Source organism: Pelecanus crispus, chromosome 22, assembly GCF_030463565.1.
Source record: "Pelecanus crispus isolate bPelCri1 chromosome 22, bPelCri1.pri, whole genome shotgun sequence".
In the NCBI taxonomy this organism is placed as follows: Eukaryota; Metazoa; Chordata; class Aves; order Pelecaniformes; family Pelecanidae; genus Pelecanus; species Pelecanus crispus.
This window is the reverse complement of record NC_134664.1, coordinates 2,570,616-2,640,096: the sequence shown is the minus strand read 5'-3', so window position 1 is coordinate 2,640,096 and position 69,481 is coordinate 2,570,616.

The window sequence follows — 69,481 nt, the reverse complement described above, 5'->3', positions numbered from 1 at the left end:
GTCTTTTTTTACCAGATTTTTTTTTTTTTTAATTATCGTTTAAAATGACCTCCACGCCACATGGGGATGTTGTGGGTTTTGAGGCTCGGCTGCAGAATTTTTTCCTAGTCACATTAGATGACATTTAATTCTTTGTGTATTGCAATAGTATTAGGGGAAACAGCTGTTTAATTCCCGCCCCCCCTTCATCTTTTTTTGGACTAGAAAAATTCAACGGACTCATTTTTTTTCTGTAGCTGAGAGCATTCCGTGGCTGCTTAGGAGGGGGGAAAAAAACCCCATCAGTGTCAAACACGAGCGAATTCATCCCCTCCTTGCGCGTGATGGGCAGAGGCGTGAGAGGCTTCACCTGGTCCAGATGATCTGTGGGTACGAAGTTACTGCGCTTGGGTTAATATGAGGGGGGGGGGGGGGGGGGAAAAATCGCTTTATATGACACACAACCTGCTGCGGTGTGAACCGATTAATTTTACTACAGCACTCGAAATATTTTGGGAGTGTTTTTTATCTGAAGATCCCGTTGCAAGAAGCTTGTGGTTTAGGTGAAAATCTTGGTGTTACACGAGGCCGGGTTTGTTGTTCTTTTTAATTTCTCCCCATCCCTCTGTTGCCATGAGACCTAGAAACTTAGAAGTCTAAATATGCCAAGTGAGTTTAACCCTGGTGCGACAGGAATTTTGAAAGCAGATTAAAAATAACCAGAAATTGATCCTTAGAAGGAAAAGAAATTACATTTTTTTTCCTGGTGGGCTGATGCTGGAGCCCCAAATGTGCCTGGCTGGGGTCGTCCCCGCGGGGAAGCACTTTCCGGCTCGGCTCGATCCTCGTCCCTGGTGGGGTCTGTGGGGTGGGAAGGAGCCAGGGAAGTGGTCACCATCACCGTCGTATCCCTTTTGGTGGCCTCGGCTGCTGTCCCCAGGGATCATGATGCTTCGAACCCGAAGCGGCGCGGGGTCCCTGCGAGCTTGCAGGGTCTCCCCGGCCCCGCCGGCAGGTCCAGCCCGAGCTGCGAAGGGTGTGCGGCCGCACGCTCCCCTCCGCCTGCCAAACTTGCTTATTCAGGAATGGGAAATACTTTCCTAAAGCTTGCAAAAATGCACTAAGGCTCTTAGCTATTTGGCTAAGCTGCATCTACTTAGTTGATTTCTCACTGATTTTATTTATAACCTTTGGTCTGTGCTGGGGGATTTTTTTCTTTTTTTTTTTTCCCCCTTTTTTTCTCATTCTTACCTTGGGACAGGGCCCATTAATGGGTTGGAAGTGGGGCTGGAAGGAGAGGACGGGTCTGAGCATCCCCGCTCTGCTCCCACCATTGCCACTCACTCACTCTCCATCACTTAATTTCCACCAGATCGGATTGTGTCTCTGATTTCTGTAGCGTTATCAATGATTTATGGGACTAATGGGCAGCAGAAAAGGCTCTTTCTCTGGCCCAAGCACCTTCCTCTGTTAAACAAGCCAAGTAAATTCTGCACTGGGCAGAATGTGAAGCCTGTGAATAGCTGGATGAAAGCAGAGTTTATACAGATGAAAAAGATATAAAGTGAATATTAATATAATATTCAAATAAAAAAATAATTCTGTAACGATGCTCCAAAGCAATACGGAGGAGTGGCTGGCAGCACGAGGATTGCGGCTGCTCGGTTTTGTTATTTTTAGGCAGGGATGCTGCTGGTGCTGGAGCTCTCCCGCTCGGCTCCTACGGCATCAGCAAGGGGAAAACCCCCCAGAGCGCTGGGTTAAGGACACAGGGATGCATCACGTCGGGCTCCTCACTCCACATTTGATCCAAGCGTCTTCCCTCGACGCAGCTCCCACCGGTGATGGGTGTCCCCTGGCTTGGCCGCGGCAAAGCGCTGGGCGCAGCCTGGCTTTCTTGGCGTCTGGATAAATCCCCCCCCCAGTCACAGGGTGCTGCTGGGTTTGGTTTTGGTTTTCAAGTGCCTTGGCGGAGCAGCTACTGCCCTGGGCAGGGAGGGAAGCCTGGAGAACACAGCTCCTCAGAAGGCAAATGAAGGTGGTGGGGGGGAAGTGTTTTTTTGACACTAGAATTATAGTTTTTGGTCCTGCCTTGCAATTCTTGAATACTTGGGGTTGGCAAGATTGCCACTGCGACCACAGCAGGATGCTGGTTGGCACCGTGCTTGGCGGGGACAAGGAATGGTGACGGTGCAACAAGAGCTTTCCCCAGTTTCAAATCCCCCCGGAGCAGATGCCGGCTCCTCTCGCTCCCTCCAGGGCTGAAGACCCCTGGGGCATCCCCACAGGGCTCGGTTTTGGAAACTGGTGTGGGTGCAAGGATGCTGAGAGTTTTCCAACTGACTTCTCTCTTCCTCCTTCCCCTTTTCCTCCAGAAACGTGGCTGTAATCTCCCTGTTCTGGTGTAATCCAGCCAGTGGAGGACGGAGCTGACATTTAACACATTCCCATCCTCTTTTCTTTCTCTCCCTGCTAGGGAGGAGCATGGGGTCACCCTACGTGATGCTCAGCTCATTTTCTGGCTGGCGAATCGTGGGTCTCTGGCCCTGGTGAAAGTTTGCAGGGAATTTCCTGGTAAGTGGATTTATTGTTTTGTTTTGTGTTTTGGTTTTTTTTTTTTTAAAGGCTTTCCATAAGCTCTTACACTGGGCAGTCTCTAGCATCGGCACACCGCCGGGATGGGCTGAGTGTCCCTACAGCAAGCGCTCAGGGACTGGTGTTAGACCATGGTGACCCACATTATGGGGGGAAAAAAGGGGGCCAAAAGCTCCATGGTTGCCAGCACCTTCCTCGCTGTCCACTTGGCCCAAAGTCTTGAACCACCATGGATTCTGTGCTGTATTTAACTTCCGTTATCGCTGGTTTGTTAACTCGTAATCCTCAAACCCTGTGAGAGGTGTCTTTCCCACCCGCAGGAACAAAAGGCTCCTCTGGGCTTCTTTGGTTTTTCTTTGTCTTTTAAATGGAAAGAGGGTAATGAAGGTGTTTCTGTTGCTTTTGTTTTTAACTCAGATCGGCTCAATATAACATGAACCCAGGAGTGGGGGCTATATGGAAACCTCCCCATCCTTCAAAAACCATGAGACCCTGGCTGCGTGGGAGCTGCCGGCAGGACCTGTCTTGCAGGACCCTCAGCAGAAGCCCCTCACCATGGGCTGGTCCTCCATGCACCTTCCTCCTCCTTCTCTTCCTCCTCCTGCCAGCAGACCCTGGCCTGGAGCATGACATAGATGACGATTTGCACCCGCATCCATCCAGGCTGCTCAGGGCTGCCGGCCAGCGCAGGGCTTTGGCATGGGGACATCAGCACTGGTTCGGGGACGGACGGGGCGGAGAGGACACTGGGACGTCCCCATCCCACCGCTGCGCCTTGGCCCGTGGGCAGCACGCCGGAGCCTCGCTGGTGAGACCGGGGTGGGATGTGGGTACCACTCTGGTGGGTCGCATCGGGGCGTGGGGATGCTGCAGCCGTTGAGAGGTGGGGACCGCAGGTAGAGCCCGTGCTGGTGGGCAGCTGGCCTGAGGCGGAGGTGATGGGCAGGGGCAGAGGGGCTGGGAAGGGGACACTGTGTTTATTAACGAGGCGCAGCTGAAGCGGGTCCTTTGCCAGTGGTCAAGTCTGAATCACAAACTCCGCATTGTTTCCGAGTGGGTTCAGCACATTTCCCTTCTCCCCCCCCCCCTCCCTTCCCCTTTCCTCTCCTCTCGCCCTCGCACAAAGATGTCATTGTGCCGGGGACTTGGTGATGGCAGCGTTGTTATTTGCTCCAAAAAAAAAAAAAAAAAAAACCCCACCAAAAAAAAAACCCAACCAAGAAAAGAAAGAAGTGGGGAGGGGGGGACCCAACAAGGTGAAGAGGTTTAAATCAGCTTAGCCCAAATGCCAATTAAAAACCAAAGAGGATTAGGCTTGTGATCAGCAGAATAGACAGTCATTGTACCCGGACGAGGGGGTTCCCCCCGCCAGGCCCGACGCAATCGTGCCGCAGGTCTTGCTGCCGGTCGTCACCGCTCTCCTCTCGTGGCGCGATGGAGCTGTGCAGGAGCTGCCCTTGACCCCCGGGAGATGGGCTGCCCGCACCCGCCGGAGTGCTCACCCGTGGCACGGGGCAGTGAAAGCCCCACGGGTTTCCAGCGCAAAGACCTTTTTCTTGTATTTTTTTAAGTGTGTGCAAAGACTCTTGCCTCGGCCTGAGTTCAGCTGAGCAAGGAGAGGTCTTGATCTCTCTGCCAAGGGGAAGGTCTTCCCTGAAATCTGCTCCTGGTCTGAGGGCGTCCCTCAGCTGTCAGCTGGTGGAGGGCCCAGGGGGTGAGGTCCTGTCCCTGTGTCCAGGCAGACGTTGTCCCCACCTCGCTAGACCTCCATGTGCAGCCCCGCTCCAGCACGCCCAGGCACTCGTGCTGGCCGAGAGCTCTCACGGGCCATGGGACCAGGCTGTGGGGACCGTCCGTCAGACCTCTGCTCCCGAAGCAGCCAGCGTATCGCCTTTAGTCCCAGGGCAGTGGTGGAGAAATGCCAGGAGCATCGCACGGGCTGTCCTCCGTCCAGTGGAGACCCAGAGAAGACTTTGTACTTCTCTGCACCATGGCCTGGAGAGGACATCTTGGTGTTTTCTGTCTGGTTTAGTCGTCCTATGCCATCCACTAGCTCGCTGCTTGCATGGTTTGAAGTCTAATGTAGCCAGAAACCGTGGTCCTTGTAGCATCCTCACCTGTGGGAGAGGAGCCTGGGATGGGTGAGGTGGGTCTGGGCATTTGCTTGGATGTCTGCCCACGCTCAGGCTCCTCCAGCTCACCCAGCTCTAAGTATCTCTCCCACTACACTGGTAAACTGGTAAAACCCCAGGAACAGGAAGATGCTCTTTACCGATGCGGTTGCTGTTAACAGCGATCAGAGTCTGCAGCCATGGTGGTTTCACTACTCACTCTATCAACAGAGCGGTGAAGGCAAAGCCCCCTGCAGCCAAAACGGCTACACGGGTGCAAAAAAGTGTGTAGCCAGACCAGGGGTGGTTTATACCACACTGGCAACTTAAAAAAGGTCTTCACTTAGGTAGAAAGTGTAATTATACACTCATTTTAAGGATTTTTGGAAAGGAAAGGTGCCAAGTGTAGGTGGGAGCTAGATCAAGCAGGGAGACACTTAAGCGACATCAGCAACAAATTCTGGTGGAGCTTCAGCACCTCCAGGTCTGGGTCTGGGTGGGTTCAGCCTGAGCCCCCCTTCTCATTTAGCCTGATGCTGCCCGGTGGTTGTGGGTGCGAAGGGAGCCCCTGCATGTCTGTCCCGCCTCTTCTTGGGGTCTCTGCAGGGTGAATCCTCTCTGCTAAGGGGGACGATCCCCCGGCTGAGGTGGTCCTGGTGCTCGGTGGATCCCGCCATCCTGCGTTTGCACGGGAACCCAGGAACAGCTGCGATGGAGCCTGGTGCAGCCCCAGCCATCGTCGGGCAAAAGCTTGTGGGAGAAGCTGAGACGTTGCCGCTGTTGGCTCTAGATGCAAAATGCTCCCAGCCTTGAGCCACAGAGAGGAAAAAGGAGCAAAAGGGCCTTTTCTCTGAAGAGCAGAAGGAGGAGAAAGCATCCCACCTCTGGACCAGGAGCCGTTTCTCCCCGACCCTGGGCACAGTTAGCATCAGCTGAGGGACCACAGCCACGGGGTGATGGACGACTCCGGTGCCCAGGCCGTGCGTGCTCAGGCAGCGTTTCGGGGCAGAAAGCAGGGATTCTGTGGAGCGAAGGACATGTGCTTTAGGGGACAGGGAAAAGGTGAAGGAGATGTCAGGGGCTGGGAGGTACAATGCCACCACCGTCCCCATGCCCAGGGACGCCCACCGGCACCCAGGAAGCACGCAGGCTGTGGGAGCGGGGAAGAGGGCAGGATCCGTCCCCTTTTGTTGCTGCCGTGTAATTTATGATATGAGAGGGGGCCATTGTCTGGACCCATCCTGTATTTTTCCGAGGGCTTTGCCTCTCTTCCCAGACCCCCGCTGTGCTCCTGCTACTGTACCGTTGCTATGGGACGTGCTCCCCGCGCCGCGGCTATGCGGGGCAGTGCCGGGGAGGGCTGCCCACCGTGGCCGGACCCATCTGGAGCCCCGAGCCCCGCTGCCGGCAGCCCAGCCGCTCGGTGGCCCCACTGACGTGCCGAGGGCCTGGGAATGGGGCTTTCGGCCCCTCCAAGTTCACGGCCACTGGAGGCATTCAGCTGCCGGAGGAGAAGGGGGGGCAGCGGGATCTGGGGCGTTTGGCTCCATTCTCCCTTCCCTTTCAGCGCCGGCAGTGTCCTCGGCGCATACAGATCCCCCGTCCCTTTCTCCTCCTGACAAGTGCGCACATAAATAAATTACCCCACCGGGCGAGTGTGGAACAATCTGTCCCCTAAATTCTATTCATTGCCAGACAGGACCCATTATTCCCCCGATTAAAGCCGCTGGAGTGGCTTGCAAGGGTTACAGTTACTCTGTCAAACTGTAAATAAGACACTAAAAATAAAGGGCGCTGGCGAGAGAAGGGGGAAAGGGAAGCCAGACTAATGCCTGCTGCTAGGGAAACCGAATGAATCCCTAATGACGCCTGTGTACAAACTGCAAATAATGAAGGAAAAGTGACAAACAGACCTCGGCCGGGCTGCAGCGAGGTCCTCGCTTGATGGTGGTGGCGGGGACCGGCTTGGCCCTTCCTCCAGGGAGAGCTAACGGGGAGCGGGACCCCCTTCCTGCACCCCTCCCAGCACAGCGTTTAAGCCCTTGTGCTTAACTTGCAGAAAGGTTTAGGTCTTGCAGATGCGTTTATTTTTCAGGTGCAGAAATCGCCTCTGCCTGAGCCCGCATCCCTTTTTGAGGTTGCACGGGGAAAATGTCCGGCGCCTGTGGCCTCAGGGCAGTGTGCAAAGAAGCAGCGCCCAAAGGGTTGGTTTGTGCTCCGCTGTTAGGAGGACTGCACGGAGCTCCGACGTAGGACAGGGCTAGAACCAGGGTGGGGATTAAGTCTGTCTGTCCGCCCGTCCCACGGGCAGCGGGGATGCAGCCTGGGCTCCTCCCCACCCGCAGCAGGTCACTGCCGTCATGGCTGAGATGGAGACCTGGATCCCAGACCCAGGTCTGCTCCTCTCTGCTGTCTGTGGCCATGAGAGACTGCAGGGAAGAAAGTCTCCAGCCCCAGAAAGCCTCTTTGGATAAAACCCAGTTCCTTTCTTGCTGCTCTCTTGCCAGCCAGCAAAGATGGGGATGTTCACCTCGCAGCAGATCCTTCTTTTCCTCCTTTGATACCTTAGCGCTGAAGAGGCGAGGCAAAAAATCATCAGCGAGAGGGTCATCTGGGGTTGTTCTCAGTTCCAGAGGGACTGGGATGTGAGAGTTTTGTTTCAGGTCCAGCTCCATCTATTCCCACCACCTGCAAGGGGCTAAATGCTGGAATGCTCCATGTTGCTCAGGGAAATATTATTTTGATTCGTGTTATGCAAGCGTGTAAAAGATGCGGCAGAGAGAGCTCCAAGCTGTGCCTCTCCAGGTGGGTGCTCGCTCTCAAAAGGAGAACCCCAAGCAGAGAAAGGCTCAGTGGGGCCGTGCTGTATTGGGGACTGGGCTGGAAACTGAGCTCTCATTCTCCAGGTCCATGTGGATGCCACATCGCACATCCATCCTCCCGCACAGCCCAGCAGTGCTGCGGCGTCTCTGGGACCTTCTCTGCAAAAAGCACCAAGGAAGGGCATGAGCCGAGAGCACGGGGAGTGGCGAGATGCCAGCCCCTGCGGTGCGGCTGCTGCTGAGCATGGCACTCGCCCGTTCTCCCACCGGCAGCGAAACCATAAGGGTCCTTGTGCAGGTACAGGGCGTTTTAGAGATGTGCTCTGGCTTGGTGTTTTTGCAAAGCTCAGACATCTTAAAAGGGATTTTTCAGGCCAGCTGAACTTGTGTGGAGCCCAGTCGCGTTTTCCAGTCAGGTCAAACCTGGGCTTAGCAGATTTCTTCCCTTTCCGTCTTAGGGAAAAAAAAACCCACAACTTTTCACCCCCAATTCCTGGCTGCGAAGCCTCATGACTCCACAGCAGCATTCCTGGGACATTCCTGAAAAGGGGTGGTATGTGCAGAATTTCAAAGAGCGGCACATAGCTCCACATCTCCCAGCTGGACTCAGTTATTTGGAAGAAACTCCGGGATGGAGCAGCAAGATTTATTATTGCTACTAGTGATAGTGTTGTCCATGTAACACCCGTAGACCTAGGTAGGTGTGTGTAGGTGGTGATGAAGGAAGAGGCGTGTTCCTGTCGCTCCCCTCCAAAATTTACCAGCTTAGTTGGGAAAAGAGAGCGATTTGGAAAAAGTCTCATAACCAGCCAGGGTTGAGCAAGTCAGCCCCAAACCTGGGTTGGCCGGGTGCTCCCCAGCCATGGAAATGGGCAGCTTTTGGTCAAACCTGCTCCCTGGAGGGTGCCTTTAGCAGAGCGATGGGCTTAGAGACCCTAAGCTCGTCCTGGGAGAGGGTTTTCGCTCCCTTGGCAGGGATGGCTTTGCCCGAGGACTCAGGTCCTGGGAGAAGCTTCAGTGCCAGGAATGCACTCGGGAGTATTCAGCCCCCCTTGAGACTGCATTGAGAACAGCAAGACTTAAAAAAAATGAATTTACTTGCCTTTTCCTGCCTGAAACTCTTGGGTACCATTTTTCAAGGTTTCTTTCAACCTGTAAAAATATGATTATTGCTGCTTTTTTTTTTTTTTTTTTTTTTTTTTTTAAAGAAAGCTATGATACCCCTCCATGTTAATCACCTGGCTCCAGAAACTGGAGATCTGGCGTGGTGTTTTATGAGACTGGCAGTTGTTGGTCCTTGAGCAAAGCACATCCTGACGAGGTTTGCCCTACAGCCACCTAGAGTGATGAGGAAAAGCAGACAGTCCTCGATATTAAATATATTTATACCAGAAGCGAGAAGATCCCATGCCTACCTGTCACTATTTTTTCCCTCAAAATACCTGATTTTTTTTTTTTTTTTCCCCCTATCTATGGATGTAATCTAGATGTGTCCATAAACCAAAAAACTGGCAGCTCACTCTTTTCTTACTTGGGCATTCAAAGATTGCTCAGCAAGGTCTGAAGGGCTGCTTAGGGGCTTGTGGAGGCCATGTTTCAGTAACACCACTGCCAGTCCCCTTCCCTTTCCAAGGATTAGGATGAGGCAAATACCTTCACTTTGGTTTAATTCTAAATACCTGATTTCAAAGGTGTTTGCTGGCACAGCGTGCACACAATGCACACACGTTTGCAATAATAGCGAGGTAGCTTGCATGGCTAAATCACTCTGGATTTTTTTTTTTTTTTTTTTTTTCATTATAACCTCCTTTTAAAGCATGTTTAAATGCTTCCCTGCAGGCTCATGCGAGGGCTGTTAAGGGCTTCATTTGAATAAATAAGTGCATAGGTACAGGATGAACATCACCATAACCCCCTGGAAACGCCAGCACCAGCGATGGCATCAGAAGACTGGCGAGTGGGAGAAGGGGCTCAATGTTATATATTCCATAAAGTAGAGTAATTAAGTATTACTAGTTTTGATGACTTCAAACAGAGTGACTCCAGGAAATAAGCCCCTTCTTTATAATTAGTGGGATTTCCTCTGCATCAAACGGAGAGATTGATTCTTTAATCTGCTCACATGCTTTTGATTTGGTCTTTCAGCTGCTTGTACCAACTGCTTCCACTCCCTGCTCTTGCCGATAAAACCTTGCAAAGGAGATTTTAGGAAGGCATGACCTGAGTTGAGGTCTAGGATTTTCTTTGTGTGTGGCTGTTTTGTGTCTTCTTAATTTGCCAGAGATGATGATCATGATGATAGCAATAATAAAAAATAACATAGACGCAGATTTTTAACATGTTTAGGTCAAATAATTGGGGTTTGATTTTTTTGGGGGGTTTTGTTATTGTTTTCTTTTCCCAGCATGCTTATTAGCTCTGGTGTATACTCTTTAAGACCTGCAGAGATCATTTGGGCTACCTGTTCACAGTAGCCGTGAGCCGTCCTGAGTGGGGCTTACTGCAAAATGTTGCTCTTGTAAGAGAGCACAGACCTAATGCTGGGGTCTGGCCGGGCTTTCAGCATTTAGCAGGCTCAGTTAAAATAAGGACTTGATTCCTCAAGGACTTGGGATGTGCAGAGGAAAGAGGCCCCTTTTCTAGAGTAATTCAAGCATTTGGTTCTGACTTAGGACTAAACCCAGGAACTTTGGAAGCTCTGTCTGAAATAAAATTCCCCCAAAAGTTGCTTCTTTCCAAATGAAGAGCTCAGGAGGGAGCAGGAACTTGCCTGCCTGCAAGTGCAAGAAGCCGATCGTGAGCAACCAGCTCCTTCCTGGGCATCTCCATGGGGTCAGCAGCACCGTATCGGTCGTATGGGAAATGCAGTCTGGGGTCCGCGCTGGCTCCAGGCATGGGCTGAGCCTACCCTGTGCCAAAATAGCTCGGACCTTGAATCATCCCAGCAAACAGCCCCCGGGCTGGATTTCTTTCTGTCATGTGAAGTTCTTCTGGGACAGCTGAGGAGGGAAAAAAGGGGGGAAATTTGGGACTATGTTGTTTTCCGTCCACCTTTTGGTCCTGTTGGAAACGTGCAGGATGGGCGAGGCAGAGGCTCGTGGTGCTGCACCTCGACTGCATCCCTTTGGGTGAAAATCAGAGGATAGCGGCTCTGCAGGGGGTCGTTTTGGTAGCTGTAGAGCAGGGACTGGCACCCCAACCACAACCCCTCCTTTCTGGGGCTGGCATCGCTCTTGGTGCGTGTCACACACAAATAGGGCGGGGAGGGCAAGCACGGGGCTGTCCCCACCGCGGTTTGGTGGTCACAAGCCTGCAGGGAGGAGCTGTGGGAAGGTACTGGAGCTCACCTGGAGCCAGGATCAGGCCCGGGGGCGAGGGGAAAACCGCAGAGCAGCCGGTTTAGTATGCCCCTCGCAAGCCTCCCCTCGTCTGGAGCAGTGTTGAACACAGATCGTATAATTAGGGACCCGGTGAATACGTAACTGTACAATTATGCAAATAGTGATCAAAATCACTGTTTTCAGCAGAAATGCCTGAAGATCAAGACAGAAGCTTCATGCAACCTTAATTTAATCTGGTCCTGCAGGAGTGGGGAGGTCTGATGGATGACCCAACCTCGTGCCTGCCTGTGTTTAGCAAGGCTGGGGTGGGAGGTGGGGGACAGGAGCGCCGGAGCATGCTAAGTGACGGCTCCACGTGGCCGGCGAGAGGGAAAAATGGCACTGGGATCACGTTAGCATGTTGGCAAAGCAGGAAAAAAATAGCAGAAATGGAAGTGCTGGTGTTTACAGTGATTTCCTTTTTCTTTTGATTTCAGGTGAAGAACACAAGGCTGGAAGAAAAAAAAGAAGAAAAGAAAGAAAAAAAGTCTCCAAACCCAGGAAATCTGTGTTAATTGCTTATGAATGTCTCTGTCTAAAAAATTATCGAATTGATGTTGTCGTGCTTTTTTTTGACAGCCTGTCTGTTACATTTTTTTAAAATATTCATGCACCGAAATCTAATTACTAGGCAAATTTAATGATAATGAAATGAAGGCACTTTAGCAGAAAGCACAGGGCCTTGTTAATGTTTTCTCAGCCTCTGTCTTGTTCATATTTTTAAAATTATTTTTTTTTTACAACTGCCTTTCTTGCATATATATATATATATAAAAAAAGGATTGCTGAAAATAAAACTTGGATTGCTGAAAATGTTTGTGGTGGCTCTGTTTATAATGATGGGGAATTTGCAAGGTGATTAAAGGTGTTTTGAAAAAATCAAATGAGCCTAACCTAATCAGATAAAGCAGATGAAATATTATTATTAGAGAGGTAACATTAAGAGCGTGCCTGGAGGCTCTAAAGAAGATGAAGACCCTGGCGTGCTGGCTGAGGTGTGTGTGCAGAGGCAACAACACCCTTGCCATCCTCCAGACCTCTCCAGCTCCTCTTGCCAGGGCACAGGTCTTGTCCATGCCCTCCCTAAGCCAGGTCTGGCTGGCTGGAGCACGCATGTGATAGCTGGAGCATGGTTGTGATTAATGGAGAATGCGTTTGATGGATGGAGCATGCACGTGATCGTTGGGGCACGCATGTGATGGGTGGAGCACGCATGTGATGGGTGGAGCATGCATGTGATAGTTGGAGCATGCATGTGATGGATGGAGCACACATGTGATGGTTGGAGCATGGTTGTGATTAATGGAGAATGCGTTTGATGGATGGAGCATGCACGTGATCGTTGGGGCACGCATGTGATGGGTGGAGCATGCATGTGATAGTTGGAGCATGCATGTGATGGATGGAGCACACATGTGATGGTTGGAGCATGCATGTGATTAATGGAGAATGTGTTTGATGGATGGAGCACGCACGCATGTGATGGATGGAGCATGCGTTTGATGGATGGAGCATGCATTTGATGGTTGAAGCACACATGTGATGGATGGAGCATATGTGGATGGATGGACCATGCATGTGATGGTTGGACCATGCATGCGATGGTTGGAGCATGCACGCGATGGTTGAAGCACGCATGTGATGGGTGGAGCATGCATGTGACAGTCAGATCGTGCACCAAGCTCCAACACCACAGCTGCACCTGCTCTAGGTCCCTCCTGCACCCCAGCGGGTCGGCATCAAGCAGAGTGCTCGCAGATGGGTAGTGGAAACAAGCTGGGGTCCCACCCACGGGCCTGAGGAGATGACACCTGAGACCCGTGAGCAATCAGGGCAGGGGCCAGCCTGGCCTCCTGGGGCTGTTGCTCTATTTAAAGGAGGGCTTGGAGGGGTTCTGGTTTCCCTCAATGTTCATCTCAGCTTCTGACCTTGCTGTGGGCTGTGGTGTGCATCTGTTCCAGCGCTGGTCCTCCTGCATCTCGGCTCTCAGGTTGGCCTCTGCTATTTGTTTGGGTTTAAGGGTCTGGTTGTTTTCTTGTTGAGGATGCTGTTAAAGGTTTTACTGGTGATTGTGATTGTAGGGTCTGCTCTTCTGGGAGACCTTCATGAAATTGCTTTTGCAGTGGTTGGAGTGCCCTAGTGAATGTGGTGTAGGTAGGAAGGGGCGCACAGCTGGACTTGCTGGCTGCAAGTGGCTGGAAACTGGGAGCCCCCCATGGGGTGACTGGAGGCCAAGCTCATGCCCCTCAGGTATCCCCAGCAGGGCTCAGAGCATGGAGTGTCTGTGGTTGTTCCTGTGTGCCCTGTGTACCTTGTAGGAACAAAGTGAGATGGGAATTTGGGAATTTGCAGACCTGGCTGTGACCATGGGCAGGCAGAACTGGCTTTTTTCTCCCCAGAAATGTTCTTTGCATGCTGGGAGGGCACCAGTGACAGCTCAGTGGGTTTGCACAGCTGTGGCAGGTTCTGAGGGAGGACTGTTAAAGGCCAGATGCCTTTTGGACCTCTCTTGACTTGCAAATTCCCTGTTCCCTCAGTGAAGGCAAAGGTCCCTGCTTGGCCCTCCTTGCCCTGCAGACCAGCTTTCTTGGCTGTAGCAAACATCTTAGAAGCAGCTCCTGGGCCACGTTCATCCCCCTTAATCCTTCCTGCAGCCATTCCCTGGTGGTGATCAGCAGCTGAAAGGCTTCCTGCCACCATCTCTGAACTGCGGCATTTAACTGTGGAGGGATCAGTCTTCTCCAGAGGTGAAGGGAAGACTGTTGACTGCCTTCATGCACCTGGTTTCCACACCTCCTGCAGCAAAGCCTTGCACATTTGTAGGGATGAGCAGAGGATGGGGAGAGCTCCCTGCTTGCTCCTAAAGCTGCTGCCACGCAGATCTGGGGTCTGGATTTCCAGGCTTGCAGTGAAGCGTGCTTCCTCTGTACTCGAGGTCTTTGCAAAAGATCTGGCTCCCTTCTCTCCATGCTGCCAGAGGAGCCCATCTCCATCATCAGAGCGGTGCTTCTACCCCCTGCCCTGACGAAATGCTGTGGCAGGAGGAGTTCAGTGAAATGGAAAGGGGTTACAGACTCTGTTGTGGGGGTCTCCAGCTCCAGGGCCCCACAAGTGCATTTAGTAAAGGCTTTTGCACCCCATTTCTGTGCTTCTCCACCTCTTGTCTCCTAAAGTGCTTGATGTGGTTGTTCCCTGCCCTTCAGCTCATCTCTTGGGGTTTCCACGGGGGAGCAGAGCAGTCCCTGGGTTCAATACATGCGGGGAGCAGTTTGATGCTCAGCTCTGTGCTAAAAACGCCTTTCCGAGTGGACTCGGGAGTGCTCGCAAACTTGCACATTTGCACACATCCATGTTTGTTTTACAGAGCTCTTTGAGCTGCATTTATCCTGCCAAAATGACAGTTTTCTATTAGAGAGCTGCAGCCTGGCGCGATGATTATAATTGTCACTAATTTCTTTCTTTTGCAATCAGGTTTGTACCTTGACACGCTGGCATAAAATGAGGCAGATTCCCCGCCTTCAGGGCAAGGCTGGCTCTCAAAATGTTTGTAAAGCCTTGATTTCTTTTGGGGAGTCTGGTGCCCCTTTATGGTGTCTCTGAAGAGATGCCCAGTTTTGGCTTATGGTGGGGAAGGGGCAATATTAGCAACACACAGACCATGAGCCAGGGACTGGGAACATTTCATGTGAACACCTTCTGAAGGGGCAGGCACCCTTCAGAGCAGACAAATCCCAAACCCACCCTAGAGAAGGTTGGATGGGGGGGTGAAAGGCTCTGCCTGGGTTGGGTTGGGCAGTCCCAGGACTGGGTAGGGCTCTGCACCGAGGTCCTCTTGCACCGATGCACCTTCCTGGCGCAGACCCTCATGCTGGTGTCCTTGGTGAGGGTAACCTCCTGCTTTGCTGCTGGGGTTTTTTCTCCTAAAACCCTGTTAAATCAGTGTAACTGGGATTTAGTGGGCAGGAAGGCAACCGGTGGGAGGAGTGAAAAGGGGCTGTGGAGCTTGTGAGGGTTCAGAGAGGGGGGGTGAGAAGTGCTTCTGAATTTCTCCTGCATTTCTACTGGGGTCATGAGAGGAGAATTTGGCCCTCTTATTTATTTATTTTTTTAGCTTAAGCTTCCGAAGAGTGTGCTGCAGAGATTCCCAGGGGGTATCGGTTGGCAGAAGTCCCATGATACCCTCAAAATTATCCCCCCAAACAGAAATAACTCGGTAAAACAAAGCGGTGGATTGTTCAGCCAACTAAAATTACCAGCATGTCAAATAAAATATGTACAGCATTAAAATAAAATTTGCATTGCAATAATGCTTTATTAAGCACATTAGGAGATTAAAAGAATCAACCCATTTGTTCCCATTCATGTTGCGTCAGGATTTGCATTTCTTTTTTCCCCCACCTCCAACTAGCCCCTCTCCCCTTGCTTGTTTGGCGAGTGATTTTCTCAAGGAACCTTGCAAAGATCTCCCCCGAAAGAAGGGGTGTGTGTGTATATGCTGAGGGGTTTTTTAAATCAAAGCACTTGACTCGGTTGTGTGTTTGTCTGCATGAGTGTGCAGCAGAGGAGGGGTGGAATGGAGAAGAAAAGATTTGTCTGCTTCCATTTCAGCTAAAATGGTTAATTAAGACAATAGAGGCTATATAACAATTGGGGCCGGGGCTGTGAATGGTTGTCTAGACTCTATAGTTCAGCTGCAACTTCTCCGTCGGAATTTTAACTTGGCCGGGCTCGTTTCCCCTCCCCTCTTTCCCCGCCTCTCAGCTCATGTCCATAAGTTCCCTTTTCTCTTTTGTTTGTTTTTTTTTGTCCTTAATCAATCTTTTGAGAGATCGGGGCCGGATTGACAGCTCTGCCTGTCTGAGGTCTTGTGTTTGCCACGGCGCTGCCTTCCCAGCGCCCGAACGGGAGGCGTTATTGTTAGCGGAGCCGCTCTGCTCCTGGACGGGGCTGATTCTGGCGCAAGGAAGAGGGGCTGAGACCAGGTCTTGGGGCTCAGTGGAGGGGGACCATGGCATAAATGAGAGAATTATTATTTTTTTTTTCAATGCTGGAAGCCTGGGAAAGGGCTGGGAAGGAAGTGGGGGCTGGTGCTAGGTGTTTTGGGGTCCTGGCGTGGAGAGTGCAGCCAGGGTTACCCGAGTTGCATTGCTCTGACTCTTGCAATCCAGATTGCTCTGAGCTGGGGCTAATCCTGCTCTTGGGATCCCTGTGGGGCAAGCGGATGAGACTGGACAGGGTGAAGCCAAGTGTTACCAGATGGTTCTGCTGGGCAAGGTGTCCCCTGCCAGCGCTGCTACATGCCTTGAGCGGGAATTGGGTTTGTGGATGTTGCAAAGAACTGCTCTGGCCCCAGTAACCACAGCCTCCCCTGGTCAGGCTCGTAGCTCTTCCTTGGGCTGTTAAACCTCCTGAGATACCTCCAGGCTTTGAGGAGAAGCAACATGAGTGAGGAGAGACCTCAGGTTGTCCCTGGATTTTCTACTTCCAACACTTTTAACCTGCCCTTTGGGAATTCCTTCAAAAGTATCCTCAAAGCACCTGAGAAAGGGCAGCACAGGGATCGGGTAAAACACTCGGGCTCCGTAAACCTGAGATCAACCTGAAACCTTGGTCCTCGGAGGAGGATGGGGGCTGTTACTGGAGCAGATCCCCCAAAGCCCAGGGATGCTCCCCATAGCTGAGGTATGGGCACTGCTGTTGGGGTGTTGCAGCTCGGGGTGTCCCCAGCTGTGCCACATTGGGACTTCTCAGTTTTGTCACATATGGGGCCTCAAACCTCTCTTTCTCTTCCGTGGGGAGAGCCTCCCATTGGGCTGGAGAAGCCTGGCTGGTGTCTAGGTGGCTTTACAGGCAGTCTGAAGTGGCTGCAATATTATAATGGCATGCACAGCAGGAGGGAACCTCTCCGGAGGAGGATGCGGGGATGCAGCCACACGCTTGAAATATGGGCGAGATTATTCCAACTGCATACATGCAAATGAGGCCCGTCTGTAGACAGGAGAGACAAAAGGTCATTAGCTTCCCATGTAGAGCCCTTCGTGCAGGGCCTAATTTACTGTCTTCTGAACCCTTTTCTACAGATCTTGCATTTTTAGACTTGAAATGGTGATATTTTGGCAGTTTTGATAGGTGTTGAACAACTCGGGGTTTATTAGATATTGTGGGACGCGTAGCGAGCGGGAAGGATGTGCAAGAGTTCAGCTTCTCCTCAAAAGCAGATGTTTGAGACTTATTACGTACGGCAGGTTGGCTTGTAAATTGAAGCGTACTTCAGGGCCTCCTGAAATACAAGATCCCCCAGGTTTTCCCCCAGAAGCATGAGTTTTCTGCCTGCCCAAAAGCTTGCTATCAGCTCTTGCAAACTTTTTTGATCCCTTAGATGATGCTTGATTTGGTAGGTGAAGCTGGGGGTGCTGGACCCAAGTGAGCCAGGAGCATCCTTGGGGCAAGGGGCAGCCCTGTTGTCCCTGCAGCACCCATCCCTCCTTTGGGCAAGTGGCACTGGCTTCCCCTTGTCACAGAAATGTGTGGCTGAGCTTCCCATGGATCCAGAGGCATCTGTGTGCTCAGAAAATCCTGCCCTGGGCTGGGGAGAGCTTGCTGCTCTTTCCCTGTGCAATTTGGGAAGAGTCTGATGCTTTGAAGGCTTCTGCAGCCCTTTGTGAACCCCTCCACAGGCTGAAGGGAGCTGGGCTGGGTCCAGCCCAGGCTGCTCAAATGGTGCTTACAGCAGGGTTTGGCACAGGGAGCTTCCCCGTCAATGATTTTTGTGCTGCCTGAGTTTTGAGCACTGAAGTAGTGAGGGAGACTGGCAGTATTTCCCTGGGGGTCCTTAAACTTTTAATTTCAGCTGCTCTGTCTGCCATCAAGGGTCCCATGGGGAGGTGGCAGTGGTGGGAAGGGGTTGGGGTCACCCCCAAGCATCGAGGTGGGATTCGGTGCCACCAGGTCCTTGCCCACAGGGCAGGGCGGTGGGTTACATGGTTTGGTTTGGCTGGCAGAGGGGCGAGGGTGCTCTGGGTGGTGGGATCCCTGTGGCCATCCCTGGGTGTGGGACTGAGGGTGCCGGCCCTGCAGCCGGGGCTGCGAGCCAGTGCTGCTCCTGCCAGCCCTGCCTCCCCCAGCCCGGGATTGAGAGTTTATTCACGCACTAATCAAAGTGACATGATGGTCGTGGCAGACTAAAGCCATTCACTCCCCGAGCTGGCGAGGTCGGGAGGTCGCCCAAGTTCGCAAGAATGGGTCTTTTGTGATGCAGATCGGCAGAGAGCGGCCAGACGAGCGTGGCAGGGTCCCCCCACCGCTGTGACGTCGAGTGGGACCGGTGTGCCAGCATGGGCCTCAGCAGGGGGCTCCTCTGCTCCCCGGGGCAGCTGGGGGCACGGTGGGGGACACTGGTGGTTGCCCTGTGCTGGTTCACGGGGTGGGTTTGGAGGCTCCGCATTTGGGTGCTCCTGCACCACAAAGAGGAGGTTAGGAAACCATTCGGTGTGCGTGCATCCCTGCAGCAAGGCTGTATGGCGCTGCGGGGCCGTGGGATGTTTGAACCTGGTGTGGGACCACCTTGGAGCAGACACCCATGCCTGCCTGGGGAGCTGGGAAGGGGATGGCTTTTGGGTCATTCTTCCCAGCACTGCTGCACCTACATCAGCTTGGTCCAGGCTATGCCTGTGGTCCTGGCCCTGCTGCTGGGATCTGGGGGGCTGCATAGGGCCAGGTGGAGTCCACCCCCTCTCCCCGAGCCCCCCAGGGTGTTTGTGGGGATCACCTGAGCTGTTGGGGGCAAGTAATCCCCATGCTGTGCTCCTGAGGACTGAGCCCAGGACCTGCCGCGTGTGGCAGGGGAAGGAAAAATGCTGCTGTGCAGGAGGGTTAAGGAATGAAGGGCTCATTCCTGTGCTGAGAAACTGCCTTTCTCCACCGGCCTTTACGCAACGATATGTCCCCTTCGTCCGTGCTCCCTCTGCTCAGGCAAAGTTAGACTCTGCCTAGCACGCCGCCTGTGCGTGGCCATTTGGTAGCTTTACCGACGTGATGGCAATTTTACACCTCTAAAGCTTAGCAAACCCCCAACCCAATTTTTATAATTGGCTCTTGACCAAAATGAGAGTTTCTTTGAGGGTGTTTCAAACAAAGCACGTTGATGGCAGGGGCACCCTGAGCCACAAAAGGGCTTGGCTTTGATCCTTTCTGCTTTTATTGTCAGTAGAGGTAAAATAAATGGTTGAAAAATTAAATTGGTTAAGAGGTTTTTGAAAATTTAAGAAATACTTTCACGGCAGATTTGAGATAGCGGCTGTGTTCAGCCACCTCTGCGGGCGCTGATGTGAGCAATAAGGAGTAAGTTCAGTTTATATTTGAGGACTGTTCTGCAGAGAGAACTGGCTAAAAATAATGGCCAATAAATTTGGGCAAAACTGATTCCTTTTTCCTGAAATGGGAAGCTTTGGGAGGAGATGTCCCACAAAATTAAATCTTCTAGTGGGGGGGAAAAGCTGCAGGAGAACTTGTCATAAACAATGAGCAAATTCTGCAAGACACAGGGAGGTTTCCCCTTTCTGGAAGTGAAAACGTAGATTATAACCCCAAAGTGCTGGGGCTTTTTGACTAACACAGTTGGACTTTTGACTCGGTGTAAATCTGGAGTGTGCTGGGGCTGCTTGGATCTTTGCTGCAGTGGGACAAGGGCTCGGCTCTGCAGAGTGGGCTGGAGGTGGATCACGGGTGCTGCTGTGAGACCTCCGCTGGCTGCCCTGATAGAGAGATAGGTCCAGTGGCAGGGCATGAAATCTGCTTGAATAGGTGACTCCCAGCTCGCGCCGTCCGATGCGCCTGAAATGACTAAATTACCTCTTTTCTGCCCCCGAGGTCCCTCCTGGGCTGGCGAGGGTGGGCGAAGCTGCTCTGCTCAGCACAGGGAGGTTTCAGGGCCAGGTCCTTGCTTGTGTTGAGGGGATGAGCTTGCTCAGCAGTTGGGGAAAAATGGGCTCATACCTCTTCGAATCATGCCTTACATATAATTTTATCTGTATTTGAGATGTATTCCATAACGTTTTTGCTGCTGTTCAAGCTGGAAACTTCCTATTCAACCTGGTTCTGTAAGGAAATGGATGTGTGACCAAATATGCCTCTGCCTGCTTCTCCCTGCCTCCCAAAAAACCCTGTTGGCACCCGTTGGCTGCAACTCTGGATTTAGCCCATGGCTGTCTGCAGCACTGGGAAGGAACGGGTGGAGAAGAGCAGGATGGGGGAGCAGGGAGGGCTTTACCCCTCCAGTTTTCTCATATCTGCTTTTTTTTTTTTTTAATTCTAAGGAGCCTTTTGATGTTTCCTTGGTGGTGGTTGGGAAGATGGAGAGAGAGGAGGCCAGAAGGTGAGGGCTGGTGGGACGCAGCGGTCCTTCCCAGGGTTGTGCTGCGCTTGGGGAGGGGCGGGGTGGGGGGGATGTAATTGCAAGTACAAAATGAACCGGAGAACGACCATCTCCCTTGGACAGAGAAAGCGAAGGCAGAGGCACAAAGGGGTGGGCTTTCTTCTTTTTTTTTTTTTTCTGGGGGAATACAATGTGATGAATTCAGCGCGAGGGCCAGCGCCACCCTTTAATATACTTTCAGCTAAACAGGGGTTTCTATGGCAGCCGGGAGAACCAGGCGAGCCCTGAAAAGATGTTTGTGCAGAGCTTTGCCAATGGCATTTGTGGTGAGGGGCACTGGTGCCAGACGGGTAACGCTGCGCAGCTACTCATCATGCGCTGACAGCCTCCCGGTCCCCCACCACCACCCCAACGTTTCTGGGGTTTTAATGCCCTCAGACAAAAGGGGCGGCAGCGTTAGCCCGGGATGTGGCTGGCATCGGCCCGGCACCATCGCCCGCGCCATTGTGGCGGCTAAAAATCTGCCAGGGGAGCAACCATGTGCCAGGGGGGAGCAGGAGGCTGAGCTACCCCCAGGCAGGTGCTGGAGGGTGGGATGGAGAGGAGGAGCAGGGGACTGAGTCTGCCAGGACTTGGCCATCCCTCCAGCTCTATCCTGTTTTATTTCCTGTGGTTGGAAGCATTTTCCAATGAAAGACAAACTGAAAGGGTTGGTGTGGATTTTTCCCTCCAGTTGCACCGCCTGTCCTGGGTGCTGGTTTGCCTGGTACCGACTGCACGCAGAGGGTCAGTATGGAGGACCAAGGGTCTCCCTTGTCTCTGTTGCTTTCCCCTGGAAGGACCTTTGATGTGAGAAGGTGGCGATGGTATCACCTTGTGTGGGAGAGCGAGCCCCAGCTCTGCCCTCGGGGATGCAGCAGTGTGGGCCGTGACCGGCTGCGGGGCTCCGGGTCGCCCATCTTAGCGCAGTTTTGCAGCAGCTCCCTAACATTTCGTGGCATCCTCCTGCAAGGGAGCGGGCTGGGAGCAGCCCCCGCTCAGACGCTGCCTCTCCAGCGGCTGCAGGTTGGATTGCTGCTCTGCCTCATCCACGAGCTCTTTGCTGCTGCGTTGCCTCTAGATGATTTTTTTTTTTTTTGCATAGAAAGACTTTGAATTTGCTTTTTTTCCAGAGCAAAGCTGCCTATTGTGGCAGCATCAGCTCCCCGGACTGAAGGTCTGGAGCCTGTGCTCCCTGATGTAGCCAGGGACAGAAGCACTGCTGGTGGGGTAAATCCCGGGTTGGTTTCAATGGGGTAAATCAGGACTGCTTCCACTGAAATGGCTGCAGGGGAGGTGGTTCAGTGCAACCTCAACACGCTTCATCTGGTACTGCTCCCTGCGATGTTGCATCGGCTACAACAAGTAGTTCCAGATGGTCCCTTCCCCCATCCCACGGGACCTTCTCATGCTTGTCCTCTCCAAAAGCTCCCTCTCCCCCACCGAAAAAAAGTGTTCTCCAACTTGCTCCTTTCCCATGGGCATTTCCATGCCTAATCTTTTGTTGTTGTTGAGAAAACATTTCAAATGAGATTTTTCCTGAGCAGGGTTCCTATAGTTTCAAGACTGATCTCATTAAGACAGCCGGAAGGGGAACTGGATGTTTTAAATTCATTGGCAATACTTGAGGTTTTTCTTCCCTTCTCCTTCCCTGTTTCTTCCCCTTCTGAGGAAGCACAAGAGCTGAAACTTCAATGTTTTTCTCAGAGTGAAATTGCAAAGTAAATTACTTTAGACTCTACAATGTGAAATATTTAAATGAAAAGTGATTTTTTTTTTTAAACAAGCTCGGTGTTCCTTCTTGAAAAGCCCAAAGCAAAATGTGTTGATCTCGTTTCAGTGCTTCTCCCCTCCCAATTCCTCTTTCAAAACAAACGCTTTGTAGAAACGGACTGCGTTTATGCGTGACATCTTGCTTTTGATGAATTGTCATTTTCCATCAGAAAAATGTCCAGCCAGCTCCACCCACTAAGCCATGTGTTGGCGATATCCCCAACTGCTTCAGTTTGTGCACAACTAGAGAGAAGAGCTCTGCAGCCCCCGGTGAAGGATTGCTTCTACCCCTGGGCTAGTCCGGAGAGTCAAATCCCCCAGATGGCACCAGCAAAAGCCAAGATGACACTGGGGCAGCTCTTGAGTGCTGAGGTTTGGCCAGGTTTGGAGTGCTTGTGTGCAAACCCAGCTATTTTCACCCTGAACCCCAGGCTGTCCCTTGCCACCTCTTGTCTTGATCTGACTGAAGCAGCCTGGGATGCTCAGCTTGCCCCAGGGGTGCAGGATATGGTCTTTTCCCCCCTGCCTCTAGCAAGTTCTGGGGAAAAGCTGAGCAGCTCCAGGCTCAGGGAAGGTGATTCCTGAAGGTTTTCATGGTATTGCTCATTCTCCCATGGGTAAATGTTGTTACCTGGGTCCCCCGAAGAGCCATCATCTGGTGTCCCTGCGAGAGCTCCCCTGGGGTGAGCAGTGCCCGCAGGGTTTGGGGTAAGAGAGCTGCAATGAGGCTGCACCCATTTATTTTCTGCCTGTTCTGGCAGCTCAGAGCACCCAAGGTGTGCAGAGGAGGCTCATTTGCCTGCTCCAGCAAGAGATGGTCTGGTGTGGTGTGCCCTCCACCTGCAAAAATACCCAAACTAAAACTGGGCAGGGAGGAGGTAAAAACTGCCAATAAATCGCACCAGCACCCACAGAAATCAAAGAGCAGCTCTCAGGAGGTAGGCCCTGCGCTCTTTGAGGTATTCTTGCCAAATGCTTGACTCAGCTCAGAGAGGGGGTTATTTTTTTAAAAGCGTAATTGTTTTTTCCACAGGAAAATCAGGTGGGGGTCAGATGGGACTGACAAGAGGTTCATGAAAAGGAGGGGGGGAGAAGAGCAGCAGTGGTGGCTTTGCCCCACTGAGGAAGAGGTGGCAGATGCTTGCCCTGTGCTAGACATCGGCAAATTCCCTCACCCTGTGGGCACCCCCAGAGCCGAACCCGCTGGTGTGTGGGTTAGATTACAAGCGGAAAGCTCGAGCAGGAGGGTGGCCCAACACTGGACTCCCGGGGAGCGCCTTTGAGCACTTTGGGGACAAGGAAGGTGACGGAGCCAGGAGGAATTTGGGGACTGAGAAGGTGATGGAGAAGCCGGGAGCATCAGGCAGGGCTGAAAGCGGCTCTGGGAGCCTCTACCGGTGCCGGCCCTGGAACTGCAGTGCAGCCCCGCGTCCCCCGCACCGTGCGGAAAGGAGTTGCGGAAAGGCAGAAAATGCAAGAAAAAGCAAATGCCAGCCCTGCGTGGCGGTGGGCGAGGCTGGCAGGGACAAGCAGCCCCGGCTTGGATGCGGTGGCACGGGGCAGGACGGGCAGCGATGCTCTTAGCAGAGCAATGGGCTGGGGGCCAGATCCTGCCCTCGCTGGGCCCGTTCGGCGCTAACCACCTCCTGGGGCTCGGCAGAATTAAAAGGGTTAAAATTGTCGCTATTTTAAGGGTTAAAAGCTTGGGTAAATGGGTTAAAGCAGGGTTTGCTTTTGGGTTGCAGTGCCTGGGTGGGAAATAGGGGTGCGCTGGCTCTGTGACGGGCATCCCCTGGGCGGGGGGCTGCAGATCCTGTCCCTGCCTGTCCCCGTACGGCACCAGCAGCCGCTTTTGCAAAAGCGGCAAAACCACCCCCGAGCTGCTGCTTCCCGCTCATCCCTGGTCAGGGCCGAGAGGGAGGTTCGGAGGGTGGGAAGTGCCACGTGGCTCTGAGCCAGCCGAGGGACCCTGTGACTGTCAATAAGGACTCAAATACTTTTAAATATATTTATTTGCCTTGTTCCGGCCACATCAAGTGTGGAGGGAGGTCTGTGCTCAGCAGAGACCGGCGATAGCTGCGGGAGGGTTGGTTTGTGTTTCTCGTCGGAATTGCCGAAATCCCTTGCTCTGAGTGGGTTGGGAGATCCCTGCCTTCACCTGCAAAAAATTTTGGCAAAAAACCCAAATGCCTTAGAGGAGAGGGGGCAATATCTGTTAAAATTTTTTTTAATGGAACATGGGGATTTTTTTAAACTTTGTCAAGCAAAACATCAATCATTTCTTGTATTTAAACTGGAAAAAACACTCTTTCAGTAAACCAGATGTTTTTTGTCTTGAAATATCTGTATACTCATAGTTAACATTTGACAAAAATATTGCAAAAACATCACCAAAAAAATATGCAAAAATACGCTAAAAATATTTCAACCAGATCTGAATCTAGCCAATTGCTATGCAATTCCCTGTGCTCTATAGATAGGATAATTTTTTAGAAAAAAATTTTAGATATGATGAAATATTAATAAATCTTCAAGTTAAGCATCATAGAGTTCAGCTGGTCTCGAGGCTTAAAATTGTGGCACAGAGCAGCGATGCCTTGTCATGATAATCCTGATGCCCATATCTGCAGTGTGTGCTGCTGCTGTCTGCCATGGCTATAATATCAAATGAACCCCTCATAAACATACTATTGCAGCGTAAATGAGGAAAAACATTTATTAAGGCAAAAATTACCCATCTCCCCTAAATGAAAACAAATCCCTTTTCAACTGTGCTGGCATTTTAAAAAGGGAATATTTGTCAGAGTGGCTCAACCTTGTATTAATGTGGCAGGGGGAAATGTGGTGGTTCAGCTGTGAAGAGACTGTTTATTTTCCATTTATTTTCTGGACGTTAATGGCAATAAAACACAGGGCACCCCCGCTAAGGAGCTGGGAGACAAAGGGCTGTTGTGTGGCGGCAGGTATGGCAAGTTGGGATAGGAAACGGATCTGGGGCCGTGAACCATCCCGGGCATCGCCCTGCAAAGGAGCCGGGCTCGAGCGCGGGGGTTTTGCTCTTTGGGTTCGCAGGGCATTTCCCCACTGCTTTCTGGATGTTGCAGCTTGTGCTTGCAGTAAAAGCGGGTGGTGGAAACCGTTCCCTGTGCAAATCCCAAATGGGCCGGGAGGGTGCTGGGGGCTGTGTGTGGTGCAGGTGAATTGGGGTTGGGAGGGGGCTGGTGTGCAGGAGAGACCCCCCAGCCCCTGCTCCTGCCCAGGCTGAGTGGCGGGGAGATAAAACCCGATTCCTGTAAAGCCCCAGTTGGGTACAGCCTTAGATAAAATCAAAAATAACGCCCCACGGCCTCCACGCCGGTCTCGCTCGGATCAGCTTGGATGAGAGACTTACATGTATAAATAGATTTGGGTTCCTCTTTTCTCAGCCTTTTTGTGTGCGTGGCTGTTGCGCATCCTGTGCCTGCTCCTTTCCTCTCTGAAACCTGTTCTGGGCGAGTGCTTTGTTAATTGGAACAATCTTATTTAAAGGAAGATGAATTAAAAAAAAAAAAAAATCAGCAGCCAGCTGCCCCCATCGACCCCCCCCCCCCCAATAAATGTCATTGCTTCGGCGCTGCCTGGCAGCTGCTGCCCTCTTTTTCTCTGCGGTGCGTGCCAGGGCACGAGCTTTCTGTTGGCACTGGGAAACACTGGTGGGTTTTAGGGGGAAGAAAAGGGTGTAGCTGGGTTTCAGGGTGGTGGCTGCACCCGCTTCCCCTCTGTCGGGCTTTTGGGGTTTCCCTGGGGTGGTTAGCAAAGGCTGCCCTGCTGTACGGATGGGACCTGGGGGGGACCTTGCTGCAGCGTGTCCTGGAGGGAAGGAGGAGGCAGGGAAGCTCCCTCCGGTGCTGGTCCCCAGCGTCGGGGCACTGGCCTGGCTACGAGGCTGGTTTGGCTCCAGGCTTGGCACGGGACCCTCGATGACCCCGTCCCTGCCTGGTGGTGGCAGAGCCAAGTGAGGATGGGTGTGGATTGACCCTGGCTTTTGGGGGACACCGTACAATGCTCCATCCCACCCTGTGACCCTGCTCGTGCCCTTGGCTCAGCTGAGCGTAGGGACCTTCGCACGAATTTGCCCCCGTGTCCCAGCCCGTGGGTAAGGGGGCTCGGTGAGCCAGATTTGGGGCAGATCCTCAGGGTGAGCATAAAGCAAGAGGGTTCCTGCAAGCTTAATGCACATGCATGTCGTCTTTCCCAAGGATTTGGGGTCATTGCTGTTGTGCGTGTCCCCCTCTCCTCGGCCCTGGGCAGCCAATGGCTTTACCCTGCCTGTTTGCAGAAGTTTAATAGGATTAGTGATCTTAGAAGCCCTTGTGTGCTGAATCCCATAACTACTGCTGGAACCGGAGCGCTAAGGGGGGGGGGTGGGGGGGGGGGGGGGGGGGGCGGAAAGCCCATGTGGAGAATGCTAAACTGATCCCTAGGAAATATCAGGTTAAACACCACCCTGGCTGGTGCCGTTCGGTGTAAATTATCACAGGTTTGGCTTTATCCATTACCCAGCGAGGTTTCGGTGCTGCCTCACACCAGCGAGCTGCTGCAGCTGGAGAAATTGCAGTCGCGTTCCTGGAGACCTCCCTACGATGCCGGAGCGAGTGAGGGCGGGCGCAAGAATCCTGTCTACCTCATTGCTTAACTGTGCGTGCACCAAAAAGTGTGGGCTTTGTCTGCGTTACTTGCAGCGATGCAAAAAAGGGAAGGATCGGGCCTTGGCTGTTCCTGCGGTGGAAGGCGATGCCTTAGATAAAGGTTGAATAAAAGTTATCAGGAGTAGAAAGAAATGAAAAGCCATGACAATGTTATCAGAAATTGTTTATATATAATTAAAGGATATGTACGTATGACTTTATCGTCTTCCAAATGATGATGTTGTTTTTATTTTCTTTCTAATGGGGGATTAGGAAGAAACGGGGTACAGCATACATAAAACCAGCGACAGCAGAGCAATAGTCCCGTCTGCTTTATAAGAGAACAATAACATGTTGTCGGGCTGTTATTGTGCTTTCAAAGGTAATAAATATTGGCCTGAAATTTTCCTCGTTGATCATGGTGGGCTGCAATACGCTGTCTTGGGGTGGGTTGGGACAGTGCCCGGCAGCGTGGTCTTGCTGCGGTAGCTGCGCAGGGGGAATCCTTGCTTACGGCGAGGTCAAAATGCTTTCCTTGGGATGCAGCATTTTGGAGAGTGGGGAAAAAAGGGTTCAGGTTGAGCCAGGCAGTGTGTGCACTTGATTCTAGATTTTTTGGAGGGTTGGGGTTTTTTTATTTTTAATTTGTTTTTTTTGCGGGGTGGGGGAAGAATGCGACCGCCAACTTGGCTGAGCTTAGCTCAGAGTAATGCTTGGCTTTGAAAGCCCCTTTTGGGTTTTATTAGGTTAAAAAAAGGTTCAACCTCCTGAACAAAATATCAAAATACATGTTTAAATTGCTAGAAATTTTGGAGATATGTCCTTTCTGGTGCTCCCCTAAATGACACTTGCGGATTTTTTGGTTCCAGTACAACTCTCTTATGCTGAAAACAAATATTAAGTGGAATTTATATGTTGTAAAATTACCCTGCTGGGAGAGGGTTCTCTCCATCCCACTGCTGGGAAGACCTTGGCATTGCAGGATGTGGAATATCTAATTCCCCCCTGGAAAAAATAAAAAATGTCTGTGTATTGGTGACAATAGGAGCTGGTTTAAGATTGCAGCAGGGAGAGAGCACGGGTTGGGCGCGAGGGCAGAGGGGGCAAAACCCTCTTGCAGGGTTTGCTGCTGGGTAGCCGGGTCACGCCGCTGGCAGTGCCAAGGGGCTGTTCCGTGGCGGCCGTGCCCGCGCTGCAGCGTGCCGGGCAGCACGAGGGGTGCAAGGAGCAAGCCGAGGTGCTGGGAGGCTGCGGAAGGGCCGGCGGGCTGTGCGAGGGCACCTCTTATCGCTGCTCCGAGGGGAGGTTTCTGGGGATGAATCTTCTCTTTGCAAGAGAAGAGGGAAAACAGGGGGGTCCTGCTGCTTGCCCGTGGCTCCTGGGGAAGCAGTGGCAATAATAAGCAGCAATTTATATATTTATGAAGATATTTTCCATCCTGGAACCCCTTGATTTTTGGTTAGAACTGTGAGTTGAAGGTGAAAAGTTGTCCACGCTTGGCAAATGGCCTGAGTCTGGGGCAAATACGAAATACTCTTAACGCTCTCTGTGCATGCGTATGAGCGTGCGTGAGCATGTGTGTGCGCACCCATGAAGCAAACGCAATTGCATTAGCTTCAGTGATGGTTTTCTGTTGCGGAGGAATAACTTTTCATCAAATTTAACAATTATTTATATGATATAAAATGTGCTAATTTATGCCCTGTTTACAATAAACATAATCAGATAGTGACTGAATATGCCAGCAGGTAAAAAGGACAAATCTAAATTTAAAAAAAAAAAAAAAAAAAAAATCTAGTTGCCAGTGCTTTAACAGGGGGGAAAAAAAATAAAATCTAGTTGCCAGTGCTTTCTAACAGAACTGTGCTGTAAATTAAAAAAAATACAATATTTAATCTCTATGGCTATAAATATAGGAGCTGTGTTTAGGTATGCAAAAGAAAAAATCATTAAAACCAATGAAATTAATATTAGAGGATCAAGTGGAAAGCTTAAACTACATAAATCACTTGTTATTTTCCAGGATTTCCAGTACTTCTGTACTGCTAGAGCCTGACAAACTGATGGTGCATTCAAAAGATGAATGCATTTTTTTCTTTTTTTTTTTTTGTTGTTGGACTCCAAGGGTTTTTTTTTCTGGGGGCTGCGGTTCGCACACAGCGTCCGTGGGTGACGGGTGGGCGCGGTGCAGAGAGGACCCAGCGCCGCGCTCGCTCCTGCGGGACCCCTCCACATCTGCGCAGGCTTTGCTGGCAGCGGAGTCAGCTCGGGGGTCTCGCAGGTTTTAGGGCACTTTTTTAAGCTGCGTTTGCTCCTGCACCGGGGGTGCCTTTTTGCAGTCTTTTCTGTGGAGCTATGCAATCAGCTAAAATCAGTGGGTTTGGGGTTTTTTAGTAAACAAAAATTACTTGTTTTTCATCTCCCAGTCATTCAAACCTCTCTTTTGTTCTGTGGTGTGGGGTTGCTTTTTTTTTCTGTTCCCCCCCCATCATTTCTCTTCCCAGAAGTGGAGGGGGGACCCCAGCTTGGGGCTGGGAAGGGGGGACCTGTGGGGTGAGGGTGCCCCGACGGGACCCTCCACACAGGGATTTCTCTGCTCTTTGCAAAGAGGTGCCCCAAATCAGCCCCTTCCCCGGTAAAGCACAATACAAACCAACCAAAAAAAAAAAAAAAAAAACCAACCCAAAACCCCAACCCCATGCCTGCTTTGGATACTTGCAATTTATTTACGATTAGCCCCAAATTTAACAAAGATGACAGATTGAAGGGGGGGAAGCAATTCAATTAATTTGTAATCTTACATTTCATTAGAAAATGCAAGAATAATGATCGCATCCAGCAGGCGAGGGGGGGGAGGGGGGTGGAATCATAAATGGCGATTTTTTTTTTTCCCCCTCCCAAATCAGATTATAAAATAAGCTTTTTTTAATTAAATTAGTTGATGCGCAGTTGATCAGAATAGCCCCAGATTAGGAGCGAAGTAAACAGAACTAACAAACAAATAGAAATAACAAAGGATGCCAAGTTAACTCCTTCCCCCCCCCCTTTTTTTTTTTTTGGTGCAGCCCCTGGGGCTGCCGGGGGGGTCCCCGAGGTGGGCAGAGCTGGGGGTGCGGGGGGCAGCCGGCTTGCAACAGGCGACCTGGGGCAAATAATTCGTTTGCAAACAGGGTTCTGCCGGCAGCTCCGTGTTGAACTCGCAGGCGCTGAGTTGTTTTAACCCGGGTTAAAGCCCCAAACCTGTAGAAAAGGGTCATTTTGGGGGGGGGGGGGAAGAGAGCCGAAGTGTTCCCCCCCTCCCCGGCTTTAGCACCTCGGGCTAGAAGTGCAGAGCCTGCATCGCCCCGGCTCGTCCTGCTGTTCCTCGTTTTAAAATATTCATTGGCATTTCTTTTTATCTTTTTTTATTCCTCCCCCCGCTCCCCATTTCGTCCCGTGTGGGTTTTGCTCCCCTCCAGCCTCCCCCGATGGCTGGGGGCGTGGGAAAGTCCCAAATACCCCCGAATTCCCCCCATTCCTTCCCCGCCAAACTTCAGCTTCGTTTTCTCCTATTTCTCCAAGCTTTTTTCCATCGCAGCGAATTGGCAAAAAACCCCTCTTTAAATTGCTTTTTTTTTTTTCTTCCCCTCTCAAAATCGTTGAAGTCGAATTATTTCCTTCCAACCCAGGAGGGGAAGTTTGGGGGAATATCGTGTGTTTCTGGGTCTGGTCTCGGCTCTGTGCCGGAGGAAGTGTGAAATCTCGCCTGCCACACGTTCAGACAAAGCCGTCTTGTTACCCGGGATTTGTCGGGTCAAGCAGGATCCCGTTTTAAGCCAGTTACTAAATGTAATTTTCCCACTTCGCCTCTCCATTTAGCAAACGAAAAAAATACTTTTCTGCTGGGGGCATAAGTTGTAGTGATCGTTTGCCCCCAGAAGTTTAAAAAAAAAAAAAAAAAAAACCACAAAACCCTGAGGGGGGGTGGGATATTAGGGATGTTATTACTGCTGCTAATATTCGTTTATAGAATTAACAATATTCGAGTTTGAACACGCTGAAATGTCAGCATTTTATTAGAAATTATTCTGATAAAATATTGTGTTTTAAGTTACAATTTAAAATGTACACATTTAAAAAAAAAAAATCTTAACAAGGCTTTTACAGCATCCTGAGCTGGTGGGAACCAATTTAGCTCCATTGTGTAGCATCATCCCAGGGTATTTCCTATTATTCTTAGGAATTTGGATTGATTCTTTATTGTGAACTAAACATTTTCTTAGTGTTCCCTTTTTTTCTCTTGAAAAAAAAAAATTAAAAAAAATTTTAAAAATCCTAAAGGAAAATGTATCAAAACAAGAGCGTGTGTTTTGAGACTTAATGCATACCCAGAAATATGAAATCCCAGGTGTGCAGCTGAACAGGAGTTTTTAAACTTAGGTCAATCTTGCTCAAAACTAGTTTTGATTGAAAAACAAGCCTTGAGACTATCAGGTACAAAAGCTTAACCAGTTACGAAGCTGGTCGAAATTTTCAGAATATGATTAAAGCAACAGAATAACAAGTATGGTGAGTTTTCACTTTTTAAAAGATAAATAGTGTCTTTTCACTCGCCCTGCTTGGAGGCATTCAGAGCCGGTGCAGCAAAGCAATTGCTGCTCCAGGACTTCCCTGTCGCAGTGGAGCCATTTAAATCACAAACACTTTTGTTTCTCATTAAGACGAGGGGGGAGAAAGGGAAAAAAAAACCCAAAGCAAAACAAAAAAAAACCCAACAAAAAAACAAACCACAAAACCCAAATGGGTTTTGAGAAGGCTTCCTAGAAAAAAATGCAGGTATTCCTGGGGATTCTGCTGGGTCCTTGGTCCAGCTGGAATTAGCTGCCTAAAACAAGAAAAATATGTGTTTTTTATCACATGCCCCAGCACCGTGGAGGGCCTTTGGAAGGGACGCTGACTTTCGAAGGGACGGGTGCCAGCGCCCGCTCCCTGGGCAGGGCAAGGTGATGGTCTTGGGTGCTGCAGCCCCCTCCAGCGTGGAGCTCAGCTGCCCTCTGCTCTACAGGGGTTTTGACCAAATTTCAGGCCAGTCTCCTGGTGTTTCACAGCTTGTAGGGTTTTACCATTGCGAAGGGTTATAAAAGCTTCATCGGGCTTTGGGCAAAGGATAGTAGCTTCCAGTTGCCTCTGGATACGTGTTTCACCTGGCGCAAAAGGCTCCTGTGTCTGCTGTGGCCATGGGACAGCAGCAAAACTCTGATTGCCACTGCTGAGGATGAGGATGCTTGTTAAAAGTCTCTCTGGCTAGGTGCAAAAGATTGTTAATGTATTTATTTTTTTTTTAAATACAGAAGGCAGAGGCATCCTTAAAAGCCACCCCGCTACCCCCTGCCTCCCTCGATTCCCCCACCGTTGCGCGTGGTACCGGCAACCAGCATTGTGCACCGCTCTCCAGCCCTGCTTGGCCTTTTGTCAGCCCCCTTTTCTGTGTCAATCAGATGGCTTTTGTCAGGTCCCAGACATGTTGTGTCCACACGCACACAAATATCCCCGTGCAGAGCATGGGGAACGCGGCGCACATTCAGATCATGCGCTGCACCCTCCCGTGCAAGAACACACACACGCGGGGTGCACATGCATGCTAAACAGCCGCTATGTCCTCCCTGGGGCGGTGGGAATTGGGGTTCGGGGGTGGCTGGAGCGGGAAGCGGTGAGGGTGCCCGTTCTCCAGCAATGCGGCGGGTGTCCGTGTGTCCTTGGGGGCTGTCTGTGCAGCTGGATGGAGCTGGGGGGCTGCTGGCACTTCTCTCCCTTGCTTTGAATTTTTCCCCCTGTTGCTTTTCTCCATCCCTTGCTTTAAGCTGTTTTTCTTCAGTTTTCCCCCATGTTTCTCAAGCATGGGGTGATGTTTGACTGCGTCCTCAAGTTGTTCCTAGAAAACAGATCTTTTACAGTGCTGTTTTTGTGAGTTCTTGTGTCATTAGTGATGCCAGGTGACAGAGAAACCACAAGTTAGGTTCAGGGTGGGGGGACACCCTGAACACCCATCCCATGCCTCTTCCCCCCACAGACCCCTGGGCTCCTCTCCATCCTCAGCTGCCCCAAGCCTTATGGTTGCTCTTGGAACCGCAGCTTGCTGCAGCTCAGAGGGCAGCTTTGGGCTAAAACCCCATGCCTTTGGGGGCTCTGACAGCCTCTGCAGCACAGGGCAGGGCTGGGGACCCACACAGAGGGGTGGCAGCTCTGTTCCTTGGCTGCTGAGATGCGACCATTTTCCATCTGGCCCCTCATAGCACGGTCCCCGCCAGCTCCCCAGCTGAGAGGAGGCTTTTGTTCCATCCCCGTGGTGCTGCCATAACCCCAGGCCGGACTGGGCCTGGTACGGCCATAACCCCAGGCCTGGCCAGGCCGCTTGGTCTCCTAGCAACCAACCCTAGGCCTCGATGGCACCTGCAGGCCTTGGTAGCACCTGAAGGCCCCCACAGGCCTGGCAGGGGGAGCAAGGGATGGAGAGGAGGCAGCAGGACAGCACGGCTACGGGCTCTACGTGTGGAAGAGCCCGCAGCAGCGGCCGTCTTCCCCGGGCATCAACAAAATGGCGGCAGGGGCTCCCAAATGGCGGCGCCTGTCCTACGGGGCCCGGCGGGGAAGGTGCCGGCGCGGTGCCAGGGCCGCTCCGGAGGGCACAATGACTGGCACATAACGGCCCCTCGCGTGGCCGCCCCTCTGCCGCGGCGGTGCCAGCTGTAGCCCCCCTCCCTCCGCCTTGGCACGGGCAGGCGGCCCCGCCATGGTCGCCTCTGAGGAGGATTAAGGCCGCAGTTGTGTCTCCCTCTTTCTTTCCCCCTCAGTGGCTGAGAACAGGAAATGTGAACCTATCTGAGACTAATTGACTTGCAAATTAATCGTTTGTCCCTGTGCCTGATAATTAGTGCTAACGATTTTTACACCCCCCCTTTTGCGCTGTCCTCCTCCTCTTTATTTTAAAGGGGGCTGTTTTCCCTTTCTTTTTCTTCCCCCTCTCCTTTTTTTTTATCCATCCCCCGCCGCACTTCTTCCCTAAGCCTCCCCAGCTGCCCCCTGCCATGGGGTGGGGATGGCACTGGCTTTGGGGGGCGAAGGGGCCTGGCAGGGCGGCTGCCCCACTGCAGCACCCACAGCTGCTTGTTTGCTTCCCACGACTCAGTGCCAGCCTCCATGTCTGCCCGTGAAGGACAATAAACGGGGCTGGGAGAAGGGGGCCAGGAGTTTGGGGGGCTGCGGAGGGGCTGGGAGACAGGGAAGCGGGGCTGCGCAAGGACGTGGCATCGCTTTGGAGGTGGCCGCAGTCGAACCTGCGTTTCTGAGCTTCCCAAATACCCAGGAAACAGGTTTAAAAAAAAAAATTAAAAATCAGTTCAAAAGGAAGCAAAGGTTGGGGGTGGTTTTCTCCAGCCTTCCCTCTTCCCCTGTCTTTATTCCAGGGACACATCTCCTTTTTGCAAGTTGGAAGAGGTGTTTCTCCTGAAGGAGGGCAGCTCAACATGGATATTTGAGGCTGGTGACAGAAATCACTAGCGTTGGCTGTCGCGGCTTTGTCCAAAAGCCTCACCTGAAACCAGGGTGCTGCAGGGGATGGAAAATGCTGCTGCTGGAGCATGAGGTTAATGCGCGAGATCGGGGGAAAAGTGGGTTTTGTGGTCATTTTTGTGGTCTGGGGCCTCTGGGCGCAGCCCAATGGGGCTCGTTTGTGCCTGAGCCTGGGAGCAGCTTATGGCTGATGGGAGAGGACGTGTTCAGTTCGTTGGTGATATGTCGATGGGAAAATGCAGTTTTGTTGAAACAGACACATTTTACAGGAACATTTCCCTGTCAGCAGCAGAACGATCCCGCTGATATGTTATTCCGATGCTTTTATTGAGGGCTGGTAACATAAACCACCATAAAGTACCTTTACTTTGGTTGTTTCATTTCAGTAAACTTTTGCTGTCTATTGTATCTCTAGTGAGACTGTACTATGTAAATAATTGAAAATTCTGCACGTAATTGTCATGTTTTGATGCAATTCAAACCAAAATGCCTTGATGCTCCTACACTGGAATTCTTGAGAAATTCCACATGGCAAATTTAATTTTTTTTTTTCCTTCCCTGTTTGTTAGGAGGAAAAGATGTCATTGGCAGGGGGTGGAGGGGGACCCGTTGTGGTGTTGAGCCCCCCTTTTCCCCCCTCACTGGCTGGGGTTTGCATCTTGCCAGCGAGGCGGGAGGTACAACAGCCCTGCCGTGCCCATGCTCAGGACCCCGACCAGCCCTCGGCCCGTGGCAGAGCCAGGGTTTGTCCTCCCTCCCTGTTCCTGACTGCGAGTCTGGCAGCAGGTGGAAGTCCCGTGTCCAGCCGTCCCACTGCGCCCCTCCAGCCACGAGGCGCTGCTTCCTCTGGTGCCCAACCATTGATAATTAAAGGGATCCTTTTCTTTGCAGCAATCCTCCTCAAATACTCCTGGTGCCTGACACAATTTGTCAGCTGTACCCCTGCTGTAATCCTATTTTTTGCCCCCCTCCCTGCCCTGCTTTATGTCCAGGGCTCTCTTTGCCTCTCATTTTGCAGCTCCCGCTGCTCAGAGCGTTGCCAGTCCCCCTTCCCTCAGAGCCAGGAGTCTATAAACCTTGACGATGCTCTTAGACTCCACGCTCATGAACTCGGTCTGTTTGGTTTGACCAGAGTTAATTGCACACAAACTCCGGCCCGACGGCACACAGGGGCTCTTTGTTCCCTCAAGAATCACTTGCCCTTCAGGGTCGCTGCGGCCGCGACCTGCTGTCCCCGAGGGTTGCCCCGCCGACATGCACTGTCAATTTGATCCCTGCGCCGTGGTGGAGGGTGGGACAGTGCAGGTTGCTGCGGGGAGAAAGCAGCTGAAACGGGGAGTGGGACGGTTGGGGAGGAGGCATTGGTGGAGCCTTTTGGGTCAGGCTCAATGAAGTAATGTGATGATTAGCAGTGATTGTTGAGCTTTATGGCTGGGGAGGGGGAGAGAGGGTGAAAGAGATGTTAGGGGTGGATTAACCCCCCGTCAGACCTGTACAAGAGGTTTCCCAGATTAAATACGAGTTCAGTGGTCTGTAAATGTTCCCCTTCTGCCAGGGTGCTTTGCCAGAGCAGCTCTGGAGTTAATGAAAGCTCTGCAGCTTGCGTTCAGGGACCAGACTTTCATGGCATCTCAATTCCCACTGGTGCTCGCCGGGCCTGCGTCCTTTCAAAGGGAGGTCGGGCTTAACTCTCCTGAATTAACATCCCTGTGTCTTTAGAGACCTGAGCTCCCAAGTGCCAGATTAACCTGGGTGCTTGGTTCCTGTTAGATTTCCAAGCTGCTCGGAAGCATCCAGCACACTTTTTTTGGGCTCGTGGTCCCCCCAGCAGGCTTTGGGTGATGGTCCCATCTGTATGGCGCTGGCACCATGCAGGGAGAGACTGCACCGGACATTGCTGTAATGTGCCTAGCACTCCCTGGCAGCAGAGGCCCTGGGGTCCTGGGTGAAATTTGGTGTTGCTCAGAGCCAAGTAAATCAGTCAGGGACAAGTCACTTTGCCCTCCTGCCAGCTTGGCTTTGTGGAGGGGCAGGGGTGTCTGATGGTGGGTGCTGGCAGGTACCAGTGCAAGGAGCACTGATCCCGGTGGAGGGCTGGAGAGAGCATTGAGGGCTTGGTGGCCCCTGGGCAGGACTGGGACCTCCATGAAGACCCTTTCTGACCTGCTCCCCCACCCAGCCTTATCCTTCTCTGCTGCTGCTGGGGAAGGCAGTCCCTTTCCTCTTCAGCATCCTTCAGGCTCCTTCTGAGTGAGACCAAGAGATGAGTTACAACTCATTTTGGAGGGTCAAGGGGCTGATAGCTGGCAGCAGCAGGGGGAACGACGCCCTTCAGAGCTCCCCAGGGTGGCAGAGGGCCCTGGGTGCTCAGCAGTGCTGGAGGGGACTTTCCCACTGACCGTCTCATCCTTAGGTCCAGCCGCAGCTTGGGCAGGTGGGAACCGTCCTGGCGGTGGCTGGCCCTGTGCAGACCCCTCTGTGGTGAGTGGGGCGGGCTGGCGAGACGCTGCCTTGAGGCGGTTTCCCAATCCTGCGCACCTGGTACTCTGTCAATGCAGCCACTTGGCTAAATGTGGGTCATTGTAGGAGGGTGCAGCCACTCGAGCAAACAAGCCTCAATTGCCCACTGATTGGGGTGGCTGAGAGCACCATCACTGAAATTTCTGAGAGGGGGAGGCATTAATAATCCCCATTCTGTCTCTGCAGCCCTTGCCCCCTTGTTATTTCCCTCTTTGTGTCTTAATTTGGCCTATTATTATTATTTTATAAAAGGGCCTTTTCTCCACCCCCTCCCTCTTGAAGACACTCCTTAGACCGATGGGAAAATGGCAAGGAATAATTATGAAAAACATCAGTGGAGAGAGGGCCATCTGAGAGGGATTAAAGGATTACAATTAAAACTCATTTTAGGGAGGTGATGTGACATTAGCGTTTTCATTCTTCCCCCCTTACCCCCCTTCCCCAAACACCCTCCAGGCTATCTGGGTCTAAGTTGATTAAATGACAAACTCCGGCTCAGAGGGAAACAACAACAAATTAAAAATAGAGTAAAATGAAAAATAACAACCCAAAAATGATTTACAAAATTAAGTGAAAATGAGGTCACTGAGAATTACTGAAAGTCTAGCAGCAGCTGGAAATGGGGTGGACAAAGCACCTGCTGCTAATAGCAGGTTTGTGATGGTGGGAGCATCTCCCCTCTGCCTGGTCCAGCAGGCAGGTGAAGATGTCTGAGGTCTCTCCTCCAGGATATGACTTGAATTTTAGCTGGGCTGTGGAAACGTCTGCTTTTGGCAGATTGCGTCGCAGGATTGGTGCTCACCATCGTGTTTGTCAGCCTTCTGCTCCGCCAAGGTGACACAGGGCTTTTCTTCGGGGAGCCCAGTGCAGACTCTGTACTTGCTATGATCTTCCTTCAACAGCCTAAAGCAGATTTGCAGTGGGAGAGCGCAACCTGGGAGGTGCACCTGTGCAAAACCCTTGCTGGAGCAGCAGAGCCGTGCTAGCCCTCATTTCTGCCTCGGCGCATCCCTTTCTGGCATGGCTCTGGCCCATTTTTTCAGCTCTTATTGCTGCTCAGACTCACACTTTGCAGCTCCTACTAGTGGCTGGAGCCAGCCGGACCCTGCCTTGCCGCTCGGACAGGCGTCGTGCTGGCTGCGGCATGATTCCCAGGGCTGGACCTGTGCTCCGACTCTCCCCCAGTAAAGCAAAGCAGAGGGTGATGCCTGTGGCACGGAGACCTTCCCTCTCTCCTCCTTGTCCATCAGGATGCACAAAGGTTTCTGCCCATTCCTCCTCTGGTGCAGAGAATCCTGACAAGGCTCCTGAGCATGGGAGCTGCTTGTCACATTGTTAAAATTCAGTGCCGTCGTAAATCTGGGGTGGTGGGAAAGGCAGCGTGCTTGGAGCGGGCTGCTGTGAGGACCTGACATTTCCAAATGGAAATGCACACCGAGCTGGGACTTTATTTTGGTAAGGAAAACAAATTCTAGGATGATTGCTGGCCATTTCAGCTAATGGTTATGAAGCCTGGGATGGGGGATTTCCCTTTATAAAACAAAAATGTCTGTAAATCAAATGATTCTGATGATGTGGACACCTAAAGCCATGCTGACAGCCTCGTTTGAAGAGGGGATAATGGGAAGATGTGGAAGCAGGGATGTGCAGCTCAGACTCTGCAATTCATGGTGCTTGGGAATTTTTGGCTGCCAGTATCTGATCTACAGGGGCCCTGATAGCAACAGTGGGACTGAGTCCACATCCTGCCCTGAAAGCACAGATCTCGCTGCATAAACTAAACCGCAGAAGCCTGCAAGCGCACGGCTTGGGAATGCTTTTCCCGTGGTGTGTGCATTTCGGCAGTGCACACAGCTTGGGGTGTGCAGGTTGGGTCAAGGAGGAGCTTCTCTCTTCTGCACCCTCCTGTTTCTCCAGCCAAAGGGGCTGCAAACACATCCTGCAGCCTGGCATAGCTGGGCATCTTGTCACATGGGCGCGCACGTGGGCGCAAGCGCTCGTCATGTGAGATGCCATATAGTGTCTCATATTGGGAGGCAGGGAGAGCTGCAAAAAGCTTAACGGAAGGGAAACTCCCCCTCCTCCTCCCCCCCCCCCCCCCCCCAGATCCAGCCTATTTTCTTTCCTCTCCTTTTGTTTCTGATTTCCGGAACTATGCGGCAAAGCAAAGCGTGGGGAGAAGAAAGAAGCTGAAGAGAGCTGGCATCTGGCAGGGAAAAGAACAAAATAGCAGAGCAGGGCTTTGCTAGGCAGGAGCAGTGAAGGCGGATGGTTCACAGGGCCCTCTGCTTCGGTGGCAGTGACTGCCCAGGACCTGGGCAAGCCCCAGGAAAATTCTGGGTCTAAACACGGAGCAGGCTCCCTGGTAGATATAAACTGGCACAGAGCTTGCTGGTTAACTGCAGCGGAGGAGTTAGCCCAGTGGCTTGAATTTTAGTCTGCTCATGGGCACCTTCCTGGCTCTCCCTGTTCACGGCATCTATCCCTCGGTCTCCCTCCTGCCGTAAGCTTCATCTACCCATGTGTCCCCAGGCACACCCGTCCCAGCAGTTAATTCCCCAAGGACATGCTCTGCACCTCCAGCACAGCATCGAGAGGATGGTGTGCACTAATACGGCCCCATCCTGTGCTCTGTTTGCAACAGAGAGGATGTCGAGGCAGAGGCAGTTCTCCCATGGCCACTTTCTCTGAGGCTGAAACGATCGGAGCGACGTGCTTCTTTCTGTGATGTCCCTTTTACAGTCAAGGCTGGGAGATGCCTGAATATACTTTATTCCTGTTTTTTCCTCTGTCCCGGCCAGTACAGAAAGAGGTCTTTGCATACAGACCCAATGAAGATAATGTTAATTAGGTAAATTAATTAGGACCAAGATGCAGTGTTTTCCCCCTGAGGAGGAAATACAGTAAACTCCATTTTTGTGAGCTGTTTATTCAGCCAGGGGGGTCGAAGGAGAATAGCAGTGTCAAAGAAGCTGCCATTTTCAAGGTCCTTGTGTCCCTTCTGCGCCGCCCTAGAAAGGGAACAAAACTCTGTTGACAGCAAAATCTCAGCAGGAGCCCCTGGGCTGAGGGGCACGGGGAAGCAAAGTGGAAAGGGTGCCAGGTTTCCGAGCGCCTGGAGGGAACAGGCTTTGGTCTCCGGCATTTCAATGGGCCGGGGAAAGCAAATCAGCCCTTTCAAGGCCAATCACACTGTTCTCGAAGGCACACACTGGAGACAATGTGCCGTTGGCAGCGGGGCAGGGGGAAAGGGACTGGGTGGCCATGGCAAGGGCGAGGGGAGGAGAGCTACCCGGGGCTGAGAGCCGGTAGCCACGCTCCTGCTCCATCCATCCCACCTCCTTGGAGCACTTTGAGACGTGCTGGGACCTCCTTAGCCCAATGCTTCAGGAATAGTCCAAGGAGGCTGTTGGGGTGGGGGAGATGGGGCACCCATGGGTGTTTCTCCCTATATTTTGTGTTGTCCTTCGAGATGCACACGACTCTTCCCTCTCCGCCAGCATGGTCGCAGCTTGCATGGTGAAGGAGCACTCATGCACCAAGCTGGCTCGCTGACCTTCTTCCAGCTCTGGCCTTTGGTTTCACAGTTTTTAACTCATTCCACTCTGAAAGCCTGTGACCAGGAGAGCCTGATCCCAGCCCACGTGCCTGGTCCAGTGTCCTTCCCGAACGTGGTGTGTTTTTGGGTGGGTCAATACCCTCCCTGAGATGTGCTGTGGGATGGACGGGTTCGCGGCTGCTGTTGAGCATTAGTGGGTTGGGGTATTTTCATGCCAGGTGCTGCTGTATCTCCTCAAGAGGAACAGGGCTGATTTTTCCGGCTCTTCCACAGCCTCTCCCAGCCCAGCATTCTGCCCACAGCACCATCTCCCGTCGGCATCGCTCCGGCTCACAAGGGCAGTGCATCCTGGGAATTTCCTTCCCCAGTGCCAGAATACCTTCACCCCAAGCCTGATCGTGCAGACGATCTTCCATCGTCATATTTAAGCCCCCCTCCCCATCACTGACCAAAGCCAGGATGAAAGCGATGTTTTTTTTCCCCTCTTTCTTTCTTTTTTTAATGGCGTTTCATTAGCCTCCAAATCAGACAGGCTAAACAATGGTGTTCTGTCAGCGATGGGCTTTCGTGCTGATTTCATCTCCTCTCTCATCCGTATGCAAACCAGCCTCCAGCAGGCTTTGGTCATGCCATGGAAACCGAGGTGCAGGCCCGGAATGGGGGTTCTCGGAGTGAGAAATCTCCTGTTCGCTTTTTCCCATTTGCATAATGCAACTTTTCTTCCCCCAGACACTGAGGCGCTTTGTTTATAGAGAGCTGAGAGAAAGGGGGATGCCGGGGACAGAGGAGGGCCGCGGGGAGGGGGGAAGCGCCCGGTGGGAGTGGGGAAGAGGAGGGCAGCTCTCGCAAAAGAAGAACACGCAGAGAAAAGCGCGGGGCGACTGGAAGGGAATATATATGAGGATGGGGACTGGGAAATGGGGCTGGGCCAGTTCCCCGTGATCCTGGGATCCACGCGCTCCTTTGGCCTCTCTGTGCCAGCCGAAGGGTGTCAGGGGGACTTGGCGTGGCTGAGGATCCAGCTGGGAGCCTGGATCTGCACTGAATTAAAGCCAGTTTTCATGATAATGCCCCCCAGAGGAAGCAGAAGCCTTTTCAAGCCCTGCCTGAAATACCTCAAAGGGTTTTGTGCAAGAAGCCCCTAAGAACCTCAGCTGGTGGAAACCGAAGGTTGTTTGGAGGAATAGTGACCTGCACGCTATGCGGGAAGGTGGCTAAGTGACAGCCAGCAGAGCATAAGGACCCGGCTGTCCTGGGAGGTGGAGAGAGAAAGCGGGTGGGATGAAATCACCCCTGATTTACTCACAGGGGTGTGTGGGGCTGGGAGGTAAGGAGGTTAAGCAAGGTGAAATTGCAGTCTGTTTCTCTCCCTTGAAACGTGGCAAACTCCAAGGTTGCAGAGGGAGGCGGGAGGATGAAGGGATTGGGGAGTCCAGTCCCTGCCGCTGCCCCCAGTTTATTGGAGTCATTGGAGGCAAGTTACCTCCCACCTTGTACCTCTCCTTCTGCAAACTGGTGATCTGGTTCTCTTTTGCAAACCAGTTTGCGATCTACTAATGGAGGGGGCAAGGGGTTGCTCTTACGAGTCTCATCATCTCTGATGGCTGCACCTCCTGAAAACGAACCCTGGTTATTGCTGGCTCTGTCCTAGTCGACAGGGTGGTTTGATTTATGAGTTGGATGGATGCATGTTTAATAGTAATAATAACAATAATAGCAATGAAATGTATTAATCAGTGACGGATGACAGACAGGAAACCTGCAGTTAAAAGTATTTTAGGATATGTAAAAATCCCTGTAAATGATTTGCAAATGAGGTACAGACAGTAAAGCAGGCAGCGATGGGGATATTTTTGGGGTTTGCCTCAAAGTGGGGCTACTCACTTTTTAGTTTTTAAGGTGCGCTACTGCGAGTTGGATGTGCAGACATCCGCTGCCAAGTGAGAGTCTCCTGTTGGTACTGTAAAAATGTGACGGCTGCTCCAAAGTGTAGGACGCTTCACCAGACCCGGCAAAGTCCTGCAGGATGGGCTGCAAGGGCCAGGGTAGGCAAAACCATGGGCAGGAGCCTCGGTGATTCAGAAGCTCTTGCCCACACGTGGAAACTACATGGGTTTAGACTGGAATTGGTTCAAGCCCCACTTGTGCTGTTTGTGCTTTGGGGCTCTGGTTACGCATGGGACCAGACGTTCCTCCATCCCCTTTAAAGAGCAGCTGGGATTCATCTTGGATGATCTACAGAATGTAAAATATTAAATACCTATCTGTGGGCAGGAAAACTCTGCAGTCTAATCTCAGCATCTGATGATTACGGTATTCTGGGACAGGGGGAAAAGTGAAGGGAAAAATATTAGTGCTTTGGAGGATTATGCCGTAGCTCCGCAGAGTCCCTTTAGCCAGCAGTAATACCCACCTTGACATCCATCTCAGGTGCAGTGGTACCTTCGTGTAGCGCAACTCTGCATCGCTGACGCACCGCGTGGAGCGGCTGGGATGCTGCTAATGCTCTGTGAAAGGGATGGGGATTTTGAGGCAGCTGATTTGGGGCTTTTTCTCTTTGGTTTTAGTCCGGTTTCTGCAGAAAATGAGATTTCTGCACCCACAAGGGCACATCTGTCATTTCTCACCTCTCTCCCTGGAACTTCTGAAATGGGACGATTTCAGCCCCATTTGCCTCAATGTCAGTTTTTGATCCCCAGTCTGTGGGAACTGCTTTGGGGCTTTAGTTATATTTGTTTTTCAGAAATTTGTTTCTACTACTGGGTCCAAAAAGCGGTTTTTACTTCAAGACAAAAGACTGGTGAAGGGCTGTGACCCTTCCCTTTGGACGGGGAGAGGAGAAGGGTCTGCGTGGTGGGAGTTTGCCAGGGTACAAACTGCAAATGCCTCCGCCCGGGGCTAATGAGCTCTGTGGTTAAGGAAGCATCGGAGTATGTCAGTCCAAGGAGACTTTAGCCCAAACGGGCTTTTCTGAAGGAGCCTCACACAGGTACAGGCAGTTCCTGCCTGCTCCTGCCCACATTGAGCCAGAGCTGCTTGCGGAGCCGGGCCAAGCCTATCATGGCAGCCTTTGGGCAGTGATGTGGGAGGAGAGGAAGGAGCAGGCTGTGATTAAAACACTCGACTTGGGTGTAAACCAACTTTGCAGGTGGCCTGTGCCGGGACGGGAAGGGGCAGTCTGCCCATGGTGGCCAGCGGGTCGGTCTCTGTCGGAGCAGGGAGAGGGCTTCCCGGCATCACTTCCATGCTCACCCTCCCACCCTCCGGCCCGCTGGTCATGCCAATTTGTCACCAAGCTGGGATTTCAATTAAACCCCAAAAGGAGGGGTCAGGGGTTATGCAAACACAGTGGTAAAGGCCACTCGCCTGGAGGGCTTTCCCGGGGCTGCTGGTGCCGGCCCCTCGCTTTACACAGTCCCGATTGACCCAGGCTGAGGGCCGGCATTGTTCCCCATGCTCCATTCAAGAGGCAGTTTGTCAATAAAATTGACCTCTCGGCTCCTGGGGATGCTGCCACCTCCTCTTCCTCCCTCTCCCGCTGGTTCAGCTGGAGCAGAGCTAGTGGTCCCTCCGTGGTCTTTGCGCCCCAGACGTGCTGAGGGCGAGAGCAGGGACGGGAGCAGAAAGGCCATGTGCTGCAGGGCATGGCAGTGGTCATGGCAGCTGCTTCTCCCTGTGTTGTTTTTCTTTATTACTAGTCTCTGCCCTTCGATCTTTTGCATCTGAGGGCAGTTTCCACCAGGAACTCTTGGAAACATCATCACGAGCAGCAGGTTCATTTTTCCTCTCCAGATCTCGTTCTCCTTTCAGGGCCGTTAGCTATCACTCTTGCAGCCGCACCCATGAGCAGCCCGGGATGGTTTGTTTGCTCATTGCCGCTCGTGTAGGGTTGATGCAGGGACCTGGAGGTCTTCTGCAGCAGAACCAAGCCCTGTTGTCCCTTCCTGTTACACAACTGACACCGAAGCCCCACGCAGAGCAGCACCTCTCCCTACCAAGCTGCGTGCCCGCCCGCCAGCACATCTGCCCGCGTGGGGCACAATCCCACTTTTTGGGGAGGCACGAGGTTTCCTGGCGGGTTTGGGTGGTGGCACTGCATTGGCCACTGCTCCTGCGTGCTAATTGTGCCAGGCAGCATTGCAAACAAGCAGTGCTTGAACCTGCAAGCCTGAGGAGGCTGTTTCAGCTGCAAGATAAATGGATATCGCAGAGCAAGTGGCAATTAGCGTGGGTAAAGAGCCCCTTAGTGACTGTCCCTTACATAACACCTTTGTTCCAGGCCCTTCACTTCATATTCAGTTTGTAAATAAACTTGACTCCCAGTTTTACTGTGGCCTTTATTCCCTTGCTATTTTATTTTTTTTTATTCTTTTAACCTGGCGAAGAAGGAGCCGATTGTTCGCCCGCAGGGAGACGCAGTGCTTTGAGGTGCTGCCCGGCCTGGCGTTGCCCGCTTGCCCTGAAATGGGCGGCGGCAGCAGCGAACAACAGAGCCACCCACGCGGCTGCCATGCCAGCGATTTTAATTGCTTTGCCCCCACTGACGGTGCCCAGAGGCTCATTACGCTGCTGGCGATGAATGGGGGCCTGAAACAGAGCTTTGTAATTGCAGTGGGCCGAAGGCGGTGGGGGCTTTCATTGAGGAGTGTGGTTATCAGGGGTGCTGAGCTCTGCCCCCAAATTTGGGGTTAGGGAGGGAGTCTGGGGGGCTCTGGAGCAGCCCCAATGCAGGGACCCATCTCTAATTCACGCTGTGTCCTCCTCCCTGTCATCGTATAACCCCCGGCGGCTTTGTCTGTGCCCATGGGTGGCCCCTGCCAGGCCGGCGGTGAGAGGATGTTCCAAGACACAGTGGGATGTGCCTTGGTGGATTTGGGGCAGCCGGTCCCAGGCTTTGGGCACACTGTGGGGAGCAGGGCTCGGTGGCTCTCCTGCCTTTAGCCTGCATGCTCAAGCTGTGGTTCGCTTTTGTCAGGCCCTTTTCCAAAGGGCAGGGGCCGCTTGGGAAGTTATCGAGATGTTTAGTACCATGAGCAGTGGCTCTTCCTCCACTGCTGGCGCAGCCTGGGCTCTTCCCTTGCCATGGCATGGCGCTGCCAGTCTTTCAAATGGCCTGATGCTGGTACCCGGCGATGCTGCGCCGCGATGGGAAGCGGTCGGGCGCTGCTCTTTGTTCAGCGTGGGGATGGTCGGGCCCCTGCTCCTCTCCTGAGCCTTCCCTCTCCCATATGGTGCCCATTATTAGACGTGTGCACCAGCCTCGTCTGACAAGGAGCTTTACAGGTGTCACTTGGATAATGATTCACACTCTAACGAAGGTGGGAAAGATGATTAGCTGGCTTTCTATCAAACAGCACTCAGCATCAGCTGTTCCTGGGGGTGGGGAGGTGGCGGTGGCTGCGGATGTGTAAGGACACGTATGCCAGGAGCTCCGGGAACTCAGGCTTTGTCCTACCTCTAATTCCAATGGACTCATGGGCACCTCTTTGTGTGCCTTAGTTTCCCCAGCTGTAACAGATAGATGTTGTTATTGCTTTTCCTTGTAAAATACCCTTTGAGCAGCTGATTGAGCTCCTGCATTAGCAAGAGGTGATTTAGGCAGGTCTCTTGGCAGCTGGGCTGCCGCGGGAGAGGGCAGGGGAGCTGTCAGAGTCGGGTCTCTCAGGGGACAAAGCTGGCGGGGGTGGGGGAGAAACGTGAATTAAATGAATCCCCCTGGAAGCAGGGATGCGGCATGGCGCGTCTGGAGTGTGTCCTGCAGGCTGTGAGAGCCCCGCGGTGTGGCGAAGGGGTCCCTGGTGCCAGCGTGGCATGGGCAGGGCTTGCTCCATGCAGATGCGTCCATGCCCTCCCCTGCCTGCGTCGTGTTGGTGGGGCCTCAGGCTTTTCCTGCTGAGGTATTTTAAATAAAGACTTGGCTAGCAGGCAGGGCCCAGCGTCCCTTGAGCCTGACATGTGTGCACCATGCACCCAACCCCTGCGAGCTGGCAGAATTTCTTCTCCAGCTCTTTCCACATCTTGAATATTGTTGGAGAGGCAAAATAGGCGAATGAGAATAAAAAGAGCTTTTCTCAGCTTTCCTTTGCTCCCTGTGCAAGGAAAGCAGTGCTGTCTCGCGGTACATCTCCCTGCGTCAGGCTGCTATCTGAGGGTGCCCCTGCTTTGAAAAGTGGCGGAGCAGAGAGCTCCCCACAGGGCTGGGGAAACTGAGGCATGAGCGGCGTCTGGCACCCAAACCACCCTTGAAACAGAAGAGGTGTGAAGGTGGGGTGCTCGCCCAAGCTCCTCATGCCCTGCCGGGGTGCAATCATCACCCAGCCACGGCCGCGACCCGCCTGCCTCGGGACGGGGCCCCAGAGCTGCGGGCAGAGCCAGCGCTGCCTCTCCCCGAGCTAGCAGGGCCGGCGGGATTATCTGCTTAGCTGCACCATCTGTTCACCAAACTGCCATCATTATGTTCAACTTGGGAAGAAAACGGCCCCTACAGAGAAGCAATTTGTTCGCTGACTAAACCTTTCAGGCTCTCGCCGTCCAAACCTACCCTTGCCGCTGCACGGGCGAGCTCTCCGCTCGCGCCTGGCTCGCTTAAACAATCTGTGGGGAGAGTGGCAGCGCGCAAGCTGGTTGCGCTGGTAAATGGGAGTGGGGAGGGCGCAGGGCTCCCCTAATCCGATTACAAAACATAACAGCCTTTCAGAGGGGCCGGGGGGGCGGGCGAGGGGAGGAGGAGGAGGAGGGAGGTCCATTTTGCACCCGACCCCTACGTCTGGGGGTCTCGCAATGATCTCACTGGAGGGGCTTTTCTTCCCGTCGCAGTGGGTTGCTTTTGAAACGTGCTGTGAGGAGATCAAAAAGGGGAAAGGGGCTGCCTGGGAAAGAGGAGGAGAGGGCTGGGAAGGAGGTGAGGTGGGAGGGGGTGGGCACCCCCTTGTTGGGGCACCAGCCCTCGTGCCATTTCGCCCTCTTGCGCCCCTCCTCTGCGACGCGGCACCAGGGAGCGGTGTGTGCCACGGGGATGTGGGCACATGGGACGCGTCCTGCCCTGCGACCCAAGCGTGGAGTGGGGCTGGGGTCTCTGCACGGAGCGGGGACAGCAGAAACCCTCCCCAGCGCCTGTGGCGGCAGCAGGAACGGGGCTGTGTGGCCCACTTCCCCGAGTTTTGTCGTGGAAATTTAGTGGCACCGAAGCATTTAGCAAATGTGTTGATTTCACCGAGTTTTCTGTAATGAACAACTGAAACTGGAAAAGTTACGTTGATGGTTTAACTTATATGAAAGTGAGAAGTTTTGAATTTCTGCTGTGGAGCAATGCTTCAGACTCCAAGTTTTCTCTAATTTGATTTAATTCCTTTTAGAAAGGGTAAAGAGCCCCGTATAAAAGTGATGTTTTATGGTCATTGTATTGGGTGTGCTTGGCAAGGTTTTGGGAGTAGGGGTGGCTTCTGTGAGAAGCTGCTAGAAGCTTCCCCTGTGCCCGACAGAGCCAATGCCAGCCAGCTCCAAGATGGACTCGCTGTTGGCCAAGGCTGAGCCCATCAGTGATGGTGGCAGTGCCACCGGGATAATGTATTTAAGAAGGGGAAACAAAACAAACCAAAAAAAGGCTGGGGACAAAAACTACAGCTGGGGTGAGGAGTGAGAATATGTGAGAGGAAGGACTCTGCAGGCACCAAGGTCAGTGAGGAAGGAGGGGCTCCAGGCACCGGAGCAGAGATTCCCCTGCAGCCCCCGGTGCAGCCCATGGCAAGGCAGCTGTGCCCTGCACCCATGGGGGCCCACGGGGAGCAGAGATCCCCCTGCGCCCGGGGAGGAGCCCACGCCGGAGCAGGGGATGTGCCCGGAGGAGGCTGTGACCCCGGGGGAAGCCCGCGCTGGAGCAGGCTCCTGGCAGGAGCTGTGGCCCCGTGGGGAGAGGAGCCCAGGCTGGAGCAGGGCTGCTGGCAGGAATTGGGACCCCGTGGGGGACCCACGCTGGAGCAGGCTGCTCCTGAGGGGCTGTACCCCATGGAAGGGACCCATGCTGGAGCAGTTCGGGAAGAGCTGCAGCCTGTGGGAAGGAGCCACGCTGGAGCAGTTCCTGGAGGACTGTCTGCTGCAGGAGGGACCCCACGCTGGAGCAGGGGAGGAGTGTGAGGAGTCCTGCCCTGAGGAGGAAGGAGCGGCAGAGACAGTGTGTAATGAACTGACTGCAACCCCCATTCCCATCTCCCTGCACCGCTCGGGGGGGGGGGGGGAAGGGAGAGAAAATTGGGAGTGAAGCTGAGCCTGGGAAGAATGGAGGGGTGGGGGGAAGGTGTTTTAAGATTTGGTTTTATTTCTCATTACCCTACACATGTTCTTACTCCTCTCTCCTACTCAGTTTTGATTGGTAATAAATTAAACTGATTTTCCCCAGGTCAAGTCTGTTTTGCCCATGACGGTAATTGTCGAGTGATCTCCCTTTCCTTATCCTGACCCACGAGCTTTTTCGTTATATTTTCTCTCCCCTGTCCAGTGGAGAAGGGGAGTGATAGAGCGGCTTTGGTGGGCACTTGGCATCCAGCCAGGGTCAACCCACCACAGTCATCCTGCAACCAAGTGATTTTTATTAGTGTTTTTGCATCTTTGATGCAATCATTTAAAAAAAAAAAAAAAAATCTGTATGTTTCAACAGCAGCAGGTATTAAAACAAGATGATGCCGAATGTGGCCGCTTTGGTTGGGTAGCAAACCGCTCACCCCAAACCTCGCTGCACTGGCCCCGAACGCCCTTGTCCCCTCTGCGTGGGATGGGGCTGTGGCCCCCTCCCCGGGACCCATGTTGGCAGCTGGGGACACTTGCACCAGCGGGAACCCCGCATGGCGAGCACCAGAGGCTGGCACTGGAGGTGTGAAAGCGTCTGGCAGCTGCCCCTGGGGCTCACGGGAGGTGGGTCCCCCCAGGCCTCCTCCCACTGGGGCCCCCTAGCCACCACCGCCCCTCCGGGAGTCCTTTGGGGCTGTGCCCTTGCTCCAGGCGCTGCAGGACCCCCCTTGCCTTTGCTCCAGCTGCCACATTCCCAAAGTGCTCGAACCTTGCTGGTGGGCTGGAGGTTTGGGGGCTGCTGCCTGCACTTGGGGCAGGCGGGAAGGGTGAGAGTCTCTCTGCAGAGGGGCATGTGGAGAAGGGGTGCTGGGCGCTGCTGGGGGTCCTGCAAAGCAGGGGAACATGGGCAATGGCTGGGGGGCATCCCTCTCCCGGTGGGGCTGAGGGCTGGGGGCTCTTCCCTGTTTTGAGGAGGGGGCTTTTTCTTGGCCCCAACCCCCTGTGCAAGGTGATAAAGGGAAGGCAGGGGTCACCCCTGTGCTGGGGACCCTGGTGTCACCCTGGTCGCGTGCCCCCCCCCCCCCCCCCCCCCCCCCCCGCCCCAGTGCTGGCTGCTCTGGGCTGTCGCACCCACTGGTGGCCAAGGCTCCAGGAGGGTAGCCTGCTCTGGAGGGGGTCCGACACCAGGGATAGAGCGACCCACAAAACCCACCGCACGCGCATCAGTCTTTAGGGTGAAGGGGGAGGGGGTCCTGGGGCTTTGCTTTGCTCCCTGGAAAGAAACCTGAAGGAAATGCAGCCAGCAAAGCTGGACAGGTGCTGTGTGAATTCACTGGCAAATCCTGAAGCTACAAAAGATCTATGTCTTTTAATTGTTGTGTGCGAAAGTGTCTGTAGAAAGTCTTTGCTGCTTTCTGTGGAGCCTGGTACGCCCCTTCCCCGACACAGCCCCGCTCATTGTCTTCCTCTCTTTGGAGACCAGTAGATGGGGAAACTGAGGCACAGAGCAGAGACGTGGTTGAACCAAGTCTGGACACCCTGAGGTGTCCCTGGAGCAAGCCGGGTCGCTCCCACAGCAAACACCCGTATCACTGCAGCATGGCTTCACCCTGCAAAGGCCCGTGGGCACCCAACTGCTCCCAAAACCTTTGGGACCAGGAGCTGGCTCCCAGGTGGGGACAAGCCTGTCTCCAGAGCAGGCTGCTGGGAAATTCAGGCTGCCAGAAGCTGCCCGGCACTGGCAAAGCTGGCAGAGGTTTGAGCCTGGTGGTGCAGGACCTCATGGGGGCGTCGGGGTCATCAGACGAAGGTGCTGGTGTCCCGCTCCTTTCTGCTCGCCCCATGGTTGCACCCTTCCTTGGCTGCCTGTGCCAATGCAGAGAGGGGCAGAAATGGGCCCTGCTCTGGGCAAATCAGGACTGGGTGGGGGGGAGCTGGGTGGCTTCAATGAAGCCGTCTCCCACCCTGAATGCTGCTGTGGGAGGAGGCAGATGGGGAAGCAGCATCCAACCCCTGCTACTGCCTGAGCCCTGTAACCCCCTTTTTTATCAGCAACCCCCCAGATTTACCAGCCAGAGGACCGTGTTTTCCAGTTCCTGCGTGTCCCAGGGGAAATCTCAGCCCCTTCATTTCAGGATGGCTCCTGAGGATGCCAAAAGCCGGGCGAGGGCGTCTGAGAGCTGGGCGACAGGCCGAGCCTGGCTCCTCTCGCCGGGCTTCCCCTGACATCTAGCGGCAGCGCGGGGCTGGGAGCCCCAGCCCAAAATCGGGGACAGCCCCAGCCCGGCCACGGGGACAGCCCCGACCCCGACAAGGCCCCGGTGACAGCCCTGGCCCCGGGGGGTTTGTGCAGCACAGAGCACTCCCGGGATCTGCCCACCCCGGCTGATGGGGAGAGTCTGCTTTGGGGCTACTCAGGCTTTTCCCTAAAATCCACTGATTTCCCTACCCCTCGCACCCTTCCGACCCGTCCCACTGGAGAAAAATCTCAGCTGTGAGGCTGCCTCCAAGTGTGGCGAGCAGTGGGCTGATGGGCAGAGCTGCCAGAGCGACTGCGCCGGGGCTCCCGGCTGCCATGGACCAACAGCAAGAACGCGACAAAAACCCTGCAAGCTGGAGGAGGGACGGGTTCTTGGGGAGCTTGTTCCCAGGGCAGGGATGGTGGGGATCCACTTGAGGCTCTGGGTGACGTACAATAACAGCGTGGAACAACACAGAGTGCATGAAGGCAACCTGAACGCAGAGCCCTGGTGTTCGTGGTGCAGTGGAGCTGCTGCAAAGGGAGGGTGAGGGCTGGTAACACCTTTGGGTGCTGGCACCTTTGGTGTGGGAGAAATTGCCAGACGTTCGCAATTTCGTAGGTGCTGTTTAGGCACAAAACGGGACTGAGCGTGCGAGAAACATCGGGCCGTCCGCAGGAAGGCGAAGCCGGAGCCCTAGTCTTGGTGGTGCTGTGGAAGCGGCACCAAGGGAGGGAGAGGGACAGCCAAACCTTTGGGTGCTGGCACCTTTGCAGTGGGAGAAATCCCCGGATGTTCGCAAGCCCCATGCCGGGCTCGGGCAAAAAACGCCGATGAGCATGCCGCATAGGTCGGGGAATAGGCAGGCAAGGCGATCACACAGCCCCAGTCTCTGTGGTGCCGTGGAAGCGGCAGCAGGGGAGGCCGATGGCCGGCCAGAGCTTTGGGGGCTGGCCCCTTTGGCGTGGGAGAAATCCCCGGACGTTCGGCAGCCCCGTGCCGGGCTCGGGCAAAAAAAAACGGGGCCGAGCGTGCGCGAGACGTCGGGGCATAGGCACGCAAGGTGAGCCCGCAGCCCCAGTCTCTGTGGTGCAGTGGAGGCGGGGGCAGGGGAGGCCGATGGCCGGCCACAGCTTTGGGGGCTGGCCCCTTTGGCGTGGGAGAAATCCCCGGACGTTCGGCAGCCCCGTGCCGGGCTCGGGCAAAAAAAAACGGGGCCGAGCGTGCCCGAGACGTCGGGGCATAGGCACGCAAGGCGAGCCCGCAGCCCCACTCTCTGTGGTGCCGTGGAAGTGGCGGCAGGGGAGGTCGATGGCCGGCCAGAGCTTTGGGTGCTGGCCCCTTTGGCGTGGGAGAAATCCCCGGACGTTCGGCAGCCCCGTGCCGGGCTCGGGCAAAAAAAAACGGGGCCGAGCGTGCGCGAGACGTCGGGGCATAGGCACGCAAGGCGAGCCCGCAGCCCCAGTCTCTGTGGTGCCGTGGAAGTGGCGGCAGGGGAGGCCGATGGCCGGCCACAGCTTTGGGGGCTGGCCCCTTTGGCGTGGGAGAAATCCCCGGACGTTCGGCAGCCCCGTGCCGGGCTCGGGCAAAAAAAAATGGGGCCGAGCGTGCCAGAGACGTCGGGCCATAGGCACGCAAGGCGAGCCCGCAGCCCCAGTCTCTGTGGTGCCGTGGAAGCGGCGGCAGGGGAGGTCGATGGCCGGCCAGAGCTTTGGGGGCTGGCCCCTTTGGCGTGGGAGAAATCCCCGGACGTTCGGCAGCCCCGTGCCGGGCTCGGGCAAAAAAGATCGGGGCCGAGCGTGCCTGAGACGTCGGGGCATAGGCACGCAAGGCGAGCCCGCAGCCCCAGTCTCTGTGGTGCCGTGGAAGCGGCGGCAGGGGAGGCCGATGGCCGGCCACAGCTTTGGGGGCTGGCCCCTTTGGCGTGGGAGAAATCCCCGGACGTTCGGCAGCCCCGTGCCGGGCTCGGGCAAAAAAAAACGGGGCCGAGCGTGCCCGAGACGTCGGGGCATAGGCACGCAAGGCGAGCCCGCAGCCCCAGTCTCTGTGGCGCCGTGGAAGCGGCGGCAGGGGAGGCCGATGGTCGGCCACAGCTTTGGGGGCTGGCCCCTTTGGCATGGGAGAAATCCCCGGACGTTCGGCAGCCCCGTGCCGGGCTCGGGCAAAAAAAAACGGGGGCCGAGCGTGCCCGAGACGTCGGGGCATAGGCACGCAAGGCGAGCCCGCAGCCCCAGTCTCTGTGGTGCCGTGGAAGCGGCGGCAGGGGAGGCCGATGGCCGGCCACAGCTTTGGGGGCTGGCCCCTTTGGCGTGGGAGAAATCCCCGGACGTTCGGCAGCCCCGTGCCGGGCTCGGGCAAAAAAAAAACGGGGCCGAGCGTGCGCGAGACGTCGGGGCATAGGCACGCAAGGCGAGCCCGCAGCCCCAGTCTCTGTGGTGCCGTGGAAGCGGCGGCAGGGGAGGCCGATGGCCGGCCAGAGCTTTGGGGGCTGGCCCCTTTGGCGTGGGAGAAATCCCCGGACGTTCGGCAGCCCCGTGCCTGGCTCGGGCAAAAAAAACCGGGGCCGAGCGTGCGCAGGACGTCGGGGCATAAGCAGGCAAGGAGAGCCCGCAGCCCCAGTCTCTGTGGTGCCGTGGAAGCGGCGGCAGGGGAGGCCGATGGCCGGCCACAGCTTTGGGGGCTGGCCCCTTTGGCGTGGGAGAAATCCCCGGACGTTCGGCAGCCCCATGCCGGGCTCGGGAAAAAAGAAACGGGGCCGAGCGTGCGCGAGACGTCGGGGCATAGGCACGCAAGGCGAGCCCGCAGCCCCAGTCTCTGTGGTGCCGTGGAAGCGGCGGCAGGGGAGGTCGATGGCCGGCCACAGCTTTGGGGGCTGGCCCCTTTGGCGTGGGAGAAATCCCCGGACGTTCGGCAGCCCCGTGCCGGGCTCGGGCAAAAAAAACCGGGGCCGAGCGTGCCCGAGACGTCGGGGCATAGGCACGCAAGGCGAGCCCGCAGCCCCAGTCTCTGTGGTGCCGTGGAAGCGGCGGCAGGGGAGGCCGATGGCCGGCCAGAGCTTTGGGGGCTGGCCCCTTTGGCGTGGGAGAAATCCCCGGACGTTCGGCAGCCCCGTGCCGGGCTCGGGCAAAAAAAACCGGGGCCGAGCGTGCGCGAGACGTCGGGGCATAGGCACGCAAGGCGAGCCCGCAGCCCCAGTCTCTGTGGTGCCGTGGAAGCAGCGGCAGGGGAGGCCGATGGCCGGCCACAGCTTTGGGGGCTGGCCCCTTTGGCGTGGGAGAAATCCCCGGACGTTCGGCAGCCCCGTGCCGGGCTCGGGCAAAAAAAACCGGGGCTGAGCGTGCGCGAGACGTCGGGGCATAGGCACGCAAGGCGAGCCCGCAGCCCCAGTCTCTGTGGTGCCGTGGAAGCAGCGGCAGGGGAGGCCGATGGCCGGCCACAGCTTTGGGGGCTGGCCCCTTTGGCGTGGGAGAAATCCCCGGACGTTCGGCAGCCCCGTGCCGGGCTCGGGCAAAAAAAACCGGGGCCGAGCGTGCCCGAGACGTCGGGGCATAGGCACGCAAGGCGAGCCCGCAGCCCCAGTCTCTGTGGTGCCGTGGAAGCGGCGGCAGGGGAGGTCGATGGCCGGCCAGAGCTTTGGGGGCTGGCCCCTTTGGCGTGGGAGAAATCCCCGGACGTTCGGCAGCCCCGTGCCGAGCTCGGGCAAAAAAAACCGGGGCCGAGCGTGCCCGAGACGTCGGGCGATAGGCACGCAAGGCGAGCCCGCAGCTCCAGTCTCTGTGGTGCCGTGGAAGCGGCGGCAGGGGAGGCCGATGGCTGGCCAGAGCTTTGGGGGCTGGCCCCTTTGGCGTGGGAGAAATCCCCGGACGTTCGGCAGCCCCGTGCCGGGCTCGGGCAAAAAAAACCGGGGCCGAGCGTGCCCGAGACGTCGGGCCATAGGCACGCAAGGCGAGCCCGCAGCCCCAGTCTCTGTGGTGCTGTGGAAGCGGCGGCAGGGGAGGCCGATGGCCGGCCACAGCTTTGGGGGCTGGCCCCTTTGGCGTGGGAGAAATCCCCGGACATTCGGCAGCCCCGTGCCGGGCTCGGGCAAAAAAAACCGGGGCCGAGCGTGCGCGAGACGTCGGGGCATAGGCACGCAAGGCGAGCCCGCAGCCCCAGTCTCTGTGGTGCCGTGGAAGCGGCGGCAGGGGAGGCCGATGGCCGGCCACAGCTTTGGGGGCTGGCCCCTTTGGCGTGGGAGAAATCCCCGGACGTTCGGCAGCCCCGTGCCGGGCTCGGGCAAAAAAAACCGGGGCCGAGCGTGCGCGAGACGTCGGGGCATAGGCACGCAAGGCGAGCCCGCAGCCCCAGTCTCTGTGGTGCCGTGGAAGCGGTGGCAGGGGAGGCCGATGGCCGGCCAGAGCTTTGGGGGCTGGCCCCTTTGGCGTGGGAGAAATCCCCGGACGTTCGGCAGCCCCGTGCCGGGCTCGGGCAAAAAAAAACGGGGCCGAGCGTCCCCGAGACGTCGGGTGATAGGCACGCAAGGCGAGCCCGCAGCCCCAGTCTCTGTGGTGCCGTGGAAGCGGCGGCAGGGGAGGTCGATGGCCGGCCAGAGCTTTGGGGGCTGGCCCCTTTGGCGTGGGAGAAATCCCCGGACGTTCGGCAGCCCCGTGCCGAGCTCGGGCAAAAAAAACCGGGGCCGAGCGTGCCCGAGACGTCGGGCGATAGGCACGCAAGGCGAGCCCGCAGCCCCAGTCTCTGTGGTGCCGTGGAAGCGGCGGCAGGGGAGGCCGATGGCTGGCCACAGCTTTGGGGGCTGGCCCCTTTGGCGTGGGAGAAATCCCCGGACGTTCGGCAGCCCCGTGCCGGGCTCGGGCAAAAAAAAACGGGGCCGAGCGTGCCCGAGACGTCGGGCCATAGGCACGCAAGGCGAGCCCGCAGCCCCAGTCTCTGTGGTGCTGTGGAAGCGGCGGCAGGGGAGGCCGATGGCCGGCCAGAGCTTTGGGGGCTGGCCCCTTTGGCGTGGGAGAAATCCCCGGACGTTCGGCAGCCCTGTGCCGGGCTCGGGCAAAGAAAAACGGGGCCGAGCGTGCGCGAGACGTCGGGGCATAGGCACGTAAGGCGAGCCCGCAGCCCCAGTCTCTGTGGTGCCGTTGAAGCGGCGGCAGGGGAGGCCGATGGCCGGCCACAGCTTTGGGGGCTGGCCCCTTTGGCGTGGGAGAAATCCCCGGACGTTCGGCAGCCCCGTGCCGGGCTCGGGCAAAAAAAAACGGGGCCGAGCGTGCCCGAGACGTCGGGCCATAGGCACGCAAGGCGAGCCCGCAGCCCCAGTCTCTGTGGTGCCGTGGAAGCGGCGGCAGGGGAGGCCGATGGCCGGCCACAGCTTTGGGGGCTGGCCCCTTTGGCGTGGGAGAAATCCCCGGACGTTCGGCAGCCCCGTGCCGGGCTCGGGCAAAAAAAAACGGGGCCAAGCGTGCCCGAGACGTCGGGGCATAGGCACGCAAGGCGAGCCCGCAGCCCCAGTCTCTGTGGTGCCGTGGAAGCGGCGGCAGGGGAGGCCGATGGCCGGCCACAGCTTTGGGGGCTGGCCCCTTTGGCGTGGGAGAAATCCCCGGACGTTCGGCAGCCCCGTGCCGGGCTCGGGCAAAAAAAACCGGGGCCGAGCGTGCGCGAGACGTCGGGGCATAGGCAAGCAAGGCGAGCCCGCAGCCCCAGTCTCTGTGGTGCCGTGGAAGCGGCGGCAGGGGAGGCCGATGGCCGGCCACAGCTTTGGGGGCTGGCCCCTTTGGCGTGGGAGAAATCCCCGGACGTTCGGCAGCCCCGTGCCGGGCTCGGGCAAAAAAAAATGGGGCCGAGTGTGCCCGAGACGTCGGGCCATAGGCAAGCAAGGCGAGCCCGCAGCCCCAGTCTCTGTGGTGCCGTGGAAGTGGCGGCAGGGGAGGCCGATGGCCGGCCACAGCTTTGGGGGCTGGCCCCTTTGGCGTGGGAGAAATCCCCGGACGTTCGGCAGCCCCGTGCCGGGCTCAGGCAAAAAAAAAACGGGGCCGAGCGTGCCCGAGACGTCGGGGCATAGGCACGCAAGGCGAGCCCGCAGCCCCAGTCTCTGTGGTGCCGTGGAAGCGGCGGCAGGGGAGGCCGATGGCCGGCCACAGCTTTGGGGGCTGGCCCCTTTGGCGTGGGAGAAATCCCCGGACGTTCGGCAGCCCCGTGCCGGGCTCGGGCAAAAAAAAACGGGGCCGAGCGTGCCCGAGACGTCGGGGCATAGGCACGCAAGGCGAGCCCGCAGCCCCTGTCTCTGTGGTGCCGTGGAAGCGGCGGCAGGGGAGGCCGATGGCCGGCCAGAGCTTTGGGGGCTGGCCCCTTTGGCATGGGAGAAATCCCCGGACGTTCGGCAGCCCCGTGCCGGGCTCGGGCAAAAAAAACCGGGGCCGAGCGTGCCCGAGACGTCGGGGCATAGGCACGCAAGGCGAGCCCGCAGCCCCAGTCTCTGTGGTGCCATGGAAGCGGCGGCAGGGGAGGCCGATTGCCGGCCACAGCTTTGGGGGCTGGCCCCTTTGGCGTGGGAGAAATCCCCGGACGTTCGGAAGCCCCGTGCCGGGCTCGGGCAAAAAAAAACGGGGCCGAGCGTGCCCGAGACGTCGGGCCATAGGCACGTAAGGCGAGCCCGCAGCCCCAGTCTCTGTGGTGCCGTGGAAGCGGCGGCAGGGGAGGCCGATGGCCGGCCAGAGCTTTGGGGGCTGGCCCCTTTGGCGTGGGAGAAATCCCCGGACGTTCGGCAGCCCCGTGCCGGGCTCGGGCAAAAAAAAAACGGGGCCGAGCGTGCGCGAGACGTTGGGGCATAGGCACGCAAGGCGAGCCCGCAGCCCCAGTCTCTGTGGTGCCGTGGAAGCGGCGGCAGGGGAGGCCGATGGCCGGCCACAGCTTTGGGGGCTGGCCCCTTTGGCGTGGGAGAAATCCCCGGACGTTCGGCAGCCCCGTGCCGGGCTCGGGCAAAAAAAAACGGGGCCGAGCGTGCCCGAGACGTCGGGCCATAGGCACGCAAGGCGAGCCCGCAGCCCCAGTCTCTGTGGTGCCGTGGAAGCGGCGGCAGGGGAGGCCGATGGCCGGCCACAGCTTTGGGGGCTGGCCCCTTTGGCATGGGAGAAATCCCCGGACGTTCGGCAGCCCCGTGCCGGGCTCGGGCAAAAAAAAAACGGGGCCGAGCGTGCCCGAGACGTCGGGCCATAGGCACGCAAGGCGAGCCCGCAGCCCCAGTCTCTGTGGTGCCGTGGAAGCGGCGGCAGGGGAGGCCGATGGCCGGCCACAGCTTTGGGGGCTGGCCCCTTTGGCGTGGGAGAAATCCCCGGACGTTCGGCAGCCCCGTGCCGGGCTCAGGCAAAAAAAACCGGGGCCGAGCGTGCCCGAGACGTCGGGGCATAGGCACGCAAGGCGAGCCCGCAGCCCCAGTCTCTGTGGTGCCGTGGAAGCGGCGGCAGGGGAGGCGGATGGCCGGCCACAGCTTTGGGGGCTGGCCCCTTTGGCGTGGGAGAAATCCCCGGACGTTCGGCAGCCCCGTGCCGGGCTCGGGCAAAAAAAACCAGGGCCGAGCGTGCCCGAGACGTCGGGGCATAAGCAGGAAAGGCGAGCCCGCAGCCCCAGTCTCTGTGGTGCCGTGGAAGCGGCGGCAGGGGAGGCCGATGGCCGGCCACAGCTTTGGGGGCTGGCCCCTTTGGCGTGGGAGAAATCCCCGGACGTTCGGCAGCCCCGTGCCGGGCTCGGGCAAAAAAAAACGGGGCCGAGCGTGCGCGAGACGTCGGGCCATAGGCACGCAAGGCGAGCCCGCAGCCCCAGTCTCTGTGGTGCCGTGGAAGCGGCGGCAGGGGAGGCCGATGGCCGGCCAGAGCTTTGGGGGCTGGCCCCTTTGGCGTGGGAGAAATCCCCGGACGTTCGGCAGCCCCGTGCCGGGCTCGGGCAAAAAAAACCGGGGCCGAGCGTGCCCGAGACGTCGGGGCATAGGCACGCAAGGCGAACCCGCAGCCCCAGTCTCTGTGGTGCCGTGGAAGCAGCGGCAGGGGAGGTCGATGGCCGGCCACAGCTTTGGGGGCTGGCCCCTTTGGCGTGGGAGAAATCCCCGGACGTTCGGCAGCCCCGTGCCGGGCTCGGGCAAAAAAAAATGGGGCCGAGCGTGCCCGAGACGTCGGGCCATAGGCATGCAAGGCGAGCCCGCAGCCCCACTCTCTGTGGTGCCGTGGAAGCGGCGGCAGGGGAGGTCGATGGCCGGCCAGAGCTTTGGGGGCTGGCCCCTTTGGCGTGGGAGAAATCCCCGGACGTTCGGCAGCCCCGTGCCGGGCTCGGGCAAAAAAAAACCGGGGCCGAGCGTGCCCGAGACGTCGGGGCATAGGCAGGCAAGGCGAGCCCGCAGCCTCAGTCTCTGTGGTGCCGTGGAAGCGGCGGCAGGGGAGGCCGATTGCCGGCCACAGCTTTGGGGGCTGGCCCCTTTGGCGTGGGAGAAATCCCCGGACGTTCAGCAGCCCCGTGCTGGGCTCGGGCAAAAAAAAACGGGGCCGAGCGTGCCCGAGACGTCGGGGCATAGGTACGCAAGGCGAGCCCGCAGCCCCAGTCTCTGTGGTGCCGTGGAAGCGGCGGCAGGGGAGGCCGATGGCCGGCCACAGCTTTGGGGGCTGGCCCCTTTGGCGTGGGAGAAATCCCCGGACGTTCGGCAGCCCCGTGCCGGGCTCGGGCAAAAAAGATCGGGGCCGAGCGTGCCTGAGACGTCGGGGCATAGGCACGGAAGGCGAGCCCGCAGCCCCAGTCTCTGTGGTGCCGTGGAAGCGGCGGCAGGGGAGGCCGATGGCCGGCCACAGCTTTGGGGGCTGGCCCCTTTGGCGTGGGAGAAATCCCCGGACGTTCGGCAGCCCCGTGCCGGGCTCGGGCAAAAAAAACCGGGGCCGAGCGTGCCCGAGACGTCGGGCCATAGGCACGCAAGGCGAGCCCGCAGCCCCAGTCTCTGTGGTGCCGTGGAAGCGGCGGCAGGGGAGGCGGATGGCCGGCCACAGCTTTGGGGGCTGGCCCCTTTGGCGTGGGAGAAATCCCCGGACGTTCGGCAGCCCCGTGCCGGGCTCGGGCAAAAAAAAACGGGGCCGAGCGTGCCCGAGACGTCGGGGCATAGGCACGCAAGGCGAGCCCGCAGCCCCAGTCTCTGTGGTGCCGTGGAAGCGGCGGCAGGGGAGGTCGATGGCCGGCCACAGCTTTGGGGGCTGGCCCCTTTGGCGTGGGAGAAATCCCCGGACGTTCGGCAGCCCCGTGCCGGGCTCGGGCAAAAAAAACGGGGCCGAGCGTGCCCGAGACGTCGGGCCATAGGCATGCAAGGCGAGCCCGCAGCCCCAGTCTCTGTGGTGCCGTGGAAGCGGCGGCAGGGGAGGTCGATGGCCGGCCAGAGCTTTGGGGGCTGGCCCCTTTGGCGTGGGAGAAATCCCCGGACGTTCGGCAGCCCCGTGCCGGGCTCGGGCAAAAAAGATCGGGGCCGAGCGTGCCTGAGACGTCGGGGCATAGGCACGCAAGGCGAGCCCGCAGCCCCAGTCTCTGTGGTGCCGTGGAAGCGGCGGCAGGGGAGGCCGATGGCCGGCCACAGCTTTGGGGGCTGGCCCCTTTGGCGTGGGAGAAATCCCCGGACGTTCGGCAGCCCCGTGCCGGGCTCGGGCAAAAAAAAACGGGGCCGAGCGTGCCCGAGACGTCGGGCCATAGGCACGCAACGCGAGCCCGCAGCCCCAGTCTCTGTGGTGCCGTGGAAGCGGCGGCAGGGGAGGTCGATGGCCGGCCACAGCTTTGGGGGCTGGCCCCTTTGGCGTGGGAGAAATCCCCGGACGTTCGGCAGCCCCGTGCCGGGCTCGGGCAAAAAAAAATGGGGCCGAGCGTGCCCGAGACGTCGGGCCATAGGCATGCAAGGCGAGCCCGCAGCCCCAGTCTCTGTGGTGCCGTGGAAGCGGCGGCAGGGGAGGTCGATGGCCGGCCACAGCTTTGGGGGCTGGCCCCTTTGGCGTGGGAGAAATCCCCGGACGTTCGGCAGCCCCGTGCCGGGCTCGGGCAAAAAAAAACGGGGCCGAGCGTGCCCGAGACGTCGGGCCATAGGCACGCAAGGCGAGCCCGCAGCCCCAGTCTCTGTGGTGCCGTGGAAGCGGCGGCAGGGGAGGCGGATGGCCGGCCACAGCTTTGGGGGCTGGCCCCTTTGGCGTGGGAGAAATCCCCGGACGTTCGGCAGCCCCGTGCCGGGCTCGGGCAAAAAAAAACCGGGGCCGAGCGTGCCCGAGACGTCGGGCCATAGGCACGCAAGGCGAGCCCGCAGCCCCAGTCTCTGTGGTGCCGTGGAAGCGGCGGCAGGGGAGGTCGATGGCCGGCCACAGCTTTGGGGGCTGGCCCCTTTGGCGTGGGAGAAATCCCCGGACGTTCGGCAGCCCCGTGCCGGGCTCGGGCAAAAAAAAACGGGGCCGAGCGTGCCCGAGACGTCGGGCCATAGGCATGCAAGGCGAGCCCGCAGCCCCAGTCTCTGTGGTGCCGTGGAAGCGGCGGCAGGGGAGGTCGATGGCCGGCCACAGCTTTGGGGGCTGGCCCCTTTGGCGTGGGAGAAATCCCCGGACGTTCGGCAGCCCCGTGCCGGGCTCGGGCAAAAAAAAATGGGGCCGAGCGTGCCCGAGACGTCGGGCCATAGGCATGCAAGGCGAGCCCGCAGCCCCAGTCTCTGTGGTGCCGTGGAAGCGGCGGCAGGGGAGGTCGATGGCCGGCCACAGCTTTGGGGGCTGGCCCCTTTGGCGTGGGAGAAATCCCCGGACGTTCGGCAGCCCCGTGCCGGGCTCGGGCAAAAAAAAACGGGGCCGAGCGTGCCCGAGACGTCGGGCCATAGGCACGCAAGGCGAGCCCGCAGCCCCAGTCTCTGTGGTGCCGTGGAAGTGGAGGCAGGGGAGGTCGATGGCCGGCCACAGCTTTGGGGGCTGGCCCCTTTGGCGTGGGAGAAATCCCCGGACGTTCGGCAGCCCCGTGCCGGGCTCGGGCAAAAAAAAACGGGGCCGAGCGTGCCCGAGACGTCGGGCCATAGGCACGCAACGCGAGCCCGCAGCCCCAGTCTCTGTGGTGCCGTGGAAGCGGCGGCAGGGGAGGCCGATGGCCGGCCACAGCTTTGGGGGCTGGCCCCTTTGGCGTGGGAGAAATCCCCGGACGTTCGGCAGCCCCGTGCCGGGCTCGGGCAAAAAAAAACGGGGCCGAGCGTGCCCGAGACGTCGGGGCATAGGCACGCAAGGCGAGCCCGCAGCCCCAGTCTCTGTGGTGCTGTGGAAGCGGCGGCAGGGGAGGCCGATGGCCGGCCACAGCTTTGGGGGCTGGCCCCTTTGGCGTGGGAGAAATCCCCGGACGTTCGGCAGCCCCGTGCCGGGCTCGGGCAAAAAAAAATGGGGCCGAGCGTGCCCAAGACGTCGGGGCATAGGCAGGCAAGGCGAGCCCGCAGCCCCAGTCTCTGTGGTGCCGTGGAAGCGGCGGCAGGGGAGGCCGATTGCCGGCCAGAGCTTTGGGGGCTGGCCCCTTTGGCGTGGGAGAAATCCCCGGACGTTCGGCAGCCCCGTGCCGGGCTCGGGCAAAAAAAAACGGGGCCGAGCGTGCCCGAGACGTCGGGGCATAGGTACGCAAGGCGAGCCCGCAGCCCCAGTCTCTGTGGTGCCGTGGAAGCGGCGGCAGGGGAGGCCGATGGCCGGCCAGAGCTTTGGGGGCTGGCCCCTTTGGCGTGGGAGAAATCCCCGGACGTTCGGCAGCCCCGTGCCGGGCTCGGGCAAAAAAGATCGGGGCCGAGCGTGCCCGAGACGTCGGACGATAGGCACGCAAGGCGAGCCCGCAGCCCCAGTCTCTGTGGTGCCGTGGAGGCGCCGGCAGGGGAGGCCTATGGCCGGCCACAGCTTTGGGGGCTGGCCCCTTTGGTGTGGGAGAAATCCCCAGACGTTCGGCAGCCCTGTGCCGGGCTCGGGCAAAGAAAACCGGGGCCGAGCGTGCGCGAGACGTCGGGCCATAGGCACGTAAGGCGAGCCCGCAGCCCCAGTCTCTGTGGTGCCGTGGAAGCGGCGGCAGGGGAGGCCGATGGCCGGCCACAGCTTTGGGGGCTGGCCCCTTTGGCGTGGGAGAAATCCCCGGACGTTCGGCAGCCCCGTGCCGGGCTCGGGCAAAAAAAAAACGGGGCCGAGCGTGCGCGAGACGTTGGGGCATAGGCACGCAAGGCGAGCCCGCAGCCCCAGTCTCTGTGGTGCCGTGGAAGCGGCGGCAGGGGAGGCCGATGGCCGGCCACAGCTTTGGGGGCTGGCCCCTTTGGCGTGGGAGAAATCCCCGGACGTTCGGCAGCCCCGTGCCGGGCTCGGGCAAAAAAAAAACGGGGCCGAGCGTGCGCGAGACGTTGGGGCATAGGCACGCAAGGCGAGCCCGCAGCCCCAGTCTCTGTGGTGCCGTGGAAGCGGCGGCAGGGGAGGCCGATGGCCGGCCACAGCTTTGGGGGCTGGCCCCTTTGGCGTGGGAGAAATCCCCGGACGTTCGGCAGCCCCGTGCCGGGCTCGGGCAAAAAAAAAACGGGGCCGAGCGTGCCCGAGACGTCGGGCCATAGGCACGCAAGGCGAGCCCGCAGCCCCAGTCTCTGTGGTCCCGTGGAAGTGGCGGCAGGGGAGGTCGATGGCCGGCCACAGCTTTGGGGGCTGGCCCCTTTGGCGTGGGAGAAATCCCCGGACGTTCGGCAGCCCCGTGCCGGGCTCGGGCAAAAAAAAACGGGGCCGAGCGTGCCCGAGACGTCGGGGCATAGGCACGCAAGGCGAGCCCGCAGCCCCAGTCTCTGTGGTGCCGTGGAAGCGGCGGCAGGGGAGGCCGATGGCCGGCCACAGCTTTGGGGGCTGGCCCCTTTGGCGTGGGAGAAATCCCCGGACGTTCGGCAGCCCCGTGCCGGGCTCGGGCAAAAAAAAACGGGGCCGAGCGTGCCCGAGACGTCGGGCCATAGGCACGCAAGGCGAGCCCGCAGCCCCAGTCTCTGTGGTGCCGTGGAAGCGGCGGCAGGGGAGGCCGATGGCCGGCCACAGCTTTGGGGGCTGGCCCCTTTGGCGTGGGAGAAATCCCCGGACGTTCGGCAGCCCCGTGCCGGGCTCGGGCAAAAAAAACCGGGGCCGAGCGTGCCCGAGACGTCGGGGCATAGGCACGCAAGGCGAGCCCGCAGCCCCAGTCTCTGTGGTGCCGTGGAAGCGGCGGCAGGGGAGGTCGATGGCCGGCCACAGCTTTGGGGGCTGGCCCCTTTGGCGTGGGAGAAATCCCCGGACGTTCGGCAGCCCCGTGCCGGGCTCGGGCAAAAAAAAATGGGGCCGAGCGTGCCCGAGACGTCGGGCCATAGGCATGCAAGGCGAGCCCGCAGCCCCAGTCTCTGTGGTGCCGTGGAAGTGGCGGCAGGGGAGGCCGATTGCCGGCTAGAGCTTTGGGGGCTGGCCCCTTTGGCATGGGAGAAATCCCCGGACGTTCGGCAGCCCCGTGCCGGGCTCGGGCAAAAAAAAACGGGGCCGAGCGTGCCCGAGACATCGGGCCATAGCCACGCAAGGCAAGCCCGCAGCCCCAGTCTCTGTGGTGCCGTGGAAGCGGCGGCAGGGGAGGCCGATGGCCGGCCACAGCTTTGGGGGCTGGCCCCTTTGGCGTGGGAGAAATCCCCGGACGTTCGGCAGCCCCGTGCCGGGCTCGGGCAAAAAAAAACAGGGGCCGAGCGTGCCCCAGACGTCGGGGCATACGCACGCAAGGCGAGCCCGCAGCCCCAGTCTCTGTGGTGCCGTGGAAGCGGCGGCAGGGGAGGTCGATGGCCGGCCATAGCTTTGGGGGCTGGCCCCTTTGGCATGGGAGAAATCCCCGGACGTTCGGCAGCCCCGTGCCGGGCTCGGGCAAAAACAAATGGGGCCGAGCGTGCCCGAGACGTCGGGCCATAGGCAGGCAAGGCGAGCCCGCAGCCCCAGTCTCTGTGGTGCCGTGGAAGTGGCGGCAGGGGAGGTCGATGGCCGGCCACAGCTTTGGGGGCTGGCCCCTTTGGCGTGGGAGAAATCCCCGGACGTTCGGCAGCCCCGTGCCGGGCTCGGGCAAAAAAAAAACGGGGCCGAGCGTGCCCGAGACGTCGGGGCATAGGCACGCAAGGCGAGCCCGCAGCCCCAGTCTCTGTGGTGCCGTGGAAGCGGCGGCAGGGGAGGCCGATGGCCGGCCACAGCTTTGGGGGCTGGCCCCTTTGGCGTGGGAGAAATCGCCGGACGTTCGGCAGCCCCGTGCCGGGCTCGGGCAAAAAAAAACGGGGGCCGAGCGTGCGCGAGAAGTCGGGCCATAGGCACGCAAGGCGAGCCCGCAGCCCCAGTCTCTGTGGTGCCGTGGAAGCGGCGGCAGGGGAGGCCGATGGCCGGCCACAGCTTTGGGGGCTGGCCCCTTTGGCGTGGGAGAAATCCCCGGACGTTCGGCAGCCCCGTGCCGGGCTCGGGCAAAAAAAAACCGGGGCCGAGCGTGCCCGAGACGTCGGGCCATAGGCACGCAAGGCGAGCCCGCAGCCCCAGTCTCTGTGGTGCCGTGGAAGCGGCGGCAGGGGAGGTCGATGGCCGGCCACAGCTTTGGGGGCTGGCCCCTTTGGCGTGGGAGAAATCCCGGGACGTTCGGCAGCCCCGTGCCGGGCTCGGGCAAAAAAAAAACCGGGGCCGAGCGTGCCCGAGACGTCGGGCCATAGGCACGCAAGGCGAGCCCGCATCCCCAGTCTCTGTGGTGCCGTGGAAGCGGCGGCAGGGGAGGCGGATGGCCGGCCAGAGCTTTGGGGGCTGGCCCCTTTGGCGTGGGAGAAATCCCCGGACGTTCGGCAGCCCCGTGCCGGGCTCGGGCAAAAAAAAAACGGGGCCGAGCGTGCCCGAGACGTCGGGCCATAGGCACGCAAGGCGAGCCCGCAGCCCCAGTCTCTGTGGTGCCGTGGAAGCGGCGGCAGGGGAGGCCGATGGCCGGCCACAGCTTTGGGGGCTGGCCCCTTTGGCGTGGGAGAAATCCCCGGACGTTCGGCAGCCCCGTGCCGGGCTCGGGCAAAAAAAACCGGGGCCGAGCGTGCCCGAGACGTCGGGGCATAGGCACGCAAGGCGAGCCCGCAGCCCCAGTCTCTGTGGTGCCGTGGAAGCGGCGGCAGGGGAGGCCGATGGCCGGCCACAGCTTTGGGGGCTGGCCCCTTTGGCGTGGGAGAAATCCCCGGACGTTCGGCAGCCCCGTGCCGGGCTCGGGCAAAAAAAAAACGGGGCCGAGCGTGCCCGAGACGTCGGGCCATAGGCACGCAAGGCGAGCCCGCAGCCCCAGTCTCTGTGGTGCCGTGGAAGCGGCGGCAGGGGAGGCCGATGGCCGGCCACAGCTTTGGGGGCTGGCCCCTTTGGCGTGGGAGAAATCCCCGGACGTTCGGCAGCCCCGTGCCGGGCTCGGGCAAAAAAAAAACGGGGCCGAGCGTGCGCGAGACGTCGGGCCATAGGCACGCAAGGCGAGCCCGCAGCCCCAGTCTCTGTGGTGCCGTGGAAGCGGCGGCAGGGGAGGCCGATGGCCGGCCACAGCTTTGGGGGCTGGCCCCTTTGGCGTGGGAGAAATCCCCGGACGTTCGGCAGCCCCGTGCCGGGCTCGGGCAAAAATAAACGGGGCCGAGCGTGCCCAAGGCGTCGGGGCATAGGCACGCAAGGCGAGCCCGCAGCCCCAGTCTCTGTGGTGCCGTGGAAGTGGCGGCAGGGGAGGTCGATGGCCGGCCACAGCTTTGGGGGCTGGCCCCTTTGGCGTGGGAGAAATCCCCGGACGTTCGGCAGCCCCGTGCCGGGCTCGGGCAAAAAAAAACGGGGCCGAGCGTGCGCGAGACGTCGGGGCATAGGCACGCAAGGCGAGCCCGCAGCCCCGGTCTCTGTGGTGCCGTGGAAGCGGCGGCAGGGGAGGCCGATGGCCGGCCACAGCTTTGGGGGCTGGCCCCTTTGGCGTGGGAGAAATCCCCGGACGTTCGGCAGCCCCGTGCCGGGCTCGGGCAAAAAAAAACCGGGGCCGAGCGTGCCCGAGACGTCGGGCCATAGGCACGCAAGGCGAGCCCGCAGCCCCAGTCTCTGTGGTGCCGTGGAAGCGGCGGCAGGGGAGGCCGATGGCCGGCCACAGCTTTGGGGGCTGGCCCCTTTGGCGTGGGAGAAATCCCCGGACGTTCGGCAGCCCCGTGCCGGGCTCGGGCAAAAAAAACCGGGGCCGAGCGTGCCCGAGACGTCGGGCCATAGGCACGCAAGGCGAGCCCGCAGCCCCAGTCTCTGTGGTGCCGTGGAAGCGGCGGCAGGGGAGGCCGATGGCCGGCCACAGCTTTGGGGCTGGCCCCTTTGGCGTGGGAGAAATCCCCGGACGTTCGGCAGCCCCGTGCCGGGCTCAGGCAAAAAAAAACGGGGCCGAGCGTGCGCGAGACGTCGGGCCATAGGCACGCAAGGCGAGCCCGCAGCCCCAGTCTCTGTGGTGCCGTGGAAGCGGCGGCAGGGGAGGCCGATGGCCGGCCACAGCTTTGGGGGCTGGCCCCTTTGGCGTGGGAGAAATCCCCGGACGTTCGGCAGCCCCGTGCCGGGCTCGGGCAAAAAAAAAACGGGGCCGAGCGTGCCCGAGACGTCGGGCCATAGGCACGCAAGGCGAGCCCGCAGCCCCAGTCTCTGTTGTGCCGTGGAAGCGGCGGCAGGGGAGGCCGATGGCCGGCCACAGCTTTGGGGGCTGGCCCCTTTGGCGTGGGAGAAATCCCCGGACGTTCGGCAGCCCCGTGCCGGGCTCGGGCAAAAAAAAACCGGGGCCGAGCGTGCCCGAGACGTCGGGGCATAGGCACGCAAGGCGAGCCCGCAGCCCCAGTCTCTGTGGTGCCGTGGAAGCGGCGGCAGGGGAGGTCGATGGCCGGCCACAGCTTTGGGGGCTGGCCCCTTTGGCGTGGGAGAAATCCCCGGACGTTCGGCAGCCCCGTGCTGGGCTCGGGCAAAAAAAAACGGGGCCGAGCGTGCGCGAGACGTCGGGGCATAGGCACGCAAGGCGAGCCCGCAGCCCCAGTCTCTGTGGTGCCGTGGAAGCGGCGGCAGGGGAGGCCGATGGCCGGCCACAGCTTTGGGGGCTGGCCCCTTTGGCGTGGGAGAAATCCCCGGACGTTCGGCAGCCCCGTGCCGGGCTCGGGCAAAAAAAAACCGGGGCCGAGCGTGCGCGAGACGTCGGGCCATAGGCACGCAAGGCGAGCCCGCAGCCCCAGTCTCTGTGGTGCCGTGGAAGCGGCGGCAGGGGAGGCCGACGGCCGGCCACAGCTTTGGGGGCTGGCCCCTTTGGCGTGGGAGAAATCCCCGGACGTTCGGCAGCCCCGTGCCGGGCTCGGGCAAAAAAAAACGGGGCCGAGCGTGCGCGAGACGTCGGGTCATAGGCACGCAAGGCGAGCCCGCAGCCCCAGTCTCTGTGGTGCCGTGGAAGCGGCGGCAGGGGAGGCCGATGGCCGGCCACAGCTTTGGGGGCTGGCCCCTTTGGCGTGGGAGAAATCCCCGGACGTTCGGCAGACCCGTGCCGGGCTCAGGCAAAAAAAACCGGGCCGAGCGTGCCCGAGACGTCGGGGCATAGGCACGCAAGGCGAGCCCGCAGCCCCAGTCTCTGTGGTGCCGTGGAAGCGGCGGCAGGGGAGGCCGATGGCGGCCACAGCTTTGGGGGCTGGCCCCTTTGGCGTGGGAGAAATCCCCGGACGTTCGGCAGCCCCGTGCCGGGCTCGGGCAAAAAAAAAACGGGGCCGAGCGTGCGCGAGACGTCGGGCCATAGGCACGCAAGGCGAGCCCGCAGCCCCAGTCTCTGTGGTGCCGTGGAAGCGGCGGCAGGGGAGGCCGATGGCCGGCCACAGCTTTGGGGGCTGGCCCCTTTGGCGTGGGAGAAATCCCCGGACGTTCGGCAGCCCCGTGCCGGGCTCGGGCAAAAAAAAAACGGGGCCGAGCGTGCCCGAGACGTCGGGCCATAGGCACGCAAGGCGAGCCCGCAGCCCCAGTTTCTGTGGTGCCGTGGAAGCGGCGGCAGGGGAGGCCGATGGCCGGCCACAGCTTTGGGGGCTGGCCCCTTTGGCGTGGGAGAAATCCCCGGACGTTCGGCAGCCCCGTGCCGGGCTCAGGCAAAAAAAAACGGGGCCGAGCGTGCGCGAGACGTCGGGCCATAGGCACGCAAGGCGAGCCCGCAGCCCCAGTCTCTGTGGTGCCGTGGAAGCGGCGGCAGGGGAGGCCGATGGCCGGCCACAGCTTTGGGGGCTGGCCCCTTTGGCGTGGGAGAAATCCCCGGACGTTCGGCAGCCCCGTGCCGGGCTCGGGCAAAAAAAAACGGGGCCGAGCGTGCCCGAGACGTCGGGCCATAGGCACGCAAGGCGAGCCCGCAGCCCCAGTCTCTGTTGTGCCGTGGAAGCGGCGGCAGGGGAGGCCGATGGCCGGCCACAGCTTTGGGGGCTGGCCCCTTTGGCGTGGGAGAAATCCCCGGACGTTCGGCAGCCCCGTGCCGGGCTCGGGCAAAAAAAACCGGGGCCGAGCGTGCCCGAGACGTCGGGGCATAGGCACGCAAGGCGAGCCCGCAGCCCCAGTCTCTGTGGTGCCGTGGA